Raw genomic sequence first — 67,839 nt, 5'->3', positions numbered from 1 at the left:
GTGCAGAGACACTGTTAGGCAAAGCAGAGGGGGGGAGGCTAAACTAATGGTGTGAATGCCCTTGCTCTCCCACCTAAGGCTAGTACAAGGGCACATTCTGGTCTCTATGGTTACCAAGAGCAGGCTGGTCCAGGAGGACCAGAGCGTAAACAGCAGGAACTGAGCCTGTGGTTGCCACGTCTGGAAGGAGGCATCGCACAAGGGCAAGGGAGGAAAAGGTGGGGTACCTTTCCGCCAGCTCCAAGGGGCAGAAGGAGAAACCTCTTTACCTGAAAATGAATTTCACAGAGAGGGATATCTCCCTGCATTTATTCCTGGCACACGGTGTTTTGAATTGTCGTTCCCATTTTATTTCGAAGATGTCACTTTTAAAATATATTTTCTATTTTCATCAGAGAGAAAGAGTCAACTAGATGTTAATCTGTCTTTCACACATGCTAATTTCCCATTTAATAAGGAAATTCTGTGGGAAATAGCAGTTGCAGCTGCAAGAGGTGAAATTCCACCCTGGAGGATGAGATGAGGGAGCAACTGAGTGCAGAGTGAATGTTGGAAACTGAGGAGCCTGAAGCAGAAGGCCGTGTATTCACACCCGTATGATAATTGTGGTTTAACCACGAGGTCTCTACTGGCTGCCTCCTCCTCTGCTGCCAGCAAGGGATGTGGGTAATGATCATGATTTGCTGTATCCTCAGGTTACCTTTATGTACAAATATAAACCATTATTATGAGATAAACCAGGGTATTAGTGTGGGATTTAGGAATGCTCAGGTTTTTCTTCATATCTGATATGCTGGATGACTCTAGCCTTGACTCTCAGCCTCTCCAAGCCCCCAGCTCCTCTCTCTGTGGCAGAGCCAGCCTGCACTGCTCTGGGGATCTTGGGGGTCTTAACCCCATCTCCCATCCACACGTGTACAGGGGCTAGGACTTCGAGCAAGTTGTGATGAAATAAGACACAGAGCAGTGCCCTGGTGGAATGTAACCTGGCTGGTTTCTCTACCTCTTGGGCATCTTATCCCTGCCTCCACCCATGGCTCAGAGGTACAGTCTCCAAGACCAATGGCCTGGGTGATCCCAGGCCTTCCTTCCCCTGATCCTTTGCTCCCCGCACTGATCATTTAAAGCATACAAACATGTGCCCCTCAGTGTGAGGCAGGGTACCTTAGTGTGTACCCAAATCTAATTCAGTCCCAATGACTGCCCGTCTCCCTTTCTCCTCCCCATCCCACCCCAGGGAAAATTCAGACTCTTTCTCTCAGCTCCATTGGATGATGTAGAAGGCCCAACCCCGTAGCATAACCCCCAGGACTACTCTTTCCAATACCAAGCTGCTCCCTTCACAGCCACCATAGGAAACAAATGGGCTTAGGATGGATGAGGGGGGTACCAGAAGATGCTGGACTTTGCTGGGCATGGATGCCCCTTTCAGAATCTCATGAAAGCTATTGTCCTCTCCCCAGAGGGGAAAAAATGGATATCCATGCTCCATTTGCCCATTTTCAGAGGGTTCACAGTCTCTAAGGCCCATCCTTGGGTCCCTCAGTTCATAGACCTTGGGTTAAAAACCCCTGCTCCGTAGAGAATCCAGTCCCACCGAGAGTGTGGAGAAAGAAGCAGAAACGAGTTCTCAAGCACCCTTTCCCTTCTCAGCAAGCCAAAACCGGGAGCAGTGAGAGGCAGGGGTGGTCACGCAGGGAAGAACATTCTGGAATCATGATCTGATAGGCAGAGGGGAGCTGTGTGTCCTGCCAGCAGTGGCCAAATAGAGGAAATGCAGTGTCTGCCCACGCAGGCCATTCTTACCCTCTCTCCCACCATGGGGATCTCTGGCCCCATCCTGACCCCTGGTGGCTGCCGGTGGGATGAGGTGGGAGAGCTTCCCAAGCTCCTCCCTGCCCTGGGGGGAGAGGGGGAAGCTCAATTGGAAGATGAACCCCCAAGCCTACAAGCCCTGGCTGGGGTCCCCAGGAGGTATCAGCATGTTTCTAAGGGTCCTTCAGGGGGTTCACTCTACTGCAGTGCCTTCTCAGTCTAAGCCTGGCAATCAAACAAATGTGCATGAGAAAAAGCACTTTTCACCTGTCAAGTTGGCAGAAGGGGTGTGTGTGTGTGTGTGCGTCAAATACAGGTTGGGGTGCAATAATACCAACACTCTCACTGGGGAGAGTACAAATTTGTACAACCTTTCTGGAAGTGATTCTAGCAAAATAAATCCAAAATCTTACAAAGTGTTTCTATCCTCTCACCCAGCAATTCTGGGTCTGTTAATACTGTTAAGAATGCAACTTCAAGAAACCATAGACTGAAATAACATGATACCTAAGTTTTGAAATAAATGGCAGAAGAGAAAATAAGATTAGCCAAAAGTGATAATTGCCGAAGTTGAAGGATGGGCACATGGGAGTTTTTATTCTACTTTTGTCTATCTTTGAAATTTTCCATGATAAAGCATTTTTACTTTTTTTGGCTGGGCCACACAGCTTGTGAGATCTTAGTTCCCCCACCAGGGATTGAACTTGGGCCACCACAGTGAAAGCACCAAGTCTTAACCACTGGACCCCCAGGGAACTGCCAGAAATTAACATCTTTTATACAAATCTTTGTATCTCAGATGCTTTCTTTTAAAAATGTTTTGGGAATTTCCTGGCAGTCCAGTGGTTGGGAACCTGCACTTCCACTGCCGAGGGCATGGGTTCAATCCCTGTTTAGGATCCCGCAAGCCCTTCTGTGCAGCCAAAAAACAAAGATGTTAATTTTTAATAGCAAAAACTGTGCAAATGGCATAAAAGTGCTATGCTAGAATGGTTAAACAAAATATGCTGCGTTCAAACAGTGGAATATTATGTGGCCATTAAATATTCAAGGATGTTTTAATGACATGAAAAAATGCTTGCAGTGTAATGCAAAGCGAATAAGTAGGATACAAAATTGTCTATGCATCATTCAGCTGATTATGTTAAATAAAAAATGCGTAGAAGAGAAGACGATATGAAAATATGCTCAAGTGTTTGTCATGCAGTGAGACTATGGGTGATTTTTACTCTTGATATTGTGCTTTATTTTCCTATTTCTACAATGAACATGTTTTACTTTTGGAAATAGGCCCCCAAATTGCATTTGTTAAAATAATACTCACTTGGGAGTCTGATAGATATTCAACTCCAAAGGCTGCCATATATTAGCTGTGCAACATTGAGCAAATTAACCTCTGGGTCCCAGATTCCTCACCTATAAGACTGGCATAATGCCACCTTTTTTTCAAGCCCCATTTACTGGGCATTTACTATGTACGAGGCACTAGACTAGGCGGTTTTCCCTCTATATATAACCACACGTGCTATTCATACATGATCATTTCAATCCTCACCATAAGCTGGGGGATAGGTTAGGGCGTTCCCATTTTAGAGATACACAAACTGCAGCTCGGAAAAGTTAGGGAATGTGCTCAGGTTTACCCAGCTAGCAGGCAGTAGAGTCAGGATTCAGACTGAGGTCTGTCCATCTTTGCAAGCCCAGCTCTTGGCCTCCAGCCTGGGCTGCTCACAGCTAGGTTTTGTTGTGAGGATTGAATGAAGTAATGCAGGTGGAGGACCACCCACAGTGCAGCTCCAAGCCCAGAGCTGCTTCACTTCATGTTGCTTTCCTTTTCTATGACCCCCAGGCATTGGTAAATTGTGGCAGAACAAACCAGTGCATCCTCCGAAAGGAAAAAATAAAAAAGCATCTTTACCCTAAAAGAAGGGATTATAGGACCTGTAGGGACAGACCAGAGAGAGGTTGGAAAACTGCCTCTCTCAGGGCACTATGGGGGGGCTAAGACTTGTGAGCCCCACAAGTGCCAGGGTAGTTTTGCCAGTGACTTCTTCAGGGCGTCATCAGACCTATATCTTGATTTGCAGCTTAGAATTCAGTACTGACTCACCCTACCAACAAGCGTCGCTCCCCACCTTCCACTTACCCTGCCATCCTTCTCCCCTAAAGAACAGGGCACACATCTCCTCAGGTCCATAGCTTTGTTTTTCTTTTCTCGTTTCCTCACAGCCCACCCTCCCCACCCTCCACTTTGTTTTTTTGGAGAAAAGGGGAATCTTAGGGTCTGAATAGTACAAGGGACTGTATGGAGAAGGAAGGCCTGAATATCTAGGGGTGAGTGATGTGATGCAGCTGGGCCTGCCCCAGAACTCCTTCTGGATTCCTCTTCAATGCCTCTTTCCCTAGGGAGCCAGCCGAAGTTAGGTTCCATCCCTATTCTCTATTTCTACCCCTGTCATAACACAAACTACTCTAGAGTTGCTAGTTAGTTGTCTGTCTTCTCTACTAGATAGTGAGCTCCATGAGAGCAGGCACTGCAGTGTTCACCACTGGATCTGTAGCCCAGGGCAATGTGCCTGGTACACAGTAAACTATGTAAAAGTCTGATGAATGGAGAAAGGAAGGAAGGGAGGGAGGGAGGAAGGAAGGACCTCTCCACCACCACTCTTGTCCCAAGTAGACCCACAGTTGCCCTGTTCCATGCTAGGACATGTTCCGTGTGCTCGGACCACATCCTTAGAAGATGTGGTCCCATCCCTAAAGGCTTAAAATTTACGTGTTTCTCCAACTTCTTATCCACCTTTAGAAAAACAAAGTGCAAGGGAAATTCCTGTTCATTCCAAACCTCATGCTCTTTATTTTACCACCATAATCAAAAATGGATCTCCTGAGTTTAAGGGAGGTTCCCAAGTACAAGGAATCCTGGGAGGAATTACAGGATTCAAAAGGTCTGAAGTCTGTTCTAATCCTAGCTCTGCCACCTCTACTGTGTGACCTCGGGTGAGTGATCTCCCCTCCTGGGCCTCAGTTATCTTCCAGTAAAATGATGGGGTGGACCAGACCTTGTATGAAAATAAACACACTTTAGAGAATTCCTTGGCAGTCCAGTGGTTAGGACTCGGCACTCTCACTGCTGGGGTCCTGGGTTCAATCCCTGGTCTGGGAACTGAGATCCTGCAAGCGGCCAAAAAAGAAAGAAAGAAAGAGAGAGAAAGAAAGAAAAAGAAACAAAGAAACAAAGAAATGGAGAGGGAGAGAGAGAGAAAGAAAGAAAGAAAGAAAGAAAGAAAGAAAGAAAGAAAGAAAGGAAGGGAGGAAGGAAGGAAGGAAGAAAAGGACTTGAGTGCATTTGACTATCTACCCTGTTGTAACTGGATGGTGTCCTCCTTCCTAAATGCTTAGGGGCAGGGTAGATGCAGCATCTAAGTAAGCTGAGGGGAGGGAAGACAGTATGTGCCTACTTCTGTCTATAAACAGGAAGGCCCAGGATGTGCTGCCCCTCGGGGGAATGGTCAGGGAGCGGTGGAAGGCTGAAGAGGGTCTTGCCACGATAAGGGCCCTCCCCAAATGTGTCTTTGCCTCTAGGTTTGCAAAAGAGACGACTCCAAAGCCCCAGCATCTTCATGGCACTGCCAAACATGACCCCCTGTTCCCCATTCAAAACCAATACACCCCCTCATGTCTGCCCTCCTGCTTCAGAGGGACAGCCCAGGGAGAAATAGCTGGTGGGGGGCGGAAGATGGTGCAGCCTGGAAAAACACTGTGGGTCCAGGCTTCCTGGCAGGGCCCCATTTCAAGCTTGCTCAGAAAGCACAGGTGGGGAGCCTCCTGGTCCCCTGCAGCAGTTTCTTAGGGAGGACAGTGGACTTGGTGGACACAGGCATCCAGGCCCAAAGGCTTCCTGGCTTCAGTCCAAGCAGCTGGCAGGTTCATCCTTCTCCCCAGGGCCCCAGAAACACCACTTCCGGCCCTCCAGCCCCTGCTTGGGCTCTTCCTGGCTAGATGTCTCTGCCCAAGCCCGCCCTCCCTGTGCAGAGCTTTCTCCCTCCCTCACAACCCTTATTTCGCTCTCTCAGTCTCCATATCTATTTCTTCTCCCTCCTTCTCCTCCTCCCCTGCCTCTCTTCTCCTTGCCATCCCTCACCAGCCCCAGAATGGGTCTCCCTCCCTTTCTCCCTCTCCGACAGTATCTCCCCCCGCCTTAGCTCTCACCCCTGCACCTCTTTCTTTGTATTCCTCTCGCCCTCTCCCGGCCTCGCCAGCATCTCTCCTCCCCCCGCTGGCTTCGACCTCCCCCAGCCTCCCCATCTTCAGCTCAGTCTCCTCCCCCTGGCTCCTCTCCCCTCCCCTCAGCCTCACCCCACTCCCTGCCAGCATCCCAGGGTTTCTTTCCACCCTGGGGGTCTCTGTGCCTCTCATCCTCCTCTCTACTTGCCTCCTCCCTCATCGCAGGTTGAGCAGGCACCCATCCTTTTCTGCCCAGGCATCCCCGCCCCCCAACGCTATCACCGCCACTGTCTCTTCTTCCTCGTCTTCTCCTCTCCCCACCCTCTCCTCTCCTCTCTTCTCCCTGCCCCTTTAAATCTGCCTGGCCCAGCCTCCCCCGTGATGCTGGGATGGAGCAAACATTGATTTGTGCTGGGATGGAATCAGAATTTTGATTTTTTTTTTTCCTCTCCCAACCAGAAGAAGAAGAAAATAATAAAAACACCCCCTCTTGATAGCCCCCTCTCTCTTCCCATCCAGCTCCCAGCTCCTCTTCCTGACCTCCATCCAAGGCAGATTTTTTTTCCCTACACTATTCTCATCTCCCCCTACCCCTGCCACTACCTCGCGCGCCCCCCACTGCCTGCTCCTCTGGCTGGGGAGAGAGGGGACTCTCTCCTGCGGCTCCCCCACCTGGGCTCTCCGGGTTGGAGCAGTCTCTCCGGAAGGGGAGGGGGCTTGTCTTGTCTGGGCGAGGTGGGAGTGGAGGTATCCTGCCATGGATGCTGTGCCTGGGAGGCAGCCTGAGCCCCAGTCCACATGGTGAGTAACCTGCCCCCTCCCTTCTGCCTGTCTGCCCATCCGCACCCTCGCCTTTCCCCTGCAGAGCCTCCCCCATCCTCATCCTTTCCCCCACCAAACCCTCTGCCCACCTTGTTCCGATCTCCCCCCTACGTTTTCAACCCACCCACCCCCCCCCGACCTTTGCCAGGGAAGCCAAAGAACCGGGTCAGAGGGGTCCTGACAGCAGCCAGGGAAGCGGGTGGCTTACGATTCTGCCCAGCCCCCTCTCAGGAACCCCCCCCCCAACTGCCATCCTCACTCGATACTTTGGGGTTCCAGGTTGGAGAAGTGGCACTCCTGCTTGGGGTTAGGACCCCAAGCCCTGGGAGGGGCCCTCTACAAGAACGGAGGGATGGGGGAGCCCCGTGCCTCCAAAGCTTAGGAGCTGCTGGAAGATGCTGCTGAAAGGTGGGGGGTTGGGGGGCGGTGCTGAGGCTCCGGAGCCACTGGGCCAGGGAGCGACGGGCAAAGAGGAGGGGCCTCGCTCGCCACTTCCCCCCTCTTTCTCCGCAGCCACTCAGGATGAGGGTCCGGCCCTGCCTGCCCGCGCTGGGCGCCCCCCGCCTGGCCCCGGTCTAACTGCCCCCGCCCCCAGGCCTCGCCCGGCTCCCAGGCCCCCAGCCGGCTTCTCCAGCCCCAGGATGCGCTGAGCCACCGGGGGGCTGAGGCCGCGCCAACTACATGCATGTCCCCCGGGGGCAAGTTCGACTTTGACGACGGGGGCTGCTACGTGGGGGGCTGGGAGGCGGGGCGGGCACATGGCTACGGCGTGTGCACGGGGCCCGGCGCCCAGGGCGAGTACAGCGGCTGCTGGGCGCAGGGCTTCGAGTCACTGGGCGTCTTCACGGGGCCCGGCGGACACAGCTACCAGGGCCACTGGCAGCAGGGCAAGCGCGAAGGGCTGGGCGTGGAGCGCAAGAGCCGCTGGACGTACCGCGGCGAGTGGCTGGGCGGGCTGAAGGGGCGCAGCGGTGTGTGGGAGAGCGTGTCCGGCCTGCGCTACGCCGGGCTCTGGAAGGACGGCTTCCAGGACGGCTACGGCACCGAGACCTACTCCGACGGAGGTGCGGGGCCCTGCCCACTACTGTCTGTCTGCTCGTCCGCGTGCGCCTCCCCGCTGGCCTGCCCTGCGTATGCCTTCCCCAGCCATACAACCCCCGGTGCCCCGCTGTTATCCTACACGCCTTCCGCATCAATATGCGCCCCTGCGCCCATCTTTCTGCCCTCTCCTCCCATCATCACACACGCCTTCCTCATTTGTCTGTCCCCTGCCTGATTTTCCCTCTCCCCAATCTGCCTGCCCTCACCCCTTCCCTGTCTGCCTGAGCCTCACACCCCGCATCTACCTAACCCTCACACACCCCCTGTCTACCTGTCCCACACCTCCCCTCTCCACCTGCCTGTCCCTAACACCTCTGCTCTGCCTGTCCCCTCACATTTCCTCAGTCAGCCCCTGACAGTTCTCTTTGCTTGTCATATGCCATCTATACACCCCCGTCAACCTGTCCCTCACACCCTCTGGACTGTCTGTCCTTCACACACCCCAGCCTGTCTGTCCCTCCCCCTTTCCCCTGTCTACCTGCACGGCCCTAATCCACGGATCTCCCACTACCTGCCTGTCTTCCCTCTGTTCTTCCACACCTTCCGACCCCACCTGGCCTGTCCCCGGCTCCTAGTGCCCTTCCCCGACCTCCACGCCAGTTGCCCCCACCTCTCCCACCCGACTCAGGCTTCCAGGGGCTCATGGGGCTGGGGGTGGCAAGGAACGGCGGGTCCTGACTCTTTCTCCCCCTCCTACCCCGCCCCGCGCAGGCACCTACCAGGGCCAGTGGCAGGCTGGGAAGCGCCACGGCTACGGGGTGCGCCAGAGTGTGCCCTACCATCAGGCGGCGCTGCTGCGCTCGCCCCGCCGCACCTCCCTGGACTCGGGCCACAGCGACCCCCCGACGCCGCCCCCGCCCCTGCCCCTGCCCGGCGACGAAGGAGGCAGCCCGGCCTCCGGCTCCCGGGGAGGCTTCGTGCTGGCCGGGCCTGGGGATGCTGACGGCGCGGCCTGCCGAAAGCGCACCCCCGCGGCCGGCGGGTTCTTCCGCCGCTCGCTGCTGCTCAGCGGGCTTCGGGCGGGCGGGCGCCGAAGCTCCTTGGGCAGCAAGAGGGGCTCCCTGCGCAGCGAGGTGAGCAGCGAGGTGGGCAGCACGGGACCCCCGGGCTCCGAGGCCAGCGGGCCCCCGGCCCCGGCGCCGCCCGCCCTCATCGAGGGCTCGGCCACTGAGGTGTATGCGGGCGAATGGCGCGCCGATCGGCGCAGCGGCTACGGCGTGAGCCAGCGTTCCAACGGGCTGCGCTACGAGGGCGAGTGGCTGGGCAACCGGCGGCACGGCTACGGGCGCACCACCCGCCCCGACGGCTCCCGCGAGGAGGGCAAGTACAAGCGCAACCGGCTGGTGCACGGGGGGCGCGTGCGCAGCCTTCTTCCTCTGGCCCTTCGGCGGGGCAAAGTCAAGGAGAAGGTGGATAGGGCCGTCGAGGGCGCCCGTCGAGCCGTGAGCACTGCCCGCCAGCTCCAGGAGATCGCCGCTGCCAGGTGGGCACCCGGTGCAGAGGCCGTAGCGGGGTTAAGGGGAGAAGGTACTCTAGGGATAAGGAAGGGGGCGGTGCCTAAAGGAGGACCAAGACGCAAGGTCTAGGGCCCGGTGGGGAAGAGCAGGCCTAGGGCCAGGCATTTGTAGCCCTGGGTATTTGAGGTGTTTATATCGGAGGCCACAGGTGGACGTGGGTGTAACTGTGGGTGGCTGGGTATTTGAGGAAAGCCCTGTTAGACTGTAAGCGTGTCTCAGTGTCTTTTGTGGGGATGTGTGTCGTTGTGTGTGGGAGTAGCAATGAGCGCTGCCTTGTGCCGGCCCAGGAAACCTCTTGGAACTCAGCCATGTCCCTAGTCTTCCTCTTCTTGTAGCTGATCCGGCCTCCAGGACTCTGCTGCTGGGAGCAGCAGCCCCCGGCAGAGAGACAGGGAGTGTACATTCGTAACCACATCCAAGCCAGCCCACAGTCTGCTATCATTTCAGCCTTAGGCCTTGGGAAGGTCTAGTTTGTACAGCTGATCTCTCCACCTGAAAAGATAGTCCCTCTCAGCTTTGTCTCCTCTGCCTCCCTTAACCCAACGGATAAAGGTTGAAGGCAAGGAGACTTGCCTATAAATGAAATTTTCTTTCTGCAAATCAGATTACATTTCATGCATCAGGAACCTCATTATCTAAAGCAGTGCAGTCCAGTAGGAATATAATGTAAGTCTAGTACATAATTTTGAATCTTCTAGTAGCTGTATGAAAAAAATATGAAGAAACAGATGAAATGAATTTAAATAATATATTTTTATTTAAACCAATATATCCAAAATATTATCATTTCAACCTAAAATCAATATGAAATAATTAAGGAGAGATTTTACATCCCCCCCCCCATTTTTCTTAAGTCTTTGAAATCTGATATGTATTTTGCACTTAGAGTACATCATTCAATTTGGACTAGCCACATTTTAAGTGCCTAATAGCTGCATATGGCTTGTGACTAAAGAAAGCCAAAAATCTATTTGTAAGGAGTTCATAAGCCCCTGATTTATACAATTTACACATAGGAATTTTTAGATATTGGTTTTTCTTTAAAGGGGAGGGCACAGTTGAAGGATCTTGTTTGAATTTGAGAGTGTTTCAGAGGATGAAAAGTCAAGATATGTCCAAATATGCTTCAGTGAATTTGTAAAATGGGTGACAAGGGGGTGTGTGTGTGTGTGTGTGTATGTGAGTGAACAGGTCATATCCAGAGTAGATGCCTGAACCAGAGAATGTCAATCTGTAGATACATCCGAGTGTCTGGATGGTTAGAGTCCAGGGCCTTAAGCCAGGGAAGGGGAAGGGCAGAGCACCAGGGAGCACTTCAGGCTGGATGGGGAGTGGGCATGTGCAGGAAAAACTGATCTCAGTAGCCAGAAAGATCAGGCAGTGGGAGGAGGCTGGTTGGTCTCCCCAGCAACAGGCCTGGCAAACCTGATTGGCTGCTGGTTGCCATGGAAACAGCAGAGCCCCAGCAGCAGGTGCCTCTGCCAGGTAGCCTGAGCCTGGCCTGATGCCTGAGCACTGACTGGGTCTACTGGCTAGGATTTGATCAACCATACCCTCCAAAGTCAAAAATACAGGACCTTGTCAATGTTGCAGTTTCTTGGCTGCCAACAGAACTCAATGCAACCCAAAACTGTGATCCTCATCCCCTGCCTTAAACTCTGAGACCAGCTCAGTTTCAGGACAGGGCTAGGCATATAGATCCTGAAAGTCCTAAGACAGAAGAGCAGGGTTATCTGAGATCCCTCCAAGCAGGTTCTAAAGGTCTTGACCCACCAGGTTTGAGGGGAGGAGGCTGACCATACCTCCCAAGGTATATAGAGAGGAAGTAGACCTAAGATGACAGGGGACACCATGACCCTTCTCCCTACCCCCATACCCAGACTGCTTTCTTAGGCCAGATAAAACAGGCCCAGGGCCAGAGGGAGTCATGGGTCTTGATGCATTCAAGCCCATGGCAAGTATATCTGATTACTTCTACCTCTGATCCTTTACGCCCCACCTTCAGTCAAGATGACAGAACTAATTTAATAATTACAAGGCATCAGGGTGGGATAGGGAGGGTGGGAGGGAGACACAAGAGGGAGGGGATATGGGGATATGTATACGTATAACTGATTCACTTTGTGATACAGCAGAAAATAACACACCACTGTAAAGCAATTATACTCCAATAAAGATGTTAAATAATAATAATAATTACAAGGCATCTATGATTAACAGCAGAAGGTAAAAGGGAAGGGAAAATTGAGGAAACATCTGACATCAGATGGAGAACTGAGAAAAAACAGAGGGGAAAGGATTGATAATGCTTCAAGGTTACCTGTAACTAAGGAGCAGAGCAGGGTTGAAGGGGAGTTGTGGAAGGGAGATTAAGAGCTCACCTCTTAGAAGGTGTAATCACAATGGTGAGAAAGCATGCACGTTAGCAGGGAGAGGGACTAGATAGTAGCAGAAAGGGGAGACCCACCCTTACTCCAGTTCCAGAGCTCAGAAATGAGGAAATGAGGGGGGGGGGCGGGCAGTGGCAGTGATGGGGGCAGGGAGAACGATGTGATAACAGAAGTGGCTGAAGAAAACAAGATGTAAAATTCTCATAACAAGAGGTAGCAACACAGCAAAGAGGCATAGCTTGTGAGCACCAAGCAGGTGCAGCCGCAGAGAGATGTGCTAAGAGAGTGAGGCCTCATTTGTCACTGGGAGGGAGCAGGACAGGAATGGAATAACAGAGTTGAGGGCAGTGGGGAGGGCCTGGCCCTGCAGCTGGAGGAAGGGAAGTGTTACTACTGGATGGAATAGTGGAGGGAGTGAGAGAGGAGCAGGAAGGTGTGATAACAGCAAGCGTGGCCCAGATCTAAGGGAGGAAACCAAAGGCCGGCTGCCCTGCCAGGCCGGGGAAGGGGAGCAGCTGGCAGAGTGAGCAAGGGTGAGGAGTCCAGAGGTGAGCTCAGATCTGGGGGATGTGATGCAGTGGGGACCTGGGCCAAGGGACTGGAGTAGGTCTGTTAAGACAGTGTCCCTGGAACCCGATAGGGCAGCAGACGCTCTTCTAAAGGCAGTGGCAGCCAGCAGCGTCGCCGAGAAGGCTGTGGAGGCAGCTCGAATGGCCAAACTGATAGCCCAGGACCTGCAGCCCATGTTGGAGGCCCCAGGTGAGGCGTGGGCAGCCTGGGGCGGGGCCGGGGGAGGGGGTGGCTTCCTGGGGAGCTGGGGGGCCTGGGCATGGAGAAAGGGGAAGGGAATCCCTGCAGGGGACTGGGGTGGGAAAAGCCAGGGTATGAGGATCTAAGGGGAGAGAGGGTGGGGACCAGGCCCAGTTGTTTGAGGAACGAAGTAGGAATTTATGAAATAGGGTCATAAGGACTAGGGGATTGGGGTCTGGCGATGAGAGGCTGTAAACCTGGGGGTACCAGAGTCCTGGGAGGCACCCAGGCAGGGGGATAAAGCTGTAGCTTCTGCAAACCAAGGCCAGTTCGGCCCCTCTGATTCTCAGCTATCCCTGCCCCAGGCCGCAGACCCAGGCAGGACTCAGAAGGTTCTGACACAGAGCCCTTGGATGAGGACAGCCCTGGGGTATACGAGAATGGACTGACCCCCTCAGAGGGCTCCCCTGAACTGCCCAGCAGCCCTGCCTCCTCCCGCCAACCCTGGCGACCCACTGCCTGCCGGAGCCCACTGCCTTCTGGAGGGGACCGAGGTCCCTTCTCCAGCCCCAAAGCTTGGCCTGAGGAGTGGGGGGGCCCGGGTGAGCAGGCAGAAGAACTAGCTGGCTATGAGGCAGAGGATGAGGCTGGGCTGCAGGGGCCAGAGCCCAGAGATGGCTCCCCACTCCTCGGAGGCTGCAGCGACAGTTCCGGAAGTCTTCGAGAGGAGGAAGGGGAGGATGAAGAGCCCTTGCTCCAGATGAGGACCCCAGGGCGCTCGGAGCCGGAGCCCACAGCCTTGCCAGTCCTGAGGGGCCTGTCCTCGAGGAGTCCTGAAGCCGGGTGCCTGATGGAAGAGGCTGAGGAGGCTGCTGCGTCCGAGAGGCCCGCCCAGCCGGTGAGAGGCCCCCCCCGCCCCCCCCCCACCCTGTGCCCTCTGAGTCTCCCATCCTTCCTGGTCCCGCTTCTCCTCAAAGCCTGGCCTCTCATCCTTTCCAGACCTCTCTCTGATCCCCTGAGGGGCTTTGATTTGCACTTAGCTTCCTTTTTGCCTGCCCAGTCTTGGACTATATCCCACCTCAAAAAAATAGAGAATTTGCAAGCTGGGAGGGACCTTAGAGACCTTCACGTCCAACTCCCTCATTTGACACATGGGAGGACTGAAGCCCAGAGCACTTACAGTAACTCACCAAGGTTACGAATAATTAACAGTACAGCCAGAACATCTTTGCCTGCTCTCCTTTCATATCATTTCCGGCTCCTGGTTTCCTACTCCACCCCCACCCCCACCTCCACACTTTCTCTCTTTGGTGCCCAGAAATAAAAAAGGAAAAGCTTGTTCCCTCCCTACCCTGACTCTCCCTCCCTCTCCTGGGAAGAAGAGAAATAGGGAAGAAGGCAGAAAACTGGGAGGGGTGGAGTTTCCCCAGTACCCTCCACTCTGATTGGACTCCAGGCCTTCTCTTGTTTCCTAGCAACCACATCCTCACCCCTTCATCCCCTCTCTGCTTCACTGCAGTAAAGGCTGCTGCTGCCAAAGTCTGATACTAAGGCCAGGCACCTTCTGCCTGGGCCACGTGCTGCTGGGAGGGGAGTGGAAGGAGGAGGGAGGATGGGCTGACTTGAGGGAGCCAGAGGGAAGGTGGGGCCCTGCCTGGGAGCAGAGGAATGTTTTGCAATCCAAAGCAAAGGTTGGAGATTTCCCTGCTCTGGCCTCTGAGGAGAGGTGCCTGGGACTCTTCTGCTTTGCCACCTCAGCCAGGGCAGGAAGGTGGGACCCGTCGCTGGACCCGGTCCTCAGGCACTGAGACTGCATTTTCCCCCATCTCTCTAGGGAGCTGCCAACCCGTTGGTGGTGGGAGCCGTGGCCCTTCTGGACCTCAGCCTGGCATTCCTGTTCTCCCAGCTCCTCACCTGAGGCTCCTGCCTGGCCTAGTTCTGGCTTTGGTTGCTGCCTCTTCACTCCTCTGACCTGCCTTTTTCTCTTTTCTTCCTCCTGGTTGTTTTTTCTCCTATCTTTCTTTCTCTTCTCCCTTCCCTTTCTTTTCTGTCCCCCTCTGGTTTTCTCTCTTGTTTTTTTCTTTCCCTCTCTCCTTTCAGATTCATTCCTTCTGGCTCTGTCTCTGTCTTCCTCACTCCCTTCCCCACCCACCCCTTCTCTCTCTCTCTAGATTGTTTACATATGAAGGGCTTTTCTCGCTCAGAGTCGCTCTCTTCTCTGAGACACACAATTCTAAGTCAGACCATTGCCCCACACCCTCCCTGCCTTTTCTTTAGACCTGAACTTGGATGAGGGTTGGGGTTTGGTGTCCTGAGGAGTCTCCCAGAAGCTGAGCAGAAAGGAAGGAGGAAATGGAGAAGGGGTATACTCTATACGGAAGAAGACTGTATCCTGGGCGAGGCACTGGCCATGCTGCTGTGACTCCCTGACCCAAAGGGCCTGGCGTCCCTCTGAGGCCTAGTGATAAAGCTGGAGGGGGTGCAGCCTCCATCTCTGACCTTGGAGGATCCTACCTCACCTCCAAGCACGGAGCTGGGTTCTTGCCGAGCTCCATCCTTCCCGGAAGGAGATGAGGGGAATGAAAAGTAGAATGGCTCCCCAGCATCTTCTCCCTCTTTCTTTCCTCAACAGCCAGCCCCCTCATCCAACCCCCTAGGGTGGCATGCCATGTCAAGAGCAACGTGTAAAGGAAAGAAAATGTCCTATGCGGCCAAGCCCACCCTCTCCCACCTTTCTCTCTCCCCCCCTAAAAGTTTGTTTGGTTGGTCTGGACTCACGTGTGGCCTTTGATTAAATTTCTACGGGACCTGAAGGAGACATTTCTACTGCAGAGGGTTAGAGGCACCTGAGCAAGGACCCCACTCCGCAACTCGGGCAGTAGTGGCTGGGAAGGCATTTCTGGAGAACAAACCAGACAAGCTAATAAGAACTCACAGGGCAGCAGAAGCTGTTTAGTAGTCCCTATGTGGGTTATATCTCTTCCCCCATCATATCAGAATCTTGTGAAATGGGAAACCAACAGAAGGAGGGGATCAAAGGAAGCCAGTCTCTCACACACTTTCCAGGCACAGCAGAGGTGAGAGTCAAACCCGGGTGAGAGGTGGGTGGAGAGCCCTGTTTGAGGTTGTAGCTGATCCCTGGTACTAGCTTTTCCCCTTGGGGCAGGAAGCCCTAGGAAGAGGGTACTGTAGGGTCCCCAGAGGATCTTTCCTCCCTCCCCTGCATGAGGCAGAGGCAAGCTGCCTGCCAACCCCCTCCCTCAAGGAATGGCCTTGCCTGGGAATGCCCACCACACACAAACTCTTCTTTTTTTCTAGTCAAACTGTTTACTCCTTGGCCTGCCTCCCTCTTCCTCCCCTCTCAACCTTTACTTCTAATTTGTATTTCATGGAATTTGGGATTGAAGTTAAACTACAACAGTGCCACCAACACCAAGTCTTGCAGGAAAAAAAAAAATACAAAGAAATTTAACAAAAAAAAAATATATTAATAAAAAAGTTCAAAAAAAGGGGGGGGAAATTGTCCTCTCCTTTGGGTGTGATGGCTTCAAACCAAGCTCTCAGAGGCTCTCCGGGTAAAGGAGCCCTCTTGGGGACCCCCAGGCTTATTATTACAGTCTCGCCGGCCCTAAATAGTTTAGAGTTCTTTCCCCTCAACTCCAAACCAGGAAGGCCTGAGCTAGAGGATTCAAGACTGCTCTGCTGGTTCGCCCAGGAGGGGCGGGGTCCCGTGATGGGGGCGGGGAGAGGGAAGGACCAGACCAAGTTCCAACGCTCGCCGGGGCTGGTACCAGGAAGCGCTGGGGGGAGAGGAGCGGAGTTGAGACTGAAGCCAGGTGAGGCTGGTGTTAGGGGTGGCGTCCTGGTGTGGGGAAGCTGAGGCCGCCTGAGAAGTGAACGGCGGTTGCCGAGGAAGAAACAGCGCTGGGCTCTAGAAGGAAGGGAACGGCTGACCTAGAGATGGGAAACCAGGTGTAGACTCGGGGAAAAGAGGTGGGGCGGGGGGGCGGGGGGGGGGGGGAAATAGGCGGGGTTCCGGCGCATGCTCGGTAGCAACGGGCGTGGAGTGGGGCGGGGACGCATGCGTAGTGGAGGTCTCCTCCTGCGGTGAGGAGGGGGCGGAACTTGGGGACCCGCGTGGGGAAAGGGCTCAGTTTTAGGGTAGCGGTGGGACCCAAGCCCTCAGGAACTTGGTACAGGGCAAGCCTGTGCAGAAAGGCCAGACGCTTCCAGCCAGAGGGTTAAAGCCCTCTCCGCTCCCGGGCTTTGCCCCCCAGGATGGTGGCGTCCTCGTCCTCGCTGAAGCTTCAGGATCTAATCCAGGAGATTCGTGAGGCCAAGACCCAGGCCCAGGAGCGGGAGGTGATCCAAAAGGAGTGCGCCCACATCCGGGCCTCCTTCCGCGATGGGGACCCTCTGCACAGGCACCGCCAGCTGGCCAAACTGCTCTACGTCCACATGTTAGGCTACCCCGCCCACTTTGGACAGGTACTGGGCAGGGACGCCTCCCTTCTAAGTTTGATGAGAGAAGCTAGTGGAGTACTGTCTCGGACCCCCTCACCTATTTGTGCCCCGATTTCTTTATTCTACAAAGCTTCTGAGCCCTCACAGCATGCACCGCAGACCTCCTTCCGCAGTATAACCCCAACTGGTCATCAGCTGGGCTGAACCCTTCATTCTCTGGCCAGCGCCATTCAGGGCACCTTCTCGTCTCTTCCCATCCTCCTGTTTCCTTGAAACTACCCACTAACTAAATCTCCTAAACCTCTCTTCTTGTTGAAGGGAGGGTCATGGAATATGCTGCCCTCACAGGTTAATCTGGTGTAAAGGAGGAAGATGGAAAAGGGACATTAGTGCCTCTGGTTTCACCCCTGCCCCTTCCTGGTCTGCCCCCTTCCCTGTAGATGGAGTGCCTGAAACTGATCGCCTCCCCCAGGTTCACAGACAAGAGGGTGGGCTACCTGGGGGCCATGCTTCTACTGGATGAGAGGCAAGATGCCCACCTGCTCATTACCAACAGCATCAAGAAGTGAGAGAGTTCTGGGAAGCACTTGGAATCAGGGAGATGGGAGAGTGGGGAACTGGGAAATCCCAGGGGGTTGCCTGATGTAGGTACTGGGAAGGGCTGGATTTTTCAGAGGCTTGACTGACCGTCCTCCCAAAACTCCGCAGTGACCTGAGCCAAGGGATTCAGGCTGTACAAGGCCTGGCCCTGTGCACTCTGAGTGCCACGGGCTCTGCTGAGATGTGCCGGGACTTGGCCACTGAGGTGGAGAAACTACTCCTGCAGCCTAGCGCCTATGTGCGCAAGAAGGTGAGATGGCAGGTTCTAGGCACTTGCACCTCCAGAAACTGTCCCCTGTCTGCCATGTGGCAGAGGTGTGGGGGGCGGTCCATCCTGGCAGACCCCTGCCCCCTCTGAGACCCCTGACCTCTGCAGGCTGTTCTGACTGCAGTGCACATGATCCGGAAGGTCCCTGAGCTCTCCAACATCTTCCTCCCACCCTGTGCCCAACTGCTTCACGAACACCACCACGGTAAGGCCATGGGGCTCCTCGTCCCCTGCCTCAGCTCTGGCTGTGGACAGAAGGGAGACGCGGGATGGGAACAGCAGCTCCTAGGAGAAGGGTAGCACGTGCACACAAACACACACACGCAGTAGACTCCCCTGTGCCCCGGCCCACCACTCACTTCCCCCACCCTGACCCAGGCGTCCTGCTGGGCACCATCATGCTGATCACGGAACTCTGCGAACGAAGCCCTGCGGCCCTCAAGCACTTTCGAAAGGTGGGCTGGCGAAGGGGCGGGCCCCGGGCCAGGAAGAAAAGGGCAGTAGGGTTGGAATGGGGCTGAAGATCGAGAGGATTAGGAAGAATGCTCAGACCAGGCCGTGCCCTCCCTCCAGATGGTGCCCCAGCTGGTGCACATCCTCCGGACTCTGGTGACGACGGGATACTCCACAGAACACAGCATATCTGGAGTCAGCGACCCCTTCCTGCAGGTGGGCTGACCCTTCCCTGCTATATCCCTAGAACAAAAAGCTTAGTAAGCCCATGGCCAGTGGTCACTTCCCAGAGAACACTTGGGCTCAGTCAGTGTCTTGGGCGGGAGGGTGGCAGGCACCAGGTTCTCCCAGGACCAGTGTGGGGAGGGGGATGCCTGAAGGCCAGAAAATCCAGTTTGGTAACAGTATGTTTAAAAAGCCTGTCCTCAAATCCCCTGGCATCACACACCGCTGAACCCCTCCCGGGGCCCAAGGGACCAGTGGAGGTGGGGGGGAGGGCCAGGGAGGTTCTCAGGAACCAGCCAGACCCCTCACAACGCTCTCCTCCGTGCTGGACTTTTCTCCTCAGCCCCACGACTCCTTCCCCTAAGAACCAACCCCCAACCTTTACCCCAATTTCAGGTCCAGATACTTCGTCTGCTTCGGATTCTGGGCCGGAACCACGAGGAGAGCAGTGAGACCATGAATGACTTGCTGGCCCAGGTGGGGGTAGGGTTGCCGGTTAAGTGTGTTGCTCTGTGATCCCACTGGCGCTGCGCATCCCTCACATGACCACTCACCATGCGGTGGCCATATGATAACGTCTCCATTTCCCTCTGGACCGTGATCTCCCTGAGGACAGGGACACAGTCTGTCTCAGTGCAGTAGCCCCTGGCACATAGCGGGAGCTCAGGGAACCTTGTTAGCTGTTTGAGGGATGATATGATGGAGACCTTTCAGAGACCTGAGGAGAGGACGGAGCCCCTTAGAGATGCATCTTCTCTCGCATCCACGCAGGTAGCCACGAACACAGACACCAGCCGAAATGCGGGCAACGCGGTCCTGTTTGAGACGGTGCTCACCATCATGGACATCCGCTCTGCAGCGGGCCTGCGGGTACCCTCCCGTATGCCCCTCCCCCCTGGGGCCCCTCCCACCCGCCCCAGCCAGGCAGAAAGGTCCTGTTCACTGGTTTCTCCTCCCCACCCGGGTCACCCTGTGCCACGCAGTCCCCACTCCTGAATGAGCAGGTTGCTCCTTCCCTGACCGCCCCCAACCTCTGCCTCCGTAGGTTCTAGCTGTCAACATTCTTGGCCGCTTCCTGCTCAACAGTGACAGGAACATTAGGTAATAGGCCCAGGTGTCTGGCTGGGCTGTGTCACTGAGCCCTGGGTCCTCTGCCCTCCTTCTTCCAGAGTCTCCGGATTCACCAGCCTCTCATTCCTATACCCAGGGCAGGACAGGGTGGGGAGGGCTGACGGCCATGGCATGACAGGGCCTCTCCTGCTCTGGCCAGGTACGTAGCTCTGACGTCCTTGCTGAGGCTGGTGCAGTCTGATCACAGCGCTGTGCAGCGGCACCGGCCCACCGTGGTGGAATGTCTGCGGGAACCTGATGGCTCCCTCAGCCGGTGAGCAGGACAGAGGAACGAGAGGGCAGGGCAGAAGGCCCAGCGCCTGGTGGCCAAGACCCAGGCCAGCTCAGAGCAGCTGGAGAAAGGGGACTGAGGAGACAGGTGCCTGGGGAAGGGGGGGCCTGAGGCATGTCATAGGGTGACCTGGGTTACCTTGTATAAACACACATCTCTCCTGCCAGGCGGGCCCTGGAACTGAGCCTGGCTCTGGTGAATAGCTCCAACGTGCGAGCCATGACACAGGAGCTGCAGGGTTTTCTGGAGTCCTGCCCCCCTGATCTACAGGCCGACTGTGCCTCAGGCATCCTGCTGGCAGCAGAGAGGTGAGGGGATGGGTGCCCAGGAGGCAGAGAGGTTGGAATCCAGGGACCGTCAGCACCAGGACTGAAGAGCCATATGTCCCCTAGGTTTGCCCCAACCAAGCGGTGGCACATAGACACCACCCTACGTGTGCTGATGACGGTGAGGCAGGTGCTGGACTGAGAGCTGGGCGGGAGCGTGCAGGGTTCACCACACTGACTTAGCCACATTCACCCCTCCAGGCAGGCACGCATGTGCGTGATGACGCAGTGGCCAACCTGACCCAGCTGATTGGGGGTGCCCAGGAGCTCCATGCCTACTCTGTGCGCCGTCTCTACAGCGCCCTGGCTGAGGACATCTCCCAGGTACTGCTCCCACCACCAGGCCTGGGGCTGCCCAGCCCTTCCTGGGCCACCTGCTCCGTACACCTGATTCCCAACTGTTTTTCCCTCAGGGTCACAGCTCTCTACCTAGCAGAGGAGACACTCAAAGACACAGCCCTGTTTGTAGTTAGAACACCTGGACTTCTGTCCTGGCTCTGACACCTACTGTCTGTGCAACCACAGATGACTCATTTACCTTCATGCTAGGTCTACTCAGCATTCTACCCTGCCTATCTCCCGGAGATGCCTTGATCAAATGAGATAGATAAAAGCTCTTTCTGCATGTGTTAGGTTTTGCTTTTTTTTATGTGGGATCTTAGTTCCCCAACCAGGGATCGAACCCGTGCCCCCTACATTGGAAGTGTGGCATCTTAACCACTGGACTGCCAGGGAAGTCCCTGATAGGTTTTTTTTTTTTTTTTTGGCTGCATTGGGTCTTTGTTGCTGCGCATGGGCTTTCTCTCTAGTTGCAGCGAGAGGGGGCTACTCTTCATTGTGGTGCGCGGCTTCTCATTGTGGTGGCTTCTCTTGTTGCGGAGCAGGGCTCTAGGGCGCACAGGCTTCCGTAGTTGTGGCACGCGGGCTCAGTAGTTGTGGCTCATGGGCTCTGGAGTGCAGGCTCAGTAGTTGTGGCGCATGGGCTTAGTTGCTCCGCGGCATGTGGGATCTTCCTGGGCCAGGGCTCGAACCCGTGTCCCCTGCATTGGCATGCGGATTCTTAACCACTGCGCCACCAGGGAAGTCCCCGGTTTTATTATTACCTTGAATGCTGAGTGAAATCACAGATGGCAACCAATATCTATAGCCCCCTTTCCGTATTACTTTAGTAGGCTAGGCAGAAACCACCCGCCCTTTCCTCAAGGGAGGACCCCCCCTCACTTCTCCCCATCCTTGCTGCACCCCTTGTGGTTAGGCCATGTAGGTTTGTTTTTGTTTTTGTTTTGGCATTACTTTCTGAATTTTATTCTAGGATATTTTTTTAATTGAAATATAGTTGATTTACAATATTGTGTTAGTTTTAGGTGCACAACAAAGTGATTCAGTTATACATACATATTTTAAGATTACTTTCCATTATAAGTTATTACAAGATATTGAATATAGTTTCCTGTGCTATACAGTAAATCCTTGCTTATTTATACAGTAAATCCTTGCTTATTTATTTTACATATAGTAGTTTGTATCTGTTAATCCCATACTCCTTATTTATCCTTCCCCCTCCCCCTTCCCCTTTGGTAACCATAAGTTTGTTTTCTTTTTTTTTTTTTTCATAAGTTTGTTTTCTATGTCTGTGAGTCTGTTTCTGTTTTGTATATAGATTCATTTTTATTACTTTTTAGATTCCACATACAAGTGATATCATACAATATTTGTCTTTCTATGTCTGGCTTACTTAGTACCATAATCTGTAGGTCCATCCTAGGCCATGTAGTTCTGAAACTTGGCCACCAGAGGGCAGAGGAAGCCCAGGAGCCAGGACAGAGCTGGGAGCAAATTAACAAAACTGCTCATAACTGCTCCCAGTGCTGAGGCCCCTCCCTTTCCCCACCCCTCCAAACTCCACCATCTCTGCACTGCCTAAAGGATGTCACGGGGTCTGGAAGGGAGGAGGGGACATAGACACAGGCCCATCATGTTTCTCATCCCACGCAGCAACCGCTGGTGCAGGTGGCAGCCTGGTGCATCGGGGAATATGGGGACCTCCTGCTGGAAGGGAGCTGTGAGGAAACTGAGCCCCTGCAGGTGGGTCCTGCGTTGGGGATACACTGAGGAGGGACATATCAGGGGAGGCAGGGCTGGCCCCAGGGTCACTCCCTGTGTCCCCCTGGAAGGTGGAGGAAGAGGAGGTGTTGGCACTGCTGGAAAGGGTGCTGCAGTCCCATATGTCCCTGCCGGCCACCCGAGGATATGCCCTCACAGCCCTCATGAAGCTCAGCACCCGGCTCCGTGGGGACAACAAGTAAGAGTGGGTCCCAGCTCCTCCCACAGAGCCTCTTCTCGGTGCCTCCAGTGAGAAATGTCCCTTCACTGTGCCCCCCAGTTTCTGAGTTTCTGTCCAGGCCCACACCCCGATCTCCACTCCTCCGTCCTTAGCTTCTTCTTTTTGAGCCAAGAATCATGGGTATCTCTGTAGTCTGTGGGGCCTCTTCCTTCCTTGCTGCATCCTGGAGGTGAAGGGCACGGCAGACGACCCTTCCCACTCAACGCACCACCCTGCGGCCCAGCCGCATCCGCCAGGTTGTGTCTGTCTACGGGAGCTGCCTGGACGTGGAGTTGCAGCAGCGGGCGGTGGAGTATAACACCCTCTTCCGAAAGTACGACCACATGAGGTGCGCGCCACTCTGCCGCAGCGCGGGAACCAACCCCTGGCCCGCTCCCCATTGTCCCTTTCTGGGTGCAGGGGTCTCATCCTCACCTGTGTCCTTCCTCCTCCAGTCAGAGCCTCCTACTCACAGTTCATTGAAGCTAAGTGGGCTTCCCACCATCCTTGTTCATCTGAAGGCCAGCAAGACTGTGCTGTCTTAGGAAATCAGAGGGGCACTTCTGACCCACCATGTGCCCAGGACTCCCCATGTTCTTACCCCTCCTCCCACGTGCCTGTTGTGCAAAGCCCAGGGTCTACCCAAAGGGATACACCTGCATTCCATCCTCTCAGGGCTGCCATCCTGGAAAAGATACCTCTTGTGGAGCGAGGTGGCTCTCAGGCTGATGAGGAAGCAAAGGAAAGCAAAGAAACAGCCCAGCTTTCGGAAGCAGCCCCTGTCCCCACAGAACCCCAGGTGAAGAGGCCGGGAGCCCCATGGGGGAAGAGCATGGTCCAGCTTCCATACCCAGCCCTGACCCTTCTGCCCTCTCCCCCAGGCCTCAAAGCTCTTGGATCTGTTAGATCTCCTGGATGGCCCTTCTGGGGATGCCCAGCACCCTCCCCCTCTGGATCCCACCCCAGGAGGCGCTTTGATACACCTCCTCAATCTTCCCTGTGCTCCCCCACCCCCTGGTAAGCCTCAGCAAAGGGGAGATGTCTTAAAGAAGGGGCGGTGGAAATAGGCTGCTTCCCCTTCTAAGCCAAGGACTGAGGTTGATACCCTCTTCCCTGCTGTGTACCCCCATCACATCCCCATCTTAGTAAAAGGCTTCATTACATCATGCCAGTCTCCTCCTGGACACCCTCCAGTATCTTCCCTTTGTTCCAGACTTCTTACCCTGGCCTGCGGGCCCTGCTTCCTCCCCGCCCACCTCACATGCTTTCCCACTACCCGCTCCACCGGCCCCCCTTCTCAGCTCCTCAGGCCCTCTCACCTCAAGCCCTTGGCATTCATATTCTTTTCACATGGAATGTCCTTTCCCCAGCACATCAAAATGACTGGCTCATTCTCAATCTTAAGGCCTCAGCTAAACTGTCAGATGCCTTCCCCTACCTCTCCTATTTAAGTTAGTTCCCCGCACTTATCCTGGCATAGTTTGTTTCCTTCAGAGCACCAACTACAGTCTGTGATTATCTTTCTTGTTTATTGTTTCTCTCCCCCGACTAGGCTGTAAGCTCCATCAGAGGCTGCATCTTATCCACTCTGTCACTAGCATCTTGAGCAGTGCCCTGCACCCAATGGGTGCTCGTTTAATTTTTATTGAATGAGTGAGCTATTATCTTCAGCCCATACACTGAGCCACTTCTTTCTCCCTGCTGTAGCTCCCATCCCAAATCTCAAAGTGTTTGAGCGTGAAGGACTACAGCTGAATCTTTCTTTCGTTCGACCCCCTGGAACCCGTACTTTGCTGTTAATCACTGTCACTGCCACCAACACCTCAGGGGGTGATGTCACCCACTTCATCTGCCAGGCCGCTGTGCCCAAGGTTTGTAGAAGACTGGGATTCAGAGGTGGCCTCGGTACTCTAGGAGAAAAGGCCACTAAGTAGAGGAGGTGGGTGGGGGAGAGGATGAGATGAGAAGGGAGTGACTTGCAGAGTCAGGCACTTGGGGAGTCATGGGAAGAGGGTTTAAAACTATTGGGTGTGGAGGGGTTACCTGAGCCCAGCCAGCTGCCCTGCGGTGTGCTCCATCCAACCTCCCGTGTTCAGAGTTTCCAGCTGCAGCTACAGGCTCCCAGTGGGGACACAGTTCCAGCTCAGGGTGGCCTTCCGACGACCCAGCTCCTCAGAATCCTCAATCCTAAGAAGGTGAGCTCCAGGAGCCCCTCGAGGCTAAGACCCAGTGAAGGGAGGAGTCACTGGCGCTTACCCTGGTCTCTGCTCTCGTGTTCCTAGGCCCCCTTGCGGCTGAAGCTGCGCCTCACCTACAACCACTTTGGCCAGTCGGTGCAGGAAATCTTTGAGGTGAACAACTTGCCTGTGGAGACCTGGCAGTAACTCGGCCTCCACTCACAGCCTGAAATCCTCCTGGGTCCCCAAACCCAGGGGCCCCAGCTACTTGGAGCCCATATCTGAGGACAACCAGCAGGTGGCACTCTGGTCCTGTATTTGCCACTGCAGAAACTGGGGTGGGGGGGCTGCCCCCAACCCCACAAGTAGTGAAAGCCCAATAAAGCCTGAGGGGGAAGCCATATTTGAGGTAGAAAACGTATGTGAATAACAGCCAGGGAAGAGCCTTCTTACACAGGAAGTAGGTATCTTGCCCTAAGCCTTTGGAACTGGTTTCAACAAAGGAAGGTTTTCTTTCTACCCCTTTCCAGGTTGGGGGGCACATGTGCCCCTAAACTTCCACAGGAGGCACTCTACCCTCTGGGCCAGAGCAGGGCACAGGGGCAACATCGAACCAGAATTTCTAGATTTCTAACAGGGATTCCCACCCATTTCCCCAACCTTCTGCTATTCCCCATACCCCAGGGCAGGGAAATCCCTGCTGCCTCCCCTCATCTCTAACTCAGCTGTAAGGCGGTTTAGGAGCCGCTGGCAGAATCAATGGCATCGACCAAGGGAGGGAGGGTGGCAAGGGATTTTCCTGTGCTTAACTACTGATCACGGCTAAGTGGAAATCCTATAAACACGAGCGGAAATCAATGGAGGCTGCTTAGCGGCCAGGGGAGAGGGGCGGCCCACAGATCGCATCTGACGGGGGAGGGGGAGGGGGCAGCCAGGGAGGGCTCCGGGAAGGATGGCTGAGGGTAGGGTGAAGGAACAGGCGGAGCTGGAGAGAGAGGAGTCACTGTGGGAAGGGAAGCCAGAGAGGAAGAGGCACAGTGAGCCCAGGAATGAACCTCATTCGACCCAGAGCTTTCTTCCCCATCGGGCAAGTGACACCCTAGCCCAGTGTCACGTCTGGATCTTCCAGTCCCCTAAGGCTTCTCTTTGGAGCTGTACACTTCTAGCAGGCGCTGATAGTCCTGAGGCCGGAAGCGCTGTAGGTACACAATCAGCTTGGCAGGTGCCGTCTCCTGCGCCAGCACACCTACAGGCAAAAGAATGAGCAGAGAACCAGACAGAGCCGAAAATGCTTTGACTTTCCCTGCCCACGCAGCTGGATCCCAAAGTTGTTTCCAAGGCCGCACTGGGATTCCAAACGCCATCCAACCAGCTTCTCTAACTCACCAGCCCACTCCCTGATTAGCCTAGGGAAGCGGGGCCTAAGAGGGCCACTTGAGGCAGGAGTGGGCCTGGGAAGCCAAGCATGAGCCTCTCCTCCAGCAAGAAGTGGTGAAAGGCACTCAGGCGCCATGAAGACAGAGGGTGCCTCAATAGTGACTCATTTCAATTACTGCTCCTGCCCCCGCCCCCGATCAAGATTAAAGCCTATCCAGGCAGGCCAAAGCTCATTAGCTTGGTAATGAAGCACACGCAGAGATGCACACAGAGAGAGAAACCAAGGGATGTAGAAAGAAGAGAAGCAGCTACAGCCATGGGGTGGGATTCGCGGGGAATTCTAGCCTGTGTGGTGTGGAGTCACAATAAGCCAGTGTCTGATTGTTAGTGCCTGGCAGCATGCTGGGCAGATAGCAGGAAACTCGCTGTGGCTTTGCTGGGGAGGCAAGAGCAGCATTCCAGGGCTGTAAGACCCGATGGCATGCACAACCCTATACTCCTGTGGATGAACTGTGTACAAGGGAGCTAAGCCTGGGAACAGAAAAACTAATCTGCTAACGTTTGCCCCGCTGTCTGTCACATAGGCACAACGTTCTTGCCTTTTACTCAAGCCTAATAGGACAAATTAAATGAGGATTTAGTTGTAAAAATGAGAGGAGGGGAAGGAAAGATGGATGGAAAGATTGAAGAGGCGAACTGACAAATGGAACTGAAGGACACCTGGAGTGACTAGAGGTATAAGAACTACATGAGACAATGACTGGGATGGATTAGACACACATGGAAGGATTCAATCCAGGTTAGACAACTATTGCAAAAGAGGAAACCGGATTTGATAGAGCCCTAAGCAAACTGGGTCCTCTAGAAAATTGCTAAAATAATTCCCCTTACAGAAATAGCCTCGAGACCCTGCCCACTAACTGGCCCAGGGGGTACACCCAGAAGAGGTGCAAGGGAAGCACAGAAAGGCCTGTCTCCCTCACCAAGCATGCTGCTGAGGCTGTGGATCTTCTCTAGGGCAGCTGGGACTTCAGCCTCCTCTTGCACCAGGGCCTCTACCTCACCCACAGCGTAGCCAAAGTCAGCTGTATCCAGGTCTACCCTGAGCGGCGGCTCCTCTTCATCAGCTCCGTGCAGCACCACTTTCCAGGCACTACGCTTAGTCACAAAACTAGCTACTTCCTGCAGCCCTAGAGGGCCCAGCACAGCAGCCACGCCTCCAGCTCCCGGGACTTCAGCCCTCAGCACCTCACAGAGCTGGGCCACAACTGCAGGCTCAGCTGTGAGTTCCATGTACTCAGTGTGGGGTCCTGAGACACTTGCTGCTCCGGAACATTTGAGCTCCCATCCACTGCCCTCTCGCTGTCGGAGCCAGTAGTTAGCCCGCATGAGGCTCAGCTCAGGGGTGTCATAGTAGCTGTCTCGGAAAGTGACTCGGCGCTCCAGGGTACCCCCCAATTCCTGCAGCCGCTCCTCTGTGCCAGGGCCGGGAACGAACTTTCGCTCCACTTCAATCAGACCCTGGGCCATGCTACCTGCAATCAGTCAACCAACAAACATTGGCTGAGCCCCCAAAGACCCCCCTACCCCCGGAAGAACTTAGGAGGCGCACACACTGTCCCAGGGCTCTCTGTTGGGCGCCCTTCCTCCCTGCCTCTGTGATGGATGGCCCCTTCCTGTCTCTGATGTTTTAAGGTTCAGCAATAGGGATAAGTCTCCAGTTAGACCCCTTCCACTGCTGAAAATGCCCTCAATCCAAAGGGCTCTCTAGAAAGCAGGCCGTGTAGCGGGTGTCCTTTCAACGCGCCCGCTAGACACCATGCTACCCCGGGAGGACGGCGGCTCACTGCCGGGGGCGACCCCGGCCGATCCCCCCACAGCAACGGCCAGCGGAGCCTCAGGTCTCACCTCAAAGCCCCAGGATCTCCCTCTCGCGGGACCTGGAGAAGGGGGAAGGGAGCCCACGCCACGCCCGCGAGGAATGCCGGGAGCAGTTCCTGGCCCCGGACCTCGGCCCGGTTCTCTGCACACCCGGGAGGTCCCGGCACGAGCCGCCATATTAGGCCCGCTGTGGCGATGCCGAGGGCAGGCCGGGGCCCGTGAAGCCTGCTAGTTTATGGGGGGGCCCCAACCTCCGCGGTGGGCCGAGAGCGAAGCCGTCTCCCTGCGCTCTGCTCCTCCTCCCAGACCCCTGCCGGCTCTCGGGGATAGGGGCGGCCCGGGTCTCAGGCCGCCGGCTGAGTCGGCACCCTGGGGCCCGGGTGCATGATGGGAGATGTAGTTCCAAAGGGAGACTTTGCTTTCTTGCCCCACCCGTCGCTATGGTGACAGGAAAGCTGCGATTAACGCCAGCGGGACTCGACCAAAGTTGAGAGAGTCGGATGGAAAAGGAGCTGAGGCCCCAGTCCTGTCTACAACCCCCTCACCCCCTTGGCAGATGGGCCTGGAATACAAGCCACTCAGACGCTGTCTAGCAAATATTTTATTGACTATTATGGTGTCCCACTGAATGCAGGCCAATGGGAATGAGCTAGGGAAAAAAAAAAAAAGGATAACTAAGACCAGTACAGCTACTCTGGACTCTGGAGTTTTAAAGGGGAGTTAATACATCCCCATGAATGTTCAGGATAAGGGTGGATGGGAGACTTTCTATAAGAGGAGAAAGTGATATTTTGGATGAAACCTAAAGACACGACGGGATTTCAATGGTTGGAGACCAAGATGGTGACAGGAACAGCATGAGCGAAGGCTCAGAAGCTGGAGAGCACCTGGCCCGTGTGTAAGAGGAAAGAGGTGAATCTAGAAATACACTTGAGGGGCAGGTTGGAAAAGGTTTTGAGTGTCAGACTGAGGAGTTTGTCCAGTGGCCCCTGAGCAGGCTTTGTCAGGAATAGGAGAAATACTTATGTTCATTTAAAATATAGGAAGACATGAGAATGGCCCTTTGCTTTGGGAGACAAAATAGAGAAGGCTCCTTCTCCTTACTCCCTCCCAGGTCTATGATTAGCTGGAGGCATCAACTGTATGTCTGATTCTTTGGGTAAGGTAGCTTGCTGAAGAACAGTGGCTCTTGTCAACTCCTGGGCCTGCTCCTATGATGGGTGAGAAGTGCTGGGTTCTAAATACCTGTCCTCTCCCCAGTATGTTTCTAGAAACACGTGACCCATGGGAGGTACTATGGAGAGGACACTGGTTTACAGACATGGCATCTTGAACTTGGGATCTCTTTAAGGCATACCCCGCCATATCCTATGACAGGTACCAATGTGCAGAGAGGGGAGGGACCCCAGCCCCTAATTCCTTTCACTGGCCTGCTTTTCATCTGTCCTTTGCTTTTCAGTTTTGTTGCCCAAAGGAAGAAGACTTAATCTCTTCTGTGAGTTATAAGGTCCAGTCCAGTAGGGCCAAGGCAGCAGTTTAAGGAAAAGGAAAGACCAGAATCCAAAGCTAGAAAGACCTGGAGTTGAGTCCCATCTTCACTTTACTGGTGTTTGGCATTGGGCTAGCAACTCCACCTCCCTAAACCTCTGTTTTCTCTTTGGTAAAATGTGGACTGCCTCACAGTTTAGTGTGAGGAATTCGGTGACAAACTGTCACATAATAGAGATTCAAAATGTTAGTTTCTTTCTCCTTCCTTTTTTCCTGTGAACTCCAGGATTTTTTTCTTTTAAGAGAAGTAGGCTATAGCAGCTAGTGTGAGGTCTGGAGTCAGACTATCAGGATTTGAATGCTGGGGGTGTCACTTATTGGCCGTGTGACCTTGGGCCAGTTAATTAACTTGTTTGTGCCCTGGTTTCCTCAAGAGACTAGTTGTAAGGATTAAATAAGTTAATATATTTAGTGCTTGGAACTGTCCCTATGCACTCAATAAATTTTAGCAGCTATTGTTATTAGAATATAGGAGAGCTTATGGGAGCTGATAAACTGAAGATGAGGATGGAGAGCCAGAACCTCCCCTCCCCCCACCCAACTCTGGGGACTATGTGACCACGTGGAGGAGACAGAAGCTCCCAGGGACCAAGACTAATTGCTGTGGAAGATAAGGTTCTAGTGCCCAACTGGAAGGGAGAGGAACTAATAAAGCAAGAAGAAGGAAGTGAAAAAAGAGACATAGGCCTCGAGTGGCTCCGGGAAGCTGGCAGAAGCAGGACTTGCTCTAGAGCTGATTTAAAACAAAATTACAAAACACGTGTGCGATTTCTGCAGGCAGAAGGAAGAGGAGGAGACGACAGGAAAGTGTTTAAAGGAGCCTACCCTCTTTGCAGGCACCGGCTTGGACCTGGCGCCACAGTCAAGCAGGTGGCCGGGACCGCTGTCCGCCTGGCCTCGGGCCTCGGGTCCCGCCCACAGTCCAGCCAAGCAGGCGGACACAAGCTCTAGAACCGGGGGGCCAGGGCGGGGGCGGACGGACTACAACTCCCGGCACACTCCGCGGCGGGCGGGCCGCTGCACCTGCTCAGTGGGGCCGCCCCGGGCTCCTGGGTATTGATTATTCCATTGTGTGGGACGCCTCGGCTCCAGCCAGTGAATGAGGCGGAGGAGTGAGGGCGAGGAGGAGGAGGAGGAGGGCGAGAAGGAGGAGGAGGGCGAGGAGGAGGAGGAGGAGGAGGCAGGGAGCGAGCGAGTGCCCAGGGTGAATCAATGGAAACCCCCTCACGAAGCCGGGAAAACACTTCAGCCGCAGCCAAATAGCATTGATTATTTTCCTTCACTTCCCTCACCGCCGTGAATTTATTTATTTATTTTTTCCATCTCCGTCCCCGACGCCCCGGAGTGAGCGCTGGAGGGAGGGAGGAGGAGGGGAAAAAAAGGAATCAACACATCGGAGAAGTCCCTTCCAAGAGCCACCCCCTCCCCTCCCCGCCTCGCGCTGCTGGGCGGCCGCGGTTCGACTCCCGTCCCTGCTTCCAGCTGAGGTGTAAGTGCATCGATTTCCGATGCTGCTGGGTTGGTTTTTTTTCTCCTCTCCCTCTCTCTTCTTCCCTTCCTTGCTCTTTGGAAGCTTGAGACGGAGGGGAGAGGAGGCGCTCGGAGACTGCCGCTGGAGGGCACGGAAAGGGACGGGAAGGGACTGGGGGAGGGGACCCGGACGGACAGACGGACACACCGAGGGCCTGAGGAGAAGGAGGGACAGGGGTATGCGAGGGAAGGAGAGGGCCTGCGAGCGGGAATGGGGCGAAGAGAGAGATACCGGGGTGGAGGTAGAGACGGGGAAGGGAAAGGTTTCGAGGCTGGACCAGGAGCCAGCCGGACAGATGGAGGGTAACGAGAGCCTAGACGGGCCGCGCCGAGCTATGCAGGGAGCGGGGGTCCCGGAAGGAAGGGGAGGCCGGGGGAGTGCGGGGGATCGGAGCTGTCAGTCTGGAGGCGTCTGGGTCTCGGTGGCCCCCCGCCGGCCGCAGGATGGGGGAGGAACGGCGGCTAGCAGGCAGGCAGATGGATGGGCAAGCGCGCTGGGGGTTGGGAGGGTGGAAGAGGACGTGGATACCCTTAATCTTCGATCTTAGGTTTTGCCAGAAGTTGAGTTGTTTGTTGGTTTGGGGGGGGGGGGTTGCTTGTTTTGTTTTGTTTTGTTTTAGAAAGGTGCGAGTAGTAGGTGAGGGGAGGCCTCTACTCCTATTCAAGGTGAAGTGTGTCTCTCCTGGCCCCCAACTCCCCGTCTGCTCTTGTCTGTCCCTCTCTCTGAATAGCCCTATCAACGAGAACTCGACCACGCGTTTTGCTGCTCCTGTTGCCCCGCTGACCTCTGTCCATGTGTCCCTACCTCTGGATTTTGCCATTCTACACCTCATTCATTCTCCCCACCCATCCATCTCCGAGTCTGTCTGTGTGTCACTATCTCCGGATGTGACCTCCTACCCGGGTGATCCTTTCCCTGTGTGTCCCTGTCACTATGTGTTACACCTTGGCTGCCTGACTGTTCTACCCATCTAGGACTCCATGCCCTTTCCTTCAGGGTCTGAACGGATATCTCTGGCCTTTTCAGGCTGCTTTGGAGTTTACTTATCAGTCATGACTGATGATTGTGGTAGTCACTGGTCAGAGGCCTGGAAGAGTGGAGGGATGGAGCAGATGTGTCTCCCCCAAGGATTCGAGTGCCCTTTCAGCATGGCCAGGACGGCCTCCTCTTCCATCTTCACCCAGGGAGCTTTGGAACTTCCTAGCATTGTTGACTGTCCCCTTTGCCATGTGCCTGTGTCCCCCATCAGCACCTCACCTCTGGTCTCCTGTGTGTCATCTGCCTCTCCAGGAGCTTCCCACCACAAACCTCTTCCTCGCTGACTTGGTTTTCCTCCCTTCCCTCACTTTACCATTATATATCATTTCATTTCCCCATTTTGTTTCACCCCCTTTTTTCCCCATCCCTGTCTCCCATGATCTCCTTTGCCTCTTCTTCACCCTTGTTCCCATAATCTGCACTCTTCCTACCTTTTCTCCTTGGTCACCCTAAGTTTCTTGTATTCCTTACCTTCTCACCCAGCATTTTAACTGCAGCAGCGAAATGTACCAGAGAGCAAAGGGGCTGGGAGAGTTGGGGAGTATTGTTTGTGAAAGCACATAAACAGGCCAAGAAATCAACTTAATGGGCTTCCAGGGGCATATAACCCCTTCATCAGTCAGGGCCATTATGTTCATTCACTGTCAACTTTGATTTTGTAAAGGGACATTCTCTGGGATTCTAAGCTCCACCCTGCTTGGTTGTCCCTTATCTTTCAGTTCATTCTAGACATCTGTGGCTTTTTCTCTACTTTCTAATTCATCTTCTTCCTGGGTCCTCATGCTTATCATATTTGGATTCAGCATGATTCTTTACGAGGCAGTTTTCATTAGTGTGACAGAAGCTATTGATATCTTATGCAAGGGGCCAGGTTCATTCAGCCTAAAGAATGGGAAAGGTGGATAAAGAGTCTGGAGAGTTTACCTTGTTTTAAGCCCATTATTGTTTTTCCAGACTTCAGGAGCTTGAAGGGTAAAAGGAGGAGGTAGATATGGGCAGAAAATGGAATATTTCAGAGGTGAATAGAGTGACAGAAAGGAAGGGGAGGCCGGGTGCAATAAATGCATGGGGTAGAGAAATGCATGACGTGAGGAACGCGCAAAGGAAGGGATGAAAATATATGTGGAATGGGGGGCAGGGGAGGAACCAAGGGGTGATTGATTAATGAAAAATTGGGAGAATGAAATAAAACATGAATTAATAGTGATACAGAAGGAGAGAGGGAGAGATAGGATAGATTATTTCTCAAGAGGAAGGTCACCAGAAAAAGCAATATGAACTGAATAAATACAGTGGTAAAATGGGGGAAAGGAGGAATGGAAGAATAAGATGAGGTGGGAAAAGAGTATGGTACAAAGAAGGGAAATGGAAGGCAAAGGGAGGAGTGCTGAAGCAGATCAGAGCTGCACAGAGCTTGGTAGGGGGAAAGAGGAGAGATGAGATATCAAAGGAAACAAATGCCTCTGGTGTGAGAAGGACACAGCATGATGGATGCAAAGAGAGCACCGCAGGAGGGGCGATTTGGAAAAAAGGCAGAGCAGAAATACCACTGGGCGAAGCCCCAAAAGAGAGAGATGCCAAAGGAGAGGAGAGAGAGCGCAGAGATATCTGGTGAAGAGAAGGAGAGATTTGGCTCATTCCATTGGCCAAATCCCTCACTACCCCACCGGAGGCCTTTGCTTTTCATCCCCAAGCCAGGGCAACATGAGCAAAGAGATGAAAAAGTAGAATTCCCATTTACTTTAGCTGATAGGAACTGGAATCTTTCTAGCCCCCTGAGCACCAAAGACCTCCAGCCTCTGATGTCATAAACTGCTGGTGTTGCCTTGGCAACCTGACAGGGGTCCTCCCTCCATGATGTCAGAGCAGCCGGTGTTACCTTAAGACCCATAGAGGAACAACTTGCTGCTTTGCTAGGGAGCTGCACACATATGGGGCCGGGGCCAGAGTCAAATCTGTAGGATTCCTGCGTCTGGTAGCTTGACCTTGCCTCCCTGGAGCTGTTCTTAGCTCCAAATGAAGTCTGGTTTGTGAGCACCTGAGGTTCACTAGAGCCTGCAGGAGCAAGAGGAAGGGACCTCAGGAGACAGGGGCATTGAGGACTGGATGGTAGGACTGAAAAGCAGGAAAAGAAGGAAGAGAGCTGGAAATGGCATGTACAGAATGTGAAAGGAGAAGGGCTCTGTGAGCAGGGAGGGGAGTCACTGAAAATGTAAGATGAACCTTGCTTTGGGTTTAGGAATGGAGACGGAAGCTGGAAATGCAGATTAGAGGGGATAGGAGCTGTGTGAGAGCTATGTGAAGCAGGGATACAGAATAGGGAAGGATTCTGAAATGCCAGAGGGCATGGTGGAACTTGGCTGTGGAGGGAGGGGGAAAAAAAGCGGGACTCTGAGAGAAGCTGTCGGGTGAGAGATCCAGGGTTAGTCCTGATGGCCATATGAGCAGGGGCTGCATCTGTCTAGTTTCCCATCGTTTTCCAGGACCTAGCACAATGTCTGTCACACGGAGGATGCTTAATATCTATTGATCAAGAGGTCAAACTAATAGGGAGAGGCCAAGGAAAAGACTTGCCCACCTTCCTTTCACCCCGCCCCTCAGGCCTAAGTCTGCATAAATGGGCAAGCTGGGAAAGCAGACACTGAAGGAAAAGGCTGGAGGGGAGCAACTGTGAGATCTGAGGCAGAGAGAGGAGAGACTGGAAGCATCCAGGGCTGACTCTAGGGGCTGATCTGGGGAGTCTTTGCAGAGATAATGGGAGGAAAACATGAATGAACAGTCTTAGGAGCCCAGAAGGAAGATACGGAGGAGGCTAGAGAAAGGAGGTGGTTTCCAGAAAAGGTTGAGAGTTGTTTCTAAAGACAGAGTCAGAGATTTTGAGTTGGAAGTAGCATCCTTACCCCACCCCATTCCCAATCGTGAAACCACAGTTGAATCTGCCATATATAGATACATAAGTACACACACACACACACACACACGTGCGCACACACTTGCTGATCACAAAGATTTCATAAATCAATTCCAGGCCCATCCTAAACACCCTGTCCAAATCCAGACAATTACAAGGAAGTCAGCATTGGCCAAGTGGGCCAAAAGGCAGAAAGAGGCACAGACTTGGATATAAGAAACGCTGTGAGGGATGGCCTTGACATCTGACTACGCAATGCGTTGTTGGAGTCGAGAGATATAAAGTAAAAGAAGGAGAGGCAGGAGATGCAGAGCTCATCACAGCTCTGAGGTCTGAAGGGTGGGGAGTCTAAACACAGAAGCCATAGAGGAGAAAGATGCACCCAATCAGGAATTATAACTTAACCTGTTCCTGTGGCAAATGGATCAAAGGAATCTAGGAAAGAAGCTCTGGATGAGAGGAAGCGAGCTGGGAGCCCTGGGGGAGAGTCTAGCTATAATAAGAAAGGCCAGGGCAGCTGGAGAAGGGGCCGGTGGGCGGGGGCCTGCAGGGAGGACAGTGGCGGCTGGATGCTCTGTCAGCCGCCACCATGGACTTGGGCAGCTCATATTTTGCAGCAGGCGACAGGCTGTCGACACGGCGGTCCTTTACCTCACCGTTAGAAACTCATTTCATTGATTTTTCCATCTTTCTTCTCTGGCTTCTTAGTCATCCCACCCCTCACATTTCTAGAGCCCCTTGCCTATCTGTGGAAAGCCCCAGGGGACTGCCTGCCCACCCGTCCTCCCCCCCAGGCTGGTGAGACAGGGTGAAGGATTTAGAGGTGCCTTTCAGCACCCTGAGGTAATCCCATTGGCTCTCAGTATCCCCCTCTTATAAGCACTTGTGCAGACCAGGGCCTCTGTGTCCAGTTGTCTAGGGTGCCCAGTTAAGGGGTAACAGGGCTGAGATCCACCTGCTCTCCTGTCACCAAGCTGTACCACTGCCGTGCAGGCTGTACACACCTGGAAGAAGACACCTTTTCCTAATACCTCCCAAGACAGCTCGGCACCCCTCAAAATCTCTCTTTCAAAGTCAAATGAGAGAACAGGAGCTGCCTCTGTATTTGGGCAGGAATATGGTATTACACTGAAGCCAGGGTTCTAGCCTTGGAATCACAGCAGGGCCACCCAGTGGAACAGTGTTGGCACAGGGGCCTGTGCAATTAGAGGGCCATAAGTAGCAAGCACTCTCTGTGGAGAGAAGAGGGCATTTTGATGTGCAGAGTAGGTGGGGCAGGGGTGGGTGAAGAAATGTTTACTTTACGTGTGGACATTTCCCTGGTGCCTCCTCCAGTTACAGCCAACTACCCTCAGCCTCTCCCTTTGGGGCTGGCATTGGGCTAAAGGTCAAGTGTCAATTGCCAATCATTTGGCTTCTCAGTGAAGGAGGGCAGAGGGTGGGACAGGAGTGTTAGGTTGTGTTTCCCTGAGGAACTGATGGGGTAAACGCCATTTCCATCCTCAGATTTTTCACTCCTTGTTTTGTTGGTGATGCACCCCTACCCCACCCCAGCCCCCAGTCTCAAGCCCAAGGCCCTCTGGCCCATCCTCCTTTTTCTCTGGTCTTGGCAAGATTGTTTCTCTGGGGCCCAGTGTGTCTTGAGTCTCAGGTGTCTGAGTCTAGATTCTGCTGCTTGCTTTGACTCATGTGCCTGTCACGCCCCACCCCCACCCCCCCCCATCACAGTTGTCTTCCTTTCTATCCAGCCATTTCCACGTTCTGTACCACTTTTCCTGCTTGGACCACAAACTCCTCCTTCCTCCCATCCCCAGCTTCATCAGGCTATGTGGTTTTCAAAACCTAGAGATAAATCCCCGTGCTTTAGGGAAAGGAGTGTGCTTGAGGTTAGGAAGAGGGAAGACCAAGATACTGGTTCAGGATGAACGGGGCAGGGAGGAGTGGGAAAAGCGGAAACAGTCTGAATAGGACGAGAAAGAGGGAGTCAAAGGTAAAAACCATGTGACTTGGAGCCGGGAGAGAGGTGGAGAGAAGGCCACGGTTTAAATGAAAAAGGAAGGAAGGTGGTAGGCTGAGGCTGCGAGGACTAAGAAACGGAAGAGAAAAACCCGGAGCCTGACCCCCTGCAAAGAAATGACGTCGGCGAGGAGGAGGGAGGCCGAGTGGTTGTGGAAGAGGCTTAAGGCGGGAAAGGCGGGCGGCCGGCTCAGCCTCCGCGTCAGTCCTGAGTTCAAGCCGTGCCGGCTTTGACCCTTGTGGGAGGAACTGAAGTGGCAAATTAACGACGATAATGAAGTCACTGCTCCTTGTTTGTCTTTGCTGGTTTCCCCTTGAGATTTGTCCTTTGGCCAGACGGGGCACCGTGGGGGAGGGGAGGGCCAGCAGCAGGGAAGGGCGGGGGAGGGGCGCGGAGAAGAGGGCGCGGAGGACAGACGGACCCGGGGAAGAAAGAGGGAGGGGGATGAGGAAAGGAGAGAGGAAGCCAGGAATGGAGGAGAGGAGGGAAGGGGGACGAGGGAAGAGCAGGGCAGGGGAGAGGGGCGCGGAAAGACGGGAAGAGAAAAGAACAATGGGGAACGGGGGAGGGAAGCCTGGAAGGAGGAGCAGAGGACCGGGAGGGAGAGGAGCGGTGGCACGGGGAAATGGCGAGCCGGAGGGAAAGGACGTGGCCGGGGCTGCGGGAGCTGCAGCTGGCGGGGCCGGGGGCGGGGCCTCATCTCCATCTCTAATGGCTGTGAAATGAGGTTAGCTCCATTAGAGGCGGTGAGAGTGTAACGAGATCACACTCATTAGGGCTGGGCCATCCCAGTAATTACCACCACCCCAAACACGCCCGCGCCAGCCGGGCCACCGAGCACAAACAGGCACGCCAGGCACGTGGCAGCACACCCGCACAGGACACCCCGCCGCTGAACGGGCAGCCCAGGGCCCACGCGGGTGTAACCGAGAGCCTCGGGGAGACCCTTCACTAACCCCGAAGAGGTGCCGGGACAGGGCTACACCCAGGCCCTCAGCCACACACACACAATAAAAAGCAATAAACACACACGTACACACGAACTCGGGGAATAAGACACGTGGATGAGCAATTATCGTTTCCATTTATTGATCACATACAAAGTGCCAGTCTCAGTAATGATCGTCTCAACGGGCACAACTCCAGGAGGAACTATTCCCCATTCTATTTATGAAGCAACAAGCTTTAAGCAACCCACCCGAGGACATTTACATCACAGGGAATAGAACTAGAATTTGATTCCCGGTCTGTGTGACCTTAAAGGCTATGTTTTAAAATAATACCATACCGTTTTTTCTGAAGTTCATGTGCTATTAAGAATACACATGTGTAGACTTACAACTTTCAGAGAGGTTATCAGAAATCTGATACACACCTCCACCCCACCCCCAGCAGAGAGAGAGAGAGAGAGAGACACACACACACACACACAGAATGGCCAGGGCCCGTGCACAGACTGCAATGCGAATAGCGCCCCCTGGAGTCACACAAAGCAGTGGCCTGTTCTGGCCCATCTTACACTAACAACTGGGAGAAGGCCATCTAACACCTTCAAGCTCAGAGGAGAGCATGACAGCACATATGCTCAAAGCAACACACATAAGTGCAGAATAACACACTCAGACTCAAGGATCTCATTCAGAATGCTTACCAGCCAGGGCTCAGAAGCTTACAAATTAACTTGAGAGCAGAGCACTGGGGTCAGGCTACCTGAGGCCAATCTCGACTCTATTTTCCAAGTATTAGACCTTAAAAATTACATAACCCATCTAAGTCTGTTTCCATGTTTGTAAAATGGGAATGAGTAGCTGTATCTATTTTATCAGATTGTAGTGGAGGATTAGGTGATGTGATGCTTCCAGAGGGCTCAGCACAGTGCCTGACACAAGGTAAACATTTAAAGATACTATTATTATTAGTTCTTGTTGTTATTGTTTTAATAGTATTTAAACAGAGTCATTACTATCACAAGGGTTCATGCAGAATCAGAGGACCAGAAGGATTTATTTATATACACAGCCACTTACAATGGTATCCTTCCAAGTAATTCTAGAAGAATTGCACGTAATTCTTTTCAAGCTCAGGGAGATCAAAGGTCTTCCGCAGAGGTCCCCCATGCCAGGATCAGATAGGATCCTGAATCTAAATTCAAGGGCACAGCTCCCTGTCCCCTCGCTCTGGAGTGCTCATACAGAAGAAGGGTTCAGAGCTGGCTTTGCGCGGTTATCTAAGCCTGGGTCTCTCCAGTGCACCTATAAGATCACACAGCTCCACACTGCTGTCCTAACACTTGTGGCATCACTGAGGGAGATGCACTGGCAAGAGGCTCCACTCCTCTCCACACCATCCTCTCCTCCAGCAGCAGACATGCTGCAGCACATCTCAACAAAGCCACGCCAGTATGGATGGATGTTCCTCTCTGGTTGTGGTTTTAATCCACAGCTTCCCTTTTAGCCCTGTCTACTCCCTCCCACCCCCATCTTCTTCCTCTCAGCCTCTCCTTTCTCCTCACACCCCACCCAGTTCCCTCCCGCCCACCTTAAGCATCTTGCATGCCCATTTTAAGCATCTTGCTTGCTCCATCCCTCTCACTGGGGACAGGCCACCTGCCCAATCTGCTGCCAAAACTGGGAGCCCTCAACGAGATTCCAGATTCTCCAAGATTCAAGATTCGGTATTTACATGTACAGATCAAGATCCAGCTCCCCGCTCCTTCCCTCCCTCTCCCTCCCTTCTTCCTCCGTCCTCTTCTCTGCCTTGGCTGTCTTTCTTTACCCTCTATGATACTCCTTTTCCTGCCTGTCTCATTTCCTGCCATTCTTATTTTCTCTCTTTTGGACAAAACTTCTCTTGCACAAAGTAAACACTCCCTAAGTATTGGGGTGCCAGGGAGATGTCTAGGAGAGATAGGTAGAATTTAAATGGAGGAATAGGAGTACCTTTTTTTGTTTTCTTTTTAAATATAGAAGGTAAGCTTTAGAGACAGAGAAAGTGATAGTTTTAATGCAAGGAGGGGCCATAATAGTTTTTGGTTTTTTTTTTTTTTTGCCATAATAGTTTTGATCCAAGTGTGAGCCTGGGCAAAGCTTCCAGTCTCTGGTTCGGGATAATGGGATGTCTCTAGACGCAGCAATCAAGAGGGCCTGGTGAGAAATGAAGTCTGCTGCTGGGCAGACTAGATTTAAATCCTGCCCACCGAAGAATCTGCCCTCAGTCAAAAAGGGCAGAGATGAGAGGATGAGTCCAGGTCAAGAAGGGTCAAGACAGAAGGAAAGCATCAGCCTAGCTGCACACACCTTGCCCCCTTCTTGGGGTGGCGGGGGCGGAGAGCCAGAGAGAAGGAAAGAAACTGACCTGATAGACACCAGTATGGGCACTTTTCACATGTTACCTGTACTAGTCTTCACAACAGCCGGGTAAGGACAGCGGTGGCAGCTGTGTGATCTTGTAGGTGTACTGGAGAGACCCAGGCTCAGATAACAGCACAAAGCCAGCTGTAAACCCTTCTCCTGTATGAGCACTTGGGAGTGAGGGCCAGGGAGTTTCCAGATGAGAAAACAGAGTGGATAAGTAACTTACCAAGGCTGCACAGCTGGTGAGTGGTGGGGAGCCAGGACTGAACCTGGGTCTAAGTGAATCCATAGCCCATGTTCTTCCACTGCCTTAGAAAAGAAATCTCACCTGGTTAGAGTTTATTTGCTGTTGATACCAACTGATCCCCCTAATGTGGGCACACACACTCCATCTTTCCTGCTTCTGTTCCCCTCCCCTCTGTGGCTGCCTCTTAAAAGCAACAGGTTGAAACCAAAAGGAGAGAAGGGCAGGGCAAAGTTAGTGTGGAAGAGGGCAGGCTGGAGGCAGGCATTTCAGAGAGAAGAAAGAAAAGGTCCCTAAAATGGGCTCCAAGGAAAGACGATAGATGGAACAATTGGAAAAGTGAAAGGCAAAAATGTCTGGAGGGCTCAGACTTGGAAATCACCGTATGCAAATTGTAAGCAAATGCGCCAGTGCCCTCTGGCCAACTTTGCTGGGGAAGACTTTGCCCTGTCGTTGGGTTTGAAGAAAAGAAAGGAGAGGGGGTTTTGTTTTTTGTTTTAAGGAGAGGAGCTCGGAGGAGAAAGCCAGTCTGTCCCTGCGGGCCTGTCCTCTCCTCGGTGATGTTCCCTCCATAACCACTAGGGAGCAGTCGTGTCACTTTTCCACTCCAGCTCCGCCAGAGGTGGGAGGGGGCTCCAGCCCAGGGGAGTCCTGGTCTTGCTGGGACTCCAGCTCCAGAGAAGGTGCCCCTGGCCAGCTTTGCCTCCAGTTCTATAGGCCCCACGGCCTGGCGCCTCCTCGGCGAGGGGCACATTCTTCCTTTCCTCAGGCCTCACTTCTTTGGTCCTTCCTTTGCCCTTGTCCCTTTGGCTCCTGTAATTCTCCGGTTCTGAAGTCTCAAGAGTGTTGTCTTTTGTGGTCTCAGAGTCCGCCTTTGCAGCTTTCCACTTCACATCCAAGCCTTTCTGTCCCTCTCATAACATCTTTCTTGGTAGCTCTCTGGGTCCTACTGTCTGTCCTGAAGCCTCCTGGTTCCCTGGCGTCTTCCTGTTCTAAGTACGGTACATTTCAAGAAGTAGGAATTCTTGTCCAGCTACTTACAGGGTGCCTTTCTGCCCACCTCCCATGGAAGAATATCTGAGTTCAGGGATTATGTTGATGGGGCAACAAGTCCCTAGCTGACCTTTGAAAGAAGTTCCACTGCCATCCTTTCCTTCTCTCCTTGAGGAATAAGGAGGGACCTGGGTCTGGACAGAGGAAGAGGGCAATACCCCCCAAAAATCTCTTCTGTTTCCCCATAGCTTTCTCTCCATTTTCCCTTTCTCCTCACGCTGTGAGGGAAGGAAGCATTAGGGAGGGAGATGGAATGAAGGGGCAGCAAGCGAGCTCTGGAGGCTGAGGGCCATTTTGGAGCTAGATGATTCATCTTAGGGGATGACTACACCCTCAGAACTCTCCACCCTCCCCCGGCTCCAGGCCTGCCTCCTCCCATCCCCCTCGGTGGCAGCAGCCTTGTAATTTAAAGCTCTTTCTGTCGCCTCTAATGTGATCCTCTCGTTTTATTGACTCTCTCTGCCGTCTGTGGCGCCCCTTCACATCAATCTCTGCTCTAATCACACCGCCACCACTGCCTGCTCGGTCTCCCCTAACCCCTCTCCTCGTGGGCCCCCGGCCCTCGCCTCTACCGAGGTCCTTCCTTTTGACTATCCCCCCACCTCCACCCTACACCCGATCCGCCCTCTTCCTCCTTCCCTCCTCCACACACAGGAATGCCAGGGCCTTTAAGGGCTCGCCTTCTCCCTTTCCCCACATCTAAGGTGTACCCTGAGGGGGAAGAGATGCCCTTAAGGAAAGCCTGGAACCACAGGAGGAATGACAGTGGTCTGAGGGAGAATAAGACTCTGGGCCTGGTGGTGGTGCGTGGGGACCTGTCTCCAGAAAGAGATGAAAACTGAGGTCAAGGTAGGAAGGGCAGAGAAAGGGACACAGAGGTTCAGAGAGGGACAGAAGAAAAGACTGAGGTGGAGGAAAATGGAAGGAGGGGGGGAAAGTGAAAAAATAATTGCTGCAGTTCAAGGTTTGTAATAAATAGTGGGTGATGGGAGAAGCACAGAGAAGAAGGGGGGAGGGGAGTTGGTGGCAGTGGAGGGAGCGGGAAGAGAGGCACTGAGGCAGAGATAAATTTGCAATTGAAATTCTTTCCTGTAGAGGGGGAGGGGGAGGGGGAGGGGGAAAGAGATTTGCAATTTTAAACAGCTTCAGACCCACCCTCCCTCCGCTGATCCAGGTCTCACCCACTAGCTAGCCCAAAGCTAAGCTCCTTTGGTTTCTAGCTAGGAACCAGCTGTCTTTTTCCAGTCCTGGGAAGTAAAAGCTTTGGAGAGAGGATTTAGGGCTTAGGTCTTCCTAGCCCTCCTCTGCAGTTTGATCTAGAGTTGTGATTTGGGAGCCAGAGAGAAGTTGCTGACGGATGTCAGGTGGGCCAGCAGGGGGAGAGCACCTACCAAGTTCAGCCCTCAGTGTCAGGGCCCAGGAGGGGCCGCTCTTGCCCCGCCTCAGTTCTTCCTACCAGGTGACCCCCGTTATGGGGGTGACAGTGGAATGTCAGGCCCTCACACTCCAGCACATGTATCTCCCCACTTCCCCCGGCACCCCAAGGATTCCATAGGAAGAATACCTTTATCCCACAACTTCAGGGCTTCTGCTTTCTGGTTATGTAAGATAACTGCCTCCCGCCTCCCGTCCAATTCCTTTACTTCCCTGTTAGTTCTCCACCCCACCTCGGCCCAGGTGCTGATTTGCATTTTCATTAGCATGCAGAGCCAGCCCCTCGCGGAGCTCCTTAATGGCTCCTCCTTCGACTTCACGCCTGGCTGGCCCCCCAGGAGGAGGAGGGGAGTGGGAATGGGGGCCTCCAGGCTGAGTGCGGCCAGACCAAGGACCCATTCCAAATCAGGGAATCTGAAGGTGAGGGTTAGAGGCTGCCCAAGGCAGGAGAGGCCACACCACTTCCTGGCAGCACTCTGGCCTGAGCGCTAAAGGTTTAATCTTTCGATATCTGCTGATAATTAAGAACTGAAGAGGAGTCAGGCCACCTGGGACACTGGGAGAAGCATGGGATGGTGAGGCATGGGGGGATTGGTGAGTTTGAGGGGGGACCAAGGTAAAAAAGGGGGTGGGGCTCGGTAATTCTAGTCAGCTGGAGGCAGCTCAGGAATCCTGACTTGTAGACTTTTGGAGGCTCATTTTGCCAGTACTGTCTGAGGGGCAGTCCGGGTAGGTGGAGGAGCCCAGGCCACAGCTTTGGGGTCTAGTTCTGTGCCCGCCAGTCCTTTTCTAGTTTCACCACCTTGGAGCTGTGTGACAATCAGCAGATTATTCAGCCTCTCTTTCTTGGGTGCCTCACCCATAAAATAAGGTTGTCGTGGGATTAAATGAGATAATTGATTAAAGCATTTAACACAGTGCCAGGACCATGCTATATGTACCTTAACATTATTACTGTTACTTTTTTTTTAAATCCCCGTGGAGGAGGAGAGGGGCGGCTCATCTCATACAAGCCATTGTCTTTCTTTTTTTTTTTTTTTTTTTTTCAATTAAAAGTTAGAAATTTTATTAAGAAGCCATTGTCTTTCAATTGGCCAGAAGCTCTCCCACCTGTGAAGAGAGATGGATCTGGAACGCATCTGAGAGTAGCATGGTGTCTGCAGGCCAGAGGAAAGTCACTGTGGCCTCTCTGACAAGAGGACCTTGACTTAGGGAAACTAACTCTTCAGGGTGTGGAAAATCTGAGGGTCTTTCCCAGAGCTGATTTATTCAACAGACATGTATGTGTATGTGGCAGGCATCTTTCTCGGTACCAGTGATAAGGCAACCAATAAAGCAGAGTTCCTGCGCTCATGGAACTTAGTTTCTAGAAGGGAGAAATAAGGAAACCAGCAAATATCAGGTAGTGATGAATCTCGGAAGAAAATACCCCTCCCCACCCCACCCCCATCCCTCCGCCGGCTGTGTTAGCTTCTGTAGAGAGGCGAGGCCTGTTGGAAGAGGTGCTATTTAAGCAGACACCGAATAACAAGGAGCCACTGGGCAGAAGTCTGGGGGAAGAGCACTGCAGGCAGAGTAAACAGCTCAGGAAAGCTGCTAAGGTGGGAATGATCTTGGTGTGTTTGAGGACCAAGAAGGCCAGTGGGCTGGAGTTAGCCACTGGGGTGGAGAGTATTAAAGATGTGTCAGAAGTAGGCAGGTGCCAGATCAAATAGGCTTTTTTTGTACATCAGGGAGCAGAGTTTGGATTTTATTCACAGTGCAGTGAGAACTCATTCATGGGTTCTCAGCAGAATAGAGTATGGTTTACATTTTGAAAGGTGATTATGATGCCTGAAATTTGCTTTAAAACAATACAGGAAAAGGGGAAGTGGGTGAGGATATAGATGAAACATGATTGGCCATGAGTTAACAGCAAGGTCCTACTGGATAGTACAGGGAACTATATTCAATATCCTGTGATACACCATAATGGAAAAGAATATAAAGAAGAATGTCTCTGTGTGTGTAACTGAGTCACTTTGCTGTAAGCAGAGATTGCCACACCATGGTAGATCAACTGCACTTCAATTAAAAAAAAAAGAAAAGATTGGCCCTGAGTTTGGAGACTGTTGAAGCTGGGTGATGAGTACAAACGGGTTCCTTATATTGTTTGGTCTATCTTTATGTATGTTTGGCATTTCTCATAATTGAGAATTAAATAAAAGATCATTCTGAGTGGAAGGAGGGGCAGCAATGGAAGTGGAGGCCAATGTGGAGTCTGTCGCACTAGTTCAGGAAAGCGACAGTAATGGCTCGGGCCGGCGTGGTGCTGCCGGAGATGAGGATGAATGGAAGGCCGAGACGCTCGCTTGAGAGACTGCTGTCGAATTGCCTGCCTGTGGGTGAGGGCGAGAGGAAACTGTGGGTTTCTAGCCTAAGCAACCAGATAAATGGTGGTACCAATTTCTGAGATAGGAAAGATGGGAAGAAACAAGTTCAGGGCAGAAATACAGAGTTCTGATTCTGGACATGTTCACTTTGAAGTCTGTTAGACGCTAAGGTAATGAAGCTTCAAGCTGGCAAATGGGTACTTGAATCCGGCGCTCAGGGAGGAGGGTGGGGCCGGAGGATCCGGAGAATCAACTGCCTGACTGGGTGTCTCCGCTGCCACCTCACAGCTCCGCTCTCTCCGTGTCTCCCCCACAGGGTCCTGGCTGTCACGCTGAAATGAACCCCCAGCTCTCCTCCGTCTGCCATGGCCACCCTTAACTCGTCCTCTACCGCTGGCACCACCCCCTCCCCTGGGCACAATGCCCCGTCCCCGCCTCCGGACACCTCCTCCCCCCGCACCCCCTCTGATCCTGTCACCAAAGATCCCCCTGCTGCCCCCTCCGCCTCTGAGAGCATGAGGTCCTCAGAGCCCGGGGGGCGGCCCCTGGAGCCAGGCTGTGGCCTCGTCCCACCAAAGGAGATAGGGGAGCCCCAAGAGGAGCCGGGCTGTGGTGGCTTCCCGCCAAAGGACCTGGGGGTGGAAGAAGACAGGGAGCAGGAGGAGGAAGGGGGAGGGCTCCCTCCTGTGGACCTGAGCGACCACTTAGTCTTCACAGCTGGCGGTGAGGCCTGCCTAGTGGCCAAGCTGTCCCTGCCAGGGGGCAGAGAACTCCCGTTACCAAAGGGCTTCCCCTGGGGTGAGGCAGGCTTCAAGGAAGAGCCCAGCCTGCCCCTCCTTGCCCACCCGCCCCCTGTACACCTCACTGCCCTTCACATCCAACATGGCTTTGACCCAATCCAAGGCTTTAGCTCTTCTGACCAAATTCTGTCCCACGATACCTCAGCGCCATCTCCGGCCACCTGTGAGGGAAGGGATGGAGCCTTCTGGAGCTACCAGCTGGCTCCAAACCCACCTGGAGATCCCAAAGATGGCCCCATGGGGAGCAGGGGAGGAGACCCCAGGGCACTCTTCTGGCTCTGCCTCCCCTGCCGCCTGGGTTTCGGCAGGCCCCAGGCCTTTGTGGGTCACACGCAGTCTCACGGGGTGAAGCTAACCGCTGCTCAACATCAGGGCCTGCCAGGCAACCCAGCCGTGCTCCGGGAGGGGGACGAGGGCTGCGGGGCCCTCCTGAGCTTCCTGGCACCACAACTGCCTGCTCACGCCCCTTTAGAAATACCCCTTGACAACAGCAGCACCGTGAACGTGGAGGCCCACGCGGCTCAGACCGAGGATGGCCCCGCTGCGGCTGAAGCCCAGGCCCCTGTCCTGCCCGTGGAAGAAGGCATGGCCCTCAGCCCGCCCTCCCCGCTGACAACCCCGGCCGCCTGGAACCCCAGCCCAAGCCAAGCCAAAGAATCGCCGACGCTGGCAGGCGAGGCAGGGCCAGGTTGGTTCCCCGAGGGGCAAGAGGAGGATGGAGGGCTCTGCCCCCCGCTCAACCAAAGCTCACCCACCTCCAAGGACGGGGGCGTTCTCCCTGCCCCAGTGGGCTCCCCCGAAGACCCTGGTGACCCGCCCCAGCCCTATCGCCCAGCCGACGACTACACCCCGGCCCCTGCGGCCTTCCAGGGCCTCAGCCTGTCCAGCCACATGGCTCTGCTACACTCACGCAACTCCTGCAAGACGCTCAAGTGTCCCAAGTGCAATTGGCACTACAAGTACCAGCAGACCCTGGATGTGCACATGCGGGAGAAGCACCCTGAGAGCAACAGTCACTGCAGCTACTGCAGTGCTGGGGGCGCCCACCCCCGCCTCGCCCGGGGGGAGAGCTACAACTGTGGCTACAAGCCCTACCGCTGCGACGTCTGCAACTACTCCACCACCACCAAGGGCAACCTCAGCATCCACATGCAGTCCGACAAGCACCTGGCCAACCTGCAGGGCTTCCAGGCGGGGCCAGGGGGGCAGGGGAGCCCCCCAGAGGCAGCGCTCCCGCCCCCCGCGGGGGACAAGGAGCCCAAGACCAAAGCGTCCTGGCAGTGCAAGGTGTGCAGCTACGAGACCAACATCTCCCGCAATCTGCGCATCCACATGACCTCCGAGAAGCACATGCAGAACGTCCTCATGCTGCACCAGGGGCTGCCGCTGGGGCTGCCGCCAGGGCTGGTGGGGCCAGGCCCCCCGCCCCCAGCAGGGGCTGCCCCGGCCACCTCCCCTGATCTCTTCCACTACTTCGGACCCCAGGCCCTAGGGCAGCCTCAGGCTCCCTTGCCTGGACCCGGGCTGAGGCCAGACAAGCCCCTGGAAGCCCAGCTGCTTCTCAATGGCTTCCACCACCTCGGAGCACCTGCCCGCAAGTTCCCCACAGCTGGTAAGCTCCCTGGGTGTTCTCTTTTCCCTTCCTCGGGGCCAAACTCAGTTCCCTGCTTTCTCTCCAGGGCCAGCCCCGCCGCTTAAATAACCCCAGCTCCCTCAGCATCCACCCCTCCCATTCCCACACAGCAAGCTGACCCTGCCCTGTTCCTTCCTGGGGCCACTAACCTGTCTCTGTCCCCTAGCCCCCGGCAGCCCCTCCCCGGATGCCCACCTGCCTCAAAGTCAGCTTCTGGGCCCCTTGTCCGACGGGCTGCCTGCCTCGCCGCCCCCAGATGACAGCCCATCCCTGAAGGTGTTCCGATGCCTCGTGTGCCAGGCCTTCAGCACAGACAGCCTGGAGCTGCTGCTCTACCACTGCAGCGTGGGCCGGAGCCTCCCGGAGGCCGAGTGGAAGGAGGTAGCTGGTGACACCCACCGCTGCAAGCTCTGCTGCTATGGCACCCAGCTCAAGGCCAACTTCCAACTCCACCTCAAGACCGACAAACATGCTCAGAAGTACCAGCTGGCGGCCCACCTGAGGGAGGGGAGTGGGGCCATGGGCACCCCCTCCCCAGTGCCCCTGGGAGATGGGGCTCCTTATGGGTCTGTCCCCACCCTGCACCTGCGCTGCAACATCTGTGACTTCGAGTCCAACAGCAAGGAGAAGATGCAGCTGCACGCCCGGGGTGCGGCCCATGAAGAGAACAGTCAGATCTATAAGGTGAGAGTGGGCAGGAAGGGTCTGGGATTTGAAGGGCACAGCACAGAGCCTGAGGGAGAGAGGAGAAGGGGACAGGGCTGGAGCAAGGAGACGCAGAGTGGGAAGGTGATGCGAAAACCCAGGGGGGCAGGATTGGAGAAAAAAGGCCAGGGCACCAGGGGAAAAACTATTTGGAGAAAGACCAAAGGATGGTGGACTCTGACCAAGTGACTCCGGTACTTTATTCAACTTTTCTGGTGTATGGGACCAGGGGGAGGGTTCTGTGTCTGCTCAGCCCATCTTGTCCCCAGAAGTTCAAGAGGATGGAACCAGATTCCATTCATATACTAGGAGGGAGTCCAGGATTGGTAGGAGGAAGAGGAGGAGACGGGGGAGAAAAGGCAGTCACACTCAGGTGGCCAAAGGAAGGAAGAGGAGAGCCCAAGAGGGAGGAAGGGGTGTCGGGGTGCTGCAGGTCAGGCCCCCCGGGGAGGCAAAGGGGCCCCCTGGGACCTAGGGGCGGCCATCCGTCCGTCCTTCTGCACCTGAGCAGCCTCCTTTCCGTTTGCAGTTTCTGCTGGAGATGGAGGGGGCGGCGGCGGGCACGGAGCTGGGGCTGTTCCGCTGCCTGCTGTGCGCCTGGGAGACGCCCTCCCGCCTGGCTGTGCTGCAGCACCTGCGCGCCCCTGCCCACCGCGATGCCCAGGCCCAGCGGCGCCTGCAGCTGCTACAGAGCGGCCCCGCAGCTGACGAGGGGCTCTCAGCTCTTCAGGGCATCCTGAGCTTCAGCCACGGGCAGCTCCAGCCTCCCGGTGAGGAAGAGGGCACTGGAGAAGAGCTGGGCCGGGAGGGCAGCCAGGGCGGGAGCTGGGGGCCCAGGAGAGAGTGGCACGGGGATGAGAAATGGGTCCGTGCACAGTCCAGAGCAAGCGGAAAGGCACTGGGAAGGCTGCTGAAACTGGCTTTTAGGAACACTGGGGCAGCCGAGGGAGGTGGGGAACAGGAGGCTGTTGGAGGAGGCAGCAGAGAAGAGCAGGGATTTTGCTGGGTGGAGGAGTGGAGCAGGAAGGGAGGTGAGAAGGAACCACCCAGTGATTCCGAGTGCTGACTGGTGTGCTGGCAAAGCTTGCGGGGGGGGGGGGGGGGCGGGTGTGTGTGTGGGGGGGTGTGTGGCAGGAGCTGGTCAGGAAGGAGACGAAGGGAGAAAAACAGAGAAAGAATAGAATCAGCTTTGGGCTGGACCGGGACTTGTCAGAAGGAGGTGGGAGCTGGGGGCATGGCCCGAAGGCAGCAGGATGGGAAGCCCTTGATGAGCTCCCCAGCCTCTTCCTGTCTCCTAGGAGGTCTTCAGTCCGAAGGCTGGGCTTAGGGTCCCCCTTAGGCAGCTGAGGTTGTACGAGAGAGACTGGGAAGAGCCCGCCAGGCACCATTGATCCAGAGGGTGCAGAAGAGCCTGGAAGGGGCTGTGAGAGGTGGGCACAGGTGTCCGGGCTTTGCAGAGGCCGACAGTGGGCAAGGGTGAGGGCAGGGGCAGCAGGAGCCAGGAACAGGCAGCATTGACTGGTGCTAATTGAATTGCCAATACACTGGCTGGAGTTAAGTGCCGGAGGGGCCCAGATCAATAGCTAACGATCCTGGAGCAGGACTGAATGGAGTTAAGGAACTTTAACACTTTAATTAGGCCGCCACCGAAAATAAATTCCTACACATCTGTCAATTCTTGCTTGAGTGGTAATCTCCTCTCCCAGCTAGACCTGCCGCCTCCTGCTCACCGCAGCTGCTTCCTTTCAACCTCACCTTCCCTCTTCGGCGCCCCTCACTCTACATTTCTGGGCTCCCTTCTTCCAAGATCAGTCAAGACAGGGAGCTGAGTTTGGTCCTGTTTCTGTCGCCCGCTGCTGGACCTGTTCCCTCATCTTTAAATGACGGGGCTAGACTCGCAGAGAAGATTTCTTAGGCTCTACCAGTTCCAACACTGTAATTTCCCCCCTCATCCTCTGTATTTCTTTTTGGCGGCTTTTTGTCCTCTCCTGCCTATTGATTCATCTATCCACCTTCTCCCTTTACTGCCTGGCTGCTTGTCCTGCTTCCTCTGCCCTATGTCCTCCCTTCTCTGGTGCTTCATCCTTTTAAATTGACTCTCCCTTCATCCTACACAGGGAAGGCTCCTGTCACCCCCTTAGCTGAGCCACCCACCCCTGAGAAAGATGCCCAGAATAAGACAGAACCATTGGGTGAGTTGCTCATCTGGTCCATTTCTTTCTCCAGCCCTTGCCCTCCTCACCCCCCAATCCTAATATTATACATTCTGAGGTGCTCATGGGACCTTGCGGTAATCCAGACACCCAGTAAGGCCTCCTGTGCAGAAGGAGCTAAAGTGATCAAAAGAAAGGGCTCATCAGAGGGAAGGGAGGCGGAGCCACAGAAAGCTGGGTGCTTTTGCCCTCTGGCCATCCCGCTAACCCGGGCTCAGCCCTGCCAAGCTCCGTCCCTGTACTGAGTGCAGTTCTGTACTTCCCTGCCCTTTCTCCCTTTCCCCAGAGCCCACCCCTACCTTGGAAGCCCTCTGCTACAAATCAGGTCATCTTAAGGGCCGGGGGTCTGTGAAAGGAAGAGGGAGGGGCTGTCAGAGTCTCTTAATCTATCCTTTCATCTTCAGCTCCTGAAGAGGCAGAGAACAAGACTGGCCCTCCTGGAGACAGTGCCGACCAGACCACGGTCAGAACCGGGGTAACTGGGAAGATCTGGGGCTGGGGGGGCGTCTAATTTTACTGAGATCTGCTCACATCCTAAAGGCTGAACTTCTAATTAGTAGATCTTTACAGACAAGAGATTTCAGATGAAAGGCAGATCTAATTTTGTCATGCTTGTGACTTACGTCACTCCAAATACAACATTTCAGAAATTGCACCTAGGTCCAGTTACCGGATGTGAGCACCAGCTGAGCTGGCCCTGAGGGGTGGAGCACAAAGGGAGACAAAATGAAAAGAGAAAGGCAAAAATAAAACACCAGCTGCTGCCCAGCTCTTTATTCCTATTGGGAGCAGAAAGATGTGAAGTTCATCTTCTACAGAGAACCCTGAGCCTGGGTGGAACTGCCCTGGCACCTCCTTCCTCAGGGTAGAGGAACTGACCCAGATGATCCACACAGACAGCAAGCTCTGCAAGTCTCCGAGTGGCTGACCTAGGCAGGGCCCAAGAGTAGCTTAGCTCCGGGGCCTGAAAGGGTTCATTCTGAGGGGATTCCCAGCCTTTGGTTTTGAGGTGCCACCCTGTGCCTCCCAGCTCTCCAAACTGGACTGCAATATGCCATGTGTATTACGACTGCAAACTGCTGCAGTAACGGCTTATGTCCTCAGCTCCCCTGCCTCCTAACTCCTGTTCCAGCTATCTGCTCCCAGGGCTAGGTGCATTAAGATGAGCGTCTGGATACCTTTCCTTTATGGCCATCCCCTCCCTGACATGCAGGCCTGGACCAGTGGCACAGGCGACAGGAGAGGAAGTGCAGGCTGACAGAAATGCAGGCTGCATGTCAGGCAGTCAGGTGACTGAGGCGGAAGTAGAGGGGCCTTCACGCCCCACCCTCTGGAGGTCCGGGCGGGAATGCACCAAAAGAGCCAGGCCAGAATTTTCCAGGGCCACTGGGGGAGCTGTGGTGTTTGTTTACATTAAAAAGGGAAGGGGAGAAAAAGGCAGGCAAAGAAAGTGGGAGCGGAGGGAGAATGAGCCGGCTTCTGAGCAGACAGGTAGGGAGCGCCCCGCTTAGTCCAGGGACCTTGGAGAGGCAGAGTTGCAGGGATTCGGGAGCCTCTGGGTCCAGGAAGTGCCAGAAGCAAGGGGAGCTATTTCACGGAGGAGATACAGGCAGGGTGGGGGCAGGTAAGGAAAGAAAACTAAATCAGAGGAGGTAGGTACAGGGCCGTCCTGTCGGCTGAATGGAGTAGGGCAGCAGAGACAGGGGAAGAGAAAGGCCAGGACAGAGGGAGAGTGCAGGACAAAGAAGGCAGGCCAGGGCAGCGCAGCCTAGGCCTTTGTCCCCGTCCTAGTGAAGTGAGGGAGGAGCCAGCTTTCAGGACTAGGACTCCTCCTCCATCAGGGGTAGGACCAGGCTGTGTCCCGGCAGTGATGGTAAGTCCCACCCCCCTCCCTGACACCTCCCCCACCGCCTGTGTGCCCCAGGTGTTCTGCTGTCCATACTGCAGTTTCCTGAGCCCAGAGTCCGAGCAGGTGAGGGCGCACGCGCTCTCCCAGCACGCGGTGCAGCCCAAGTACCGGTGCCCTCTGTGCCAGGAGCAGCTGGTGGGCCGGCCTGCCCTGCACTTCCACCTCAGCCACCTGCACAACGTGGTGCCCGAGTGCGTTGAGAGGCTGCTGCTCGCGGTGAGTGCAGGCTGGGGGGCCGGGCACGAGGGGAGGCAGAGGCCACGGTGTCCGGGCAGCTGTGTGTGCTGAGGGGAGCGGCTCTGCGTGGATCTGAAGGTGGAGTTTAGAGCTGGAGGGAACCTCAGAGCTGAACCTGTCCAGAGCCTCTACTCGCTGGGGAGGAAGCGCCCTCGGGCCCTGAGAGGAACTGTTCCACAGCAGGCGCGGCTGCCCAGGCCCTCTCCTCCGTGGGGCAGGCAGAAGTTAGGTGGGAGGTTTGTCCACAGAGGAGTCTGGAGCTGGGCTGGGCACAGACACAGGTGCAGAGCTGGGGGGTCTGGGGTAGCGGGACGGTGGTGGGAAGTCACTGGGATCTCTTCCATCGCAGGCCACAACTGTAGAGATGACCTTGACGACCAAAGTGCTGCCTGGGCCCGCTCTAAGCCCTCTGGGGGACAGTCCAGAGACCCCCGCTCCCGGGCCAGAGCCTGTGCCCAGCAGAGACCAAGCAGCAGGTAAGGAAGGGAGGGCAGACCTCCCAAGGTGGCAGGAAAGGGGACCTGGATTCCTCGGACCAAGAAGGTCTAAAGACAACTGAGGCAAGGATGAGTTGCCCTAGATACTGAGTGGGTGGGGTCTGATTTAGACGAGGTTCCCTTCTCACTGCGCCCCCTTCTCTCTCCCCCAGAAGGCCCTCACCTGACCCCGGAAGCCAGTCCTGATCCTCTTCCTGAGCCTCCCCTGCCCTCAGCTGAGGCCCCAGACAAGCCCATGGGAAGCCCTGACCAGCCCCCTTCTCCAGCCCCATCTCCAGCCCCTCGGCCCGATGCCCAAGCTGACGAAGTAGCTCCTCCACCCACCACGGCTGAGGAGGAAGAGGGGGCTGGCGGGGAGCCCCGCCTGGCAGAGCCAGCTCCAGCTGACTCTCGCCACCCTCTGACCTATCGGAAGACCACCAACTTTGCCCTGGACAAGTTTCTCGACCCTGCCCGGCCCTACAAGTGCACTGTGTGTAAGGAGTCCTTCACGCAAAAGAACATCCTCCTGGTCCATTATAACTCAGTCTCCCACCTGCACAAGATGAAGAAGGCTGCCGTTGACCCCTCCGGGCCTGCCCGCGGGGAAGCTGGTGCAGCACCCGCCCCCGCCGCCGCCACAGACAAGCCCTTTAAGTGCACGGTCTGCCGCGTCTCCTACAACCAGAGCTCCACCCTGGAGATCCACATGCGCTCCGTCCTGCACCAGACTCGCTCAAGGGGAGCCAAGACGGACGCCAAGGCCGAGGGGCCAGAGCGCGGCCCGGAAGAGCCCAAGGAAGGCGAGACTGAGGGGGAGGTGGGCACTGAGAAGAAGGGCCCTGACCCTGGTGGCTTCGTATCTGGTGGACTGCCCTTCCTGTCCCCTCCCCCACCTCCCCTGGACCTGCACCGATTCCCAGCCCCACTCTTCGCCCCACCAGTCCTGCCCTCCTTCCCTCTGGTGCCCGAGTCCCTGCTTAAGCTCCAGCAGCAGCAGCTGCTCCTGCCCTTCTACCTCCATGACCTCAAGGTAGGGCCCAAACTGGCACTGGCTGGGCCCGCGCCCCTGCTGTCCCTGCCGGCCGCCACCCCTCCTCCCCCGCCCCCTAAGGCCGAGCTGGCTGAGCGAGAGTGGGAGCGGCCACCCACGGCAGAAGAGGGGAATGAGACAGCGCCCAGCTCACCCCCCCAGCCAACGCCCAACGAGGCGGCCCGCACCGCAGCCAAAGCCCTTCTAGAAAACTTTGGCTTTGAGCTGGTGATCCAGTACAATGAAGGGAAGCAGGCTGTGCCCCTTCCCCCAACCCCACCCCCACCCGAGGCCCTGGGCGGTGGGGACAAGCTGGCCTGCGGGGCCTGTGGGAGACTCTTCTCCAATATGCTCATCCTCAAGACACACGAGGAGCACGTGCACCGCCGCTTTCTGCCCTTTGAGGCCCTGAGCCGATACGCCGCTCAGTTTCGAAAGAGCTATGATAGCCTCTACCCGCCCCCGGCAGGGTCCCCCAAACCTCCCGATGGGCCTCTGGATTCACCTGCTCCCCACCTGGGCCCACCTCTCCTGGTCCCAGAGCCTGAGGCAGAGGGGGCCCGCCCCCCTGAGGAGCGAGGCCGGGCAGGAGGACGCTGGCCCCCAGAGGAGGAAGAAAGCTCCAGAGGGAATCTTCCTCCCCTAGTGCCTGCAGGCCGCCGCTTCTCCAGAACCAAGTTCACAGAGTTCCAGACCCAAGCCCTGCAGTCTTTCTTTGAGACCAGCGCCTACCCCAAGGACGGAGAGGTGGAGCGGCTCGCAAGTCTCTTGGGCCTGGCTAGCCGTGTGGTGGTGGTGTGGTTCCAGAACGCCCGCCAGAAGGCTCGCAAAAGCGCCGGCGACGGTGGGCCTGTGCCCAGCGGGGGAGGCACTGGGGGAGCCTCCGGCTGCCGGCGCTGCCGGGCCACCTTCTCCTGTGTTTTTGACTTGGTGCGGCACCTCAAGAAATGCTATGACGACCAGCATCCGGAAGAGGAGGAAGAGGCAGAGAGGGGGGAAGAGGAGGAAGACGCAGAGGAGGAAGACGCAGAGGAGGAACAGGGCCCGGAACCCCCAGCGGGGCCCGAGGGCCCATCACCAGAACCTCCAGACAGGGAAGAGCTGGGCCAAGCAGAGGCCACGAAGCCAGGAGGCAAAGAGCCTGAAGGGAGGGCCCCTCCCTCGCCCTGCCCCGTCCACGCCTGTGACCAGTGCGCCATGTCTTTCCCCAGCCAGGACCTCCTGACCAGTCACCGCCGGCTGCACTTCCTGCCACCTGTGCAGCCCAGCACTGCCCCCCACCTCCTAGACCTGCCCTTGCTGGTGTTCGGGGAGCGAAACCCTCCTGTGCCAGGCACTCCACCAGTGCCAGGGCCACCCCTCAAACGGAAGCACGAGGACGGTAGCCTGTCTCCCACGGGCAGCGAAGCAGGGGTGGGTGGGGAGGGTGAGCCCCCCAGGGATAAGCGCCTGCGTACCACCATCCTGCCGGAGCAGCTGGAAATCCTGTACCGCTGGTACATGCAGGACTCCAACCCGACGCGCAAGATGCTCGACTGCATCTCCGAGGAGGTGGGGCTCAAGAAGCGAGTGGTGCAGGTCTGGTTCCAGAACACCAGGGCCCGGGAGAGGAAGGGCCAGTTCCGAAGCACCCCCGGGGGAGTGCCCAGTCCGGCAGTCAAGGCCCCCGTCACACCCAGCCCCGCACCCTTCCCCAAGTTCAACCACTTGCTGGGCAAGGTGGATGATGGGGCTGGGAGGGAGGCCCCAAAGAGGGAAACACCTGCTTTTCCCTACCCCACGGTCACCCCTGCTACTGGGCCTCTGCCTTTTCTGCCACCTGGGAGAGAGGCCCCCACTCTGACACCAGAGCCACCTCTACCTCTCCCACCTCCCCCTCCACCCAATGAGGATGAGGGCCCAGAGGAACCGTCTAAAGCTTCTCCAGAGAGTGAGGCTTGCAGTCCATCTGCAGGGGATTTAAGTGATTCGTCAGCTTCCAGCCTGGCTGAACCAGAGTCCCCCGGGGCTGGAGGGACCAATGGGGGCCCAGGAGGTGGGGCTGGGGTCCCAGATGGAATGGGGCAGCGGCGCTACAGGACCCAGATGAGCAGTCTGCAGCTGAAGATCATGAAAGCCTGCTACGAAGCCTACCGCACCCCTACCATGCAGGAGTGCGAGGTGCTGGGGGAGGAGATTGGGCTGCCCAAGAGAGTCATCCAGGTCTGGTTCCAGAATGCTCGTGCCAAGGAGAAGAAGGCCAAGCTGCAGGGGGCAGCAGTCGGTGGGGCTGGGGGCAGCGGTGAGGGCCCCTTGGGAGCCCAGCGCACCGACTGCCCCTACTGTGATGTCAAGTATGACTTCTATGTCTCCTGCCGAGGCCACCTCTTTTCCCGCCAGCACCTGGCCAAGCTCAAGGAGGCAGTCCGAGCCCAGCTGAAGAGTGAAAGCAAGTGCTACGACTTGGCCCCAGCACCCGAGGCACCCCCCGCTCCCAAGGCTCCACCTGCCACCACACCTGCCTCTGTGCCCCTCGGGGCTGCCCCGGCTCTGCCTCGCCTGGCCCCGGTCCTCTTGTCCAGCCCAGCTCTGGCCCAGCCCCCGCTGGGCAGCTTAGCTCCTTTCAGCACAGGTGAGTGAGAGGTTGGGAGAAGCTGGACTTCAGAGGGCATCTCCCTCTAATGAGGTGCCCTTCCTTTTCCTTCTTGACTCCTCCCATCTCCAGTCTCCTCCCTGGCCTCCCTGTGTTTCCAGCTGGTGGGGTAGAGAAGGGAGGAGAGGGAGCATGGAGGCCAGGCGGTGGGGACGCATGAGTATGTGGCTGGAGGTGGCCTCCAGCAGGAAGGATGGCAGCGCCAGGAGGTGGCTAATCATCACTCTTCATCTTCCTAGGCCCTGCAGCCTCCTCAGGCCTCCTTGGCCTCGCCACTTCGGTCCTGCCTGCTACCACAGTGGTCCAGACTGCTGGCCCAGGCTGCCCCTTACCTCAGAGGCCTATGCCCGACCACACCAACACCTCCACAGTAGGCACCACTGACCCTGCCCCAGGCCCGCCTACTGAACCCTCTGGGGACAAGGTCTCCGGTGAGCGAAAGCCAGCTGCAGCCCCCACCAACTCCTCCACTGACGCCCTCAAGAACCTCAAAGCATTGAAGGCCACTGTCCCAGCCCTGTTGGGGGGCCAGTTCCTGCCCTTCCCGTTGCCCTCTGCAGGGGGGGCCACGCCGCCAGCTGTCTTTGGTCCCCAGTTACAGGGGGCCTACTTCCAACAGCTCTATGGCATGAAGAAGGGACTGTTTCCCATGAACCCCGTGATACCTCAGACCCTCATCGGACTGCTCCCCAACGCCCTCCTCCAGCCACCGCCCCAGGGCCCCGAGCCCATAGCCACAGCGCCTCCGAAGCCGCCTGAACTGCCCGCTCCAGGGGAGGGGGAGGCCGGGGAGGCCGACGAGCTGCTGACAGGCAGCACCGGCATCTCCACCGTGGACGTGACCCACCGCTACCTTTGCCGCCAGTGCAAGATGGCATTTGACGGGGAGGCCCTGGCCACTGCTCACCAGAGATCCTTCTGCTTCTTTGGGCGGGGCTCCGGGGGTTCCATGCCCCCCCCGCTGCGGGTGCCCATCTGCACCTACCACTGCCTGGCATGTGAGGTGCTGCTGAGTGGGCGAGAAGCCCTGGCCTCGCACCTGCGCTCCTCGGCCCACAGGCGCAAGGCGGCCCCGCCCCCAGGGGGCCCACCTGGCGCCGCCACCAACGCCGCCACTGCCGCCACGGCTGCTGTGGCTTTTGCCAAAGAGGAAGCAAGATTACCTCACACGGACTCCAACCCAAAAACTACTACTACCTCTACACTTCTAGCTTTATAAACAGATAAACCAAGACGCGGGGGCAGGGAGGGCCTCGGGGCTCCTTCTCTTACCCCAAGCGGTGTCTGGTGGGAGCTCAAATCTCTCACCCCACCCTTGGCCCTGCCCACCCCCCTGGGAATCTCTCAGTTCCCACCCTCAGTGGGCTTCACACACCCCACCTCCAGCAGAGTCCTGCCTCCTCCTCCACCCCCAGACACACCGATCCTTCACAAATCCTGACCCCTTGGTCTTCACGGGCAACACATCCATCTTGCCATCTCGATTATTCTTTCACATCCACCCTGCCCACCAGACACAAAATCTATCCTTGGTTTCATCTTCCTACAGCCTCTTTCCTACTGAATTCCCAGTCACCCCTCCAACTCCTATAAACACACAAATATGTTATCCCACGCTGTTCCACTGACTGAGAAAACACCAAAAAAAAAAAAAGAAGAAGAAGAAGAAGAAGGGAAAAAGAAAACCCAAGACAAGGAAGGGGGAAGGAAAATAAACTTTGCCACTCCCCCTTCTCCTTCCTACCCTCCTCGTCTAGAGCACCATACCGCTCACAAACTCTTTCCAAATACTCAGTTGGCTCCCAAGGTTGGAGCCTGGGATGGGCAGGGAGCCCACGAAACTCTAACCAAACTGGAGGTCAGCGGGGAGAAGTACTCCCAGCTCACTCTCCTCACACCCCTCCCTCCTCACCTGACAGGGGAGCCCCTGTGGCCTGAACTCTAGGGGAAGCCGCGGCCAGGAACCCCTCTGCCAGCCCCCACCCTGCACCCCGGAAACTGCAGTAACTTATTCTCAAAGGCTTTAAACACAGAGATCCTCTCAGCAGCCGTCGGCCTGCCCCTTGTCCCAGCCCTGCCACGTGGCGGTCCAGCCTCCGGGACCGGCGCTGCCCACCAACGGCAAATCCAAAGTTCTTTAAAAAAAAAACTGAAACACACAACCAAAAAAAAAACAAAACACAAGTGCGAGAGAGAGCACGCACACACGTGCGGGAGAGAGAGATGGAGAGACCAGAGGAATGAACTAATGAAAAACAAACTTGGAAAAAAAAAAAGAAAAAAGCCTGAAAACTCTCCCATCAAACAAGTGTTTTTTTTCCTGTTTGTGTCACTCCCCACCCCACCCCATTTTAATGGTTCAAGGGTCTTTGAACCACCTTGTCTCTGGAAGATCAAATGGCTTTAAGTCCTTGCTTGGGTTCAGTGGTCCACAAGACTAACGGGAGTGCAGCCCTGCCTTGGCTGTGCCCAGCCTCAGGAGCGGGAGCTGGTAATGGGGAGAAGAGCCTGGAGGCTGGGGAGAGAACCCCATCCTTGCCCCCTGAATTGAGTATTTATCAGGACAGGTTAACAAACATCCCCTCATTCTCAGCTGTGAGTTACAAAAGTCAGTGTCACTGAAAGTAGCTTGGCCGTCTCAGGAGGAAAGGGGTGGACTATAGCCCAGGCAGTCTGGTTTCTGAATCTTGGGTCTGCTTCCCTTTCACGTAGCTGCCACCATCTCCTCTCATTCATTTCTTTCACACACCTCTCCTCCCATTCCCTTCCTGGTGCCCCCTTCAGATTTCTGGCCCTTCTTGAACCTCTTTGCCTTTGTGGGGACCCTTATTCCCTGTCTGTGTTCTTCCCACACCACCCCATCCTCTGCCCCTGCTTCCTCCGGCCTGGCCCATCTCCTCCAGGAAGCAGCAGCTGCTGGAGGTACCCCCCCCCACAACACACACACACACAAAGGAGTCAGGGCCTCCCTATGAAGCTCATGGGGTCTCGAGCTGATGACAGCTGAGGTGATGGGTGGGCAAGGGGATGACTGAAGCACAAGGCGAACCTTTGATAGAGTGAGATCACCAAGGGAACCAACAGATGAGGAATGTGCTAGAAGAGGGTTCCCCACCTCTAACTTCGTTCTCTGTGAACATCAAGTAACTGTGGCAACTCCAAAGCCCAGCTACAGTGGCAATGGGTGGAGACGCAGGTGTTTTAGCAAAGAAAAGCCTGCAAAAATTTCCCAGTCCTCCAGGTAGTTTCTCCTACGACCCTTGCCCCTAAGACCTCCCCCTTTCCAGGTAGTCTCCTTCCAAACTCTCCCTTCAGGCTGCTTCTACTACCAGTATCCATTTCATACACGCACACACACAAATTCAGCCAGCCCTGGGATTTAGGTTTCCTGGCCTGTCACCCTGTTCCTTGAACATGTTAATACTGAAGCAGTGGCTTATGTGCAGAAAAGATAGGAGGAGAGAAAAGGGGAGGGAAAACTTAGCTCAGTTCCTAGTCCCCATATGCTCTGTGAATCTCACTTCTGGTCCCATTCATTTCTAAAATGAAAAGCTCCTAACCTAGCACATCAGGGGTGGGGTGGATTAGTTATTCTGATGATGCCAAAAACGCCAGTTCCAAATGCAAGAAGAATGAAACTGCCCAACCACGGGCTTGCTCCTGCTGCTCCCACCTTCCCCCACCTCAGCATCTCTCGTGCACCCCTCCCTCCCTCCCTCTCTATCCTTTTCTCTCTCCTGTTGAAATTCTGTGTATAAAACTATTTTCTTAGCAGCATGTGTATGAGGAAAGAAGCTTTTTCACTCTGTGCTTTCTGGGAATGTGATATGTGTAAAAAAGTTGAAAACAAACAAAGAAAAATTAGAGAAAAAAAAAAAAAAAACAGGAGAAAAAGAGGGAACGTTTTAAAGAAAACCTTGGCAAACACCTTGCATGGGATGATTAGAGGTATGGTTTCATGCATTTTAGGGATTTACAGCCAGGGTAGGTTGGCTTTAGTTTGAACTATGAATATTTTCACCAGGAGTTAATACAGCCACAAACTCCTCCTCCTGTTGCCCTTCAACATAATCTCTTACACCCAGATTCCCTGGCGTGGAGAATCCCATGTACATTCACAGTCGTGGACTGGAGCTGACTGAGTAGCTGTCCTTACCAGGAACCCTATAATCTGGGGGACAGAGGAGCCTGGCCAACTGCTGACTTAGGTCAGTCAACGTGCTTCTGGAGGGTGTGCCACTCCGTGTTCCCAGGGGCCGGAAGCACTCCTCCCTAAGCCCTTCCTGAGACCACAGTCCTCAGCAGCAGCACTTCTGCTCTGGAGATTCAGCGAGTGGGTGGCTCCTGTGGACAGAGGCTGAGTCAGCACAGCCCCACGCAGAATGCTAGAGGTGAATGCCAAGTCGCCCAGGTTAAAACGTGCTGCTTCTGTGGAGCAGTAAACCAACCCGAGCGCGTGGCACAGCCATACCTATCTCGTGGTTCCCTCCCCTCCACGCCAGCTCTAAAGTGAGCCTGAATCAAGGGCTCGTAAGACTGGTCTTCCATGGCTCGGGGCAAAGGCTTAGGGTTTCTGACATACACAGGTCCTAAAGCATCCAAACTCTGGTCCACCCTACTTACTGTCAGGGTCAGTACCAGGAGGAGGAAGTGGAAATGATCTTGGCTGTCTTTGCTCTAAACCAGAGCCTGTATGGGGATGGCTTAAGGTACCCAATTCTCAACTAGGAACAAAAATCAAAGTCTGTGGAAGAAAATGAGAAAATCTGAAGCCGTAGTGGCCAAATGGGGCAGAGTCTGCAATAGGACCACAGAAAGAGACCTGTTCTTCCCCCCGACCCTCTAGCCCCTGGAGTAGACACATTCGCTCCTCTAATCATTCATCCCTGTATAGATATTCACAACTGAAATACAGAGCTCTGTGTATACAACTGCACCAACAAAGCAAGCAAGCACACCGTCAGAAACAACAGCAGAACCATGTATAGAGAGAGCTACACGGATGCACACAAATGCCAGAAAGAATGGGCCCCACGGGCATATAGGCACAAGGGCCGTGCCCCAGAGCCATCAACTACACTCCCATTAAGTAGAAACACCCTCCAATACATAGTAATTTTCTTCACACAACAGGAAGTAGGAAAAGCTTATAAACAGAGAAATGTAACCAGGGTCAAGAAGGGTGACCAAATGTTGACCATTAATCCATGGGAAAGGACCTTAAATTCCTCTGGTGTGGAGACACCAGGTACATTCACAGTCGTGGACTGGAGCTGACTGAGTAGCTGTCCTTACCAGGAACCCTGTAATCTGGGGGACAGAAGAGCCTGGCTAGGGAGGGGAGGGAGGTAGAAGAGAAACCAGGAAGAAACTCTGGGGAAAACGTATATGAAACACAGGGATAAGCTGTGCTGGGAACCTGTGTTACATGAAGGGCCAGGTACTGGGGAGCAACTAATGAGAAACCTGTAAGCCCTGAGGATGTCATTCTTAGAGAACTGAGTGGGGAAGAAATGTCCCAATTCCAACGAAGTTCTGGCTACAATAAGAAAGGCTATAGGCCCAGCCTCAGGGGTTTACAGAATTACAGCGTGGATACAATTGTGAAAAGATGAGATGAAAAAAAAGCCAGAGAGGAAGTTCATAGAAGACCTAGGCCAGGACTCCTTAAATCTGGGGAAAGATGGGAAGTGATCAATCCCCAGGGAAAGCCTCCCAGGGAAAGACATAAACTCCCAGAAGAACATAAAATTGAGTGAGGACCCACCCCATCTTTCTCCTTCATACAGAGAATCCCCACAGCCTTCAGACAAAGGAGAGACAAGGGGTCAATGGCATTATTCCCTGTCAGTAGTCTGAGCCTCATGTTTCGTGCAGCTCCCAGTCATGCAGAGGTGTCTGGCTAGAGGCTGGTGGGGAAGCAGGTTGATTACAGGTGGACCAGAAAGACAGTGAGGGGGGAATGGTGACCAGGACTGACTCATACTCCTCCCCAGCCATACACACACTCTTAAACAAACAGTGGCTAAAAGACTGGAACAAGTAATCAGCAGGAGCTCAGCACTGCCCCACATCCGTAGTCCCTCCCTGATATCCCAACCTGCAGCATGCCTTCTCAACTGGCCTGGCCTCCGCTGTGCTCGCTCCTGGAGAGCCCCGCCAAGTGCTCAAACAGCAGCACCGGCAGCGACTCGCTAAGCATCAGCAGCAGGCCAGGCCCTGGGTTCTGCCGACCCCTGCTTCCACTCCCCGGGACCCTGACCTGCCTCCAGAGAGAAGTGTAACTAGGACCCATCCCGTACAGAGCTGCAGAATCCACACCCATCTGACCGGACCGCAGAGAGCAATCGCCCGACAATGCTCCTAACCTAGGGGTTCTGGTTTCAGAAACAGGGCAGCCATCCATCAGAACCTGGGTGCTGAAAGTGTCCCGTAAGGGATTCTTCTGTGATAACTCCTGCCAGTGAGAAGCATAGTTCTAACAAGTTAAATCTGCCTGATTTGACCTCACAATCTCTCCTTTTCCTCCTGCTGCCCCCACCTAAAAACACACATCCCCACACCCCCCCAACACATATATCCCATGCATGACTGCATAAAGACATGAATATGGTTGGGGAGGATGAAGAAAGATGCAAAAGGCGTGGGAAATCCAGACCTGATTAACTGTCCTACCATTAACTGCCATCTCTTAGAACAGTGTTTCTCAAAGTTTTGTCCACCTGCATCAGTGGTCACCTGAGAACTTGTTCAAAATGCACATTCCTGGACCACACCTCAGACCAACTGAATCAGAAACTCTTGAAGTGATTCAGTGCTTTCTGGAATCTGAGAACCACTTATTTAGATTGCTCAGCCCCGTCTACATCTGTGACCTGCCCCTAACTCTCCAACACCCAAGGCCTAACCCTGCTACGGCTGGGGCTGCCACAGGGGACTAGCGTCACCCCAGATTATCCTCATTACCCTGACATTTGGAAATCTGACTATGTCTTCTGCTTATGGTGCCTATTCTTCAACAGGAAAAAAGTTACAAGCATTGCCCACTCACCCCCTTGACTGAGTGCCTCCCTGTTTTCTCCTCTGCTGTGGAAACCACCTTGCTGCTTCTGAAGCTGCATCCACTTCCGGAGGTGCTGAAGTCAGAGAGCCCCCAGGCCGGGCAATGGCTTTACTCCCCTCTGAGCAGGTCCTACCCCTATCTGAGCCACCCGACCTCCCCTGACGTCACCCAGAGCCGCCAATTCTTCTACCCGAATATCTTCCTAGTCACTGACCCACAGCCTCTGGCCACCCAGGAAGCAAGGAAAGCCCAACCTGCTGGAAGTTCTTCCACATGGAGGCCCAAGGTCCAGTTTAGCAGGACTCCTGATGGCACTGCATCTGGAGGTGTAGGGCTGGTCTGTGTCACCACAGATGCTGGGGTTCCGCTCCTAGGGGCCTTCCTCTCTGCCAGGGAGGGCTCATTGCTGATCCGTGGTCTCTCTTCCAGAGGTGGATTTCAAAGACAGGGAAATCTGTCCACCTCGAATTGGGAAGCCATAGAGAAATTCCTAAACACAAAACCTCCTTGAGTGGTCTTTCTGGAAGGACAAGTCCCAGTTGCCTTTGTCTTCCTAACACCTGCCCACCTCTCTAGGCCTAGAGCACATCTCCATCTTTCTAGGACTGTTATTGAATATGGGCCTTTTCACAAGGGAGAGAGAACCAGTTCAACTCAACCACAGCTCAGCCAATCACAAGGCGCAGGGCAGAATGAAATACACACAGGCACCAACCACCCCACTACCCAGCAGCAAGGCCTGAGGGGCTCTCCTTCTTCCTGCTCTTTCCCTTCCAATCTCTTCTGGCACCATCTTTGTGGCAACATAGCTGGCTGGCCTCTCTCTAGGATCTCATGTTGCCCTCTTAGGATTTTTTTTTTTTCTGTCCTTGCTCCCCAGAGAGGAATAGAGTCCACCAGCCTGGAGCCTTGGGTGTGACTCTTAAACGTGCCCTTGTTCCTCTGTGCTCCAGCTTCCCTTGGAATTCTGCTCAAACACAGAGTGACACCATCTAAATCCCTTTCTTGGGCGTGGTGGGGGGTAGGAGGAGGGAGTCGGTGTCTGGTTGGAAGGCAGGCGGACTTGGGGTTGGCTGGAGAGCAAGGATTCAGCCCCTCTATTGAGGGTGTCCTCGGCCACTCCCCAGCAGGGCTCCACCCGGTGCGTGGCACGCCTGTGTGCGCCACTCTCACTGCCACCAAGTGGCGGTCATGAGCATGTTTGGTGGCTTTGGGTTTGCCGCAGTGCCAGGATCTGAGACGGCGTTCACGTGCCAGTGCAGGGCTGCCAAGCGGGGCGGCATCTAGTTGGTTAGGTGCCAAGCGGTAGGAGCCAGGTGGTGATAGAGATGAAAGAGGGCTGGGGTAGAGGGAGGGGGAGGGGAGAAGGGCACCAGGGAGAAAACCAGACACTTCACTTGTTAGAGTGGAGGAGAGTCCAAATGGGATCCACAGAAAGGTGCCCTTCCCATTCTAGATCCCAGCTCACAAGCAAGCCCTTCCCTCCCCCGCAGACGCCCGCAGAGTAACATATACAGACCAGGCAAGGGGATCTGGCCATCTTTAGCAGGAAACTGGCTGGGGGCCAGGCAGGACTGCCAGCCTCTCCATCCTCCTTCCTTGGGGTCTTGGCAATGGCGTGTTTCCTCCTTTGTGTCCTCACGCCTCTCTCCGTCTGTCGCTCCACTCCCCACACCTAAGAGGGAATGGGAAGGAGGTCCCGGCAGAAAAAAGTCTGTTCTCCCAAACAACTCACACACACACACACACACACACACACACACGCACACACACACCATCTCTCCTCCTCCCTTCTCACTCCTGGCACAACAAGCCTCTCAAGCAGATTGGCAAGAGACACCGCCACCCTCCCCACTTCACACAACACCAGAGCCTGTGCCAGGCTGCCTGGGCAGTGCCAGCACCCACCCACCTCCTGCCGGGTCCCCTTGCTTCTTCAGTGCTCTGACAAAGGGCCGGTCTGCCAGCCCAACGAGCTCTCCCTGGGGAGCGGTGGGCACACCTCTCCTCTTGGCTTTTGGACGCTCTTGGCACTTCCCTGGCTACTCTCTCCACCGCTTCACTTTCCCAGACTGGAAGAGGACCAACCACCTCGGAGCCCGACCATTTCCCACAGCTGAGCTCTAGAGGGACAGCAACATCAGCAACACATCCCTGCCCCTCCTCTCTGCCCCCTGGGGCCCGTTCCCACAGACCCCGCCTGGGGCGCCAGCCTGACAGATGTGATGCCAATGGCTCCCGGGTCCCGAGCCTTCCTCCCAGAGCACCAGGACTCCTGCCGCTGCCCCCTCCCCATTCGCCTCCTTCCATCTCCGCGGGCACGAGGGTGGCAGCCGCAGTGCCCATGCCTGCAAGCAGGCAGCATGAAGCAACTCAGGCACCCTCCTTCTGTCCTCCCAGGCCCCAAACCTCTCCCCTCCTTCTTCCACTCCATCCCTCTGTCCTTCTGGTTGGACACTAGGTTGGCAACCGCAGTGCCAACCCCCACCCATGCCCAGGAGGCTCACATACAGCACGCACTTAGGCGCACATGTACACGCGCACACACACATACACACACACGGCCCCTCGAGTGCCAGGCAGCAGTGGCAGACACACAGCAATGCATAGTGACTGGTATACCCGAGAGGCAGCCAGATTCGGCACCTGATCCAGCACCCATTTGGGATTGGGTGGGGAGGCGGGCGGGCAGGCGGGCGGAAGGAAGGGTGATGGAGGCAGGCGATGGCCCTAGGTTGGCAGCCGATGGAGCTGGGAGAATGGAGGGAACAGATGCTCTTTGCCCAGCCTCCCTCCCTCTCTCTCTCAGATCAGTGCCAAGCTGGGGGGATGGGGAGACGGAGGATGGGGGAAGGGTGGCATTTGGAAGCTGGCAGGCGGGGGGAGCTGGGTCCGCCCAGGCTGGGCAGTGCCGGCACTGGCTGCCGCCTCTCCACTCTGCCATCTGTCTCGCTTCTCTCCCCACCCCCTCTCTCTCTCTTTCTCTCTCTCTCTCTCTCCTTCATCCACAGCAAAACGAAAAGAGGAAAACAGGGTCCTCACCCGCCCACGCCCAACCTCTGCCGGACCCCTCTCCTGCTCCCGCAACTCACCACACCACACCACCACCAAGCCATCTGTGCTCTCTCCTCCTGGCTCAGTCACCTTCTCTCCTTCGCCTCACCCTCACACCAAAACGGGTGCAATGTTTTTTAAAAAATAGATACATATGTATTTTACAAAGCAACTTAAAAGGAAAACCATTTTCTTTGGGAATGTCGTGTCCTTCTGAGTCTGGGTCCTCGGTGCCAATGTTTATGGCAGGCAGAGGGAGGGGACCCTGTCCTCAGCTGGTGCCCATGAATCCCATGCCAGGGAGGAGGGGTGGCTGGGGTGGGGTGGGGGCGGGGTGGGGTATCGGGAGAGCTCTCTTCTCGCTGCGCCTGTGGTGGTTTCTTTTTTTTTTTTTTTTCCCTCTTCCACTTCCGGAGCAGCTTCAAATAGATCTAGAGCCTTCCCCACCCCCAGTTCCCAGGGCCC

The 67,839-nt window shown here is 55.1% G+C and overlaps 4 protein-coding genes across 13 annotated transcripts; 3 read left to right on the top strand and 1 right to left on the bottom strand.

Annotated features, from left to right (window-relative positions):
- The first annotated feature begins 7,545 nt into the window (after window positions 1–7,545).
- On the top strand, window positions 7,546–16,098 carry JPH4 (junctophilin 4). Its single transcript, XM_057543362.1, is given in 6 exon segments — window positions 7,546–7,556; window positions 7,558–7,928; window positions 8,677–9,448; window positions 12,513–12,631; window positions 12,988–13,520; window positions 14,457–16,098. Coding segments are annotated over 6 exon segments (1,890 nt in total). The 3' UTR covers window positions 14,541–16,098.
- Window positions 16,099–16,357: 259 nt separating this feature from the next.
- On the top strand, window positions 16,358–25,098 carry AP1G2 (adaptor related protein complex 1 subunit gamma 2). 7 transcript variants are annotated; one of them, XM_057543355.1, is made up of 22 exons: window positions 16,359–16,458; window positions 16,900–17,110; window positions 17,527–17,651; window positions 17,795–17,936; window positions 18,063–18,159; window positions 18,333–18,409; window positions 18,528–18,623; window positions 19,029–19,109; window positions 19,404–19,502; window positions 19,678–19,733; window positions 19,903–20,016; window positions 20,202–20,342; window positions 20,427–20,481; window positions 20,562–20,684; window positions 22,356–22,445; window positions 22,535–22,662; window positions 22,928–23,032; window positions 23,359–23,482; window positions 23,565–23,700; window positions 24,391–24,554; window positions 24,780–24,878; window positions 24,966–25,098. In XM_057543355.1, the coding sequence occupies exons 2-22, from the start codon at window positions 16,901–16,903 to the stop codon at window positions 25,065–25,067; spliced, it is 2,364 nt and encodes a 787-aa protein (XP_057399338.1). In that variant the 5' UTR covers window positions 16,359–16,458; window position 16,900; the 3' UTR covers window positions 25,068–25,098. The 7 variants fall into 7 exon arrangements, with proteins under 7 accessions (XP_057399339.1, XP_057399338.1, XP_057399340.1 ...); XM_057543356.1 differs by lacking the exon at window positions 22,928–23,032 and having other exon boundaries at window positions 16,358–16,458; XM_057543357.1 differs by lacking the exons at window positions 16,900–17,110; window positions 17,527–17,651 and having other exon boundaries at window positions 16,390–16,458.
- A 762-nt stretch (window positions 25,099–25,860) lies between these two features.
- Window positions 25,861–28,495, bottom strand: THTPA (thiamine triphosphatase). The gene is made up of 3 exons (XM_007180589.3): window positions 28,146–28,495; window positions 27,221–27,772; window positions 25,861–26,106 (listed from the first exon to the last, which is right to left on the bottom strand). Exons 2-3 carry the CDS (start codon window positions 27,765–27,767, stop codon window positions 25,994–25,996), a joined length of 660 nt encoding a protein of 219 aa, XP_007180651.1. The 5' UTR covers window positions 27,768–27,772; window positions 28,146–28,495; the 3' UTR covers window positions 25,861–25,993.
- Window positions 28,496–30,650: 2,155 nt separating this feature from the next.
- On the top strand, window positions 30,651–61,031 carry ZFHX2 (zinc finger homeobox 2). 4 transcript variants are annotated; one of them, XM_057543782.1, is made up of 10 exons: window positions 30,651–31,155; window positions 45,936–48,031; window positions 48,219–48,736; window positions 49,287–49,527; window positions 50,875–50,949; window positions 51,375–51,433; window positions 52,895–53,095; window positions 53,466–53,592; window positions 53,766–57,236; window positions 57,497–61,031. In XM_057543782.1, exons 2-10 carry the CDS (start codon window positions 45,985–45,987, stop codon window positions 58,474–58,476), a joined length of 7,719 nt encoding a protein of 2,572 aa, XP_057399765.1. In that variant the 5' UTR covers window positions 30,651–31,155; window positions 45,936–45,984; the 3' UTR covers window positions 58,477–61,031. The 4 variants fall into 4 exon arrangements, with proteins under 4 accessions (XP_057399765.1, XP_057399766.1, XP_057399767.1 ...); XM_057543783.1 differs by lacking the exon at window positions 30,651–31,155 and adding an exon at window positions 40,751–42,662; XM_057543784.1 differs by lacking the exon at window positions 30,651–31,155 and adding an exon at window positions 44,332–45,789.
- The last annotated feature ends 6,808 nt before the right edge of the window (window positions 61,032–67,839 follow it).

The sequence above is a fragment of the Balaenoptera acutorostrata genome, chromosome 3 (assembly GCF_949987535.1).
Source record: "Balaenoptera acutorostrata chromosome 3, mBalAcu1.1, whole genome shotgun sequence".
Lineage (NCBI taxonomy): Eukaryota > Metazoa > Chordata > Mammalia > Artiodactyla > Balaenopteridae > Balaenoptera > Balaenoptera acutorostrata.
Note: the sequence above shows the minus strand (reverse complement) of the source record. Positions and strands in the feature narration are given on the sequence as shown.

Coding starts and splice junctions, on each gene's coding strand:
- AP1G2 (XM_057543355.1), top strand. CDS start 16,901: ATGGTGGCGTCCTCGTCCTCGCTGAAGCTTCAGGATCTAATCCAGGAG. Junction 22,446..22,534: donor AGGAAACTGAGCCCCTGCAG/GTGGGTCCTGCG, acceptor TCCCCCTGGAAG/GTGGAGGAAGAGGAGGTGTT. Junction 23,701..24,390: donor CTGTGCTCCCCCACCCCCTG/GTAAGCCTCAGC, acceptor TCCCTGCTGTAG/CTCCCATCCCAAATCTCAAA.
- THTPA (XM_007180589.3), bottom strand. CDS start 27,767: ATGGCCCAGGGTCTGATTGAAGTGGAGCGAAAGTTCGTTCCCGGCCCT. Junction 26,107..27,220: donor CAGCCTCAGCAGCATGCTTG/GTGAGGGAGACA, acceptor TTTTGCCTGTAG/GTGTGCTGGCGCAGGAGACG.
- ZFHX2 (XM_057543782.1), top strand. CDS start 45,985: ATGGCCACCCTTAACTCGTCCTCTACCGCTGGCACCACCCCCTCCCCT. Junction 49,528..50,874: donor CGGGCAGCTCCAGCCTCCCG/GTGAGGAAGAGG, acceptor CATCCTACACAG/GGAAGGCTCCTGTCACCCCC. Junction 53,096..53,465: donor TTGAGAGGCTGCTGCTCGCG/GTGAGTGCAGGC, acceptor CTTCCATCGCAG/GCCACAACTGTAGAGATGAC.